Here is a 70,401-nt window from a genome sequence, read left to right as displayed (position 1 = left end):
TCAAATCCCAAATCTGCAAACACAGTGTCAAAACCTTGGTTAAGGACTTAGTAATCGACGGAGAGGGATCCCAAGACAAAAAAATGAACCAACCAGTCTAATAGGGAAGAGTTAGGGTGGTTTAGGACAATTGTTTACATGAGACTAGATAGCAGAGGCAAAAAGACAAGCAGAGAAGAGGTGATCAATATTGTTCTGTTGCTACAATTCTCACTCCACCTCGCTCTAGTTTTAAGAGGAAAACATACCCTTTCAAATTGCACCAAAGTAGACTTGTCAATTTGACTGTTTTTATCGTTAGATGTACTAGACAACTGATTTCAACACATTCGCTAAAAGAACTCAGTTGGGGTTCATGAATTATTTGCAACATTTAAAGAATAAAGAAACCTATATAAACAAGTGTGTGCAGAAAAATAAAACAGATATACGAAAATAACTTTTTTTTGACGAATTATGCGTAGGATATATGTAACAACTCGAAATTTCTAATTCGGAAGCAAATTACTTAGATGGGCCCCAAATCAATTTCTAACTCAGATGGGCCATTCGTAGTTCACAAATTCAATTTCTAACTCATTTCTGAAAATCATTTAAGTGACTAACAATCAGTAACTAGGTTCAACAAGTGAATCACACCAAATGCATATCAAATATGGTTTCAAAATATTGAAATTTTCTTTAAAAGATGGCATTGGCTCACTGGCCACACGCCGCTGCACGCGCCACCGCGCGTGGCGGTTGGCCACCCCGAGTCGTCGAAAAATTTCAACTATTTCTAAAAATTCTCAAATGTTATAGAAATGAAGATCTTAAAGAGTAGAGCAAACTTTATACCTGCGGCCAAGTCCAATTTGGCCGGGAAAAACTCCAATTCCTCTCCCACATGTCAGAAAACCCTAGCATGGGTGTTTGTCAATTCACCACCTCTGGTGCTCTGCCACCCCTACAACTTATTAGGCTTTGTTCTAGGCCTCATGGGACTCTAATGGTGGTTGTAATTGGTGGAAATAGCTTTAGGATTTTAGGATTTTTCACACGACTCGTCGCAACAACCAACGGTTCTCCACCTGTGTACAATAAATTTTCTTCTAGATCGAGGGTGGAAAAGGTAGAGGAATGGGCTAGATGATGTTTGGGAGTGGTGGCTTGGTCCAATTCATGTGAAATCCAATGAAAACCCATCGGAAACCATGGAGGAACTGGTTGAAGGTGCGGGTCGAAGGGAAACCCGGTTTTCCCTCATTCTTCCCCCTTCTCTCCTTTCCCTCCTTCCTTCTTTCTAATTGGGCAATGCCCATCTTCCTTCCCCCCACAGCCCTCCACGTGGCACCTCAAAATTATCTGGAGAAATCCAGATTAGGTCAAATGACCATTTCATCCCTAACTTTGCTTGTTTATAACTTCTTCGTTATAACTCAGTTTCACGAACGGTTTTCGCTTACGTGCTCGTAGGATTAAACTCTATCCATATATGTCAAGAAATACGATAAAATATACAAGGATAAAATACATCCTCGTAAAATTACGTTTAATCAACGAGGGGCAATTATCAATAATTTTTCTACATTTTCATATATTTTAAATTTTCTAGGGTATTACAATATATATATATATATATATTATCGTTTTGTTTCATAACAATACTACAAACTACTTGCTAGGAAATTGTTGAACTTTCTTTTCGACTATCCAAATGAAACTAATTAGGTCATCTCCAATGATTGGGTATATCACTCATTGGAAGCAAGTCTGATGGAGAACAATCTATATGAAGTGCATATCGAATTCTAGCCCAAAATTGGGTATTTCGATTTCTAATGGTGGCACTCTAGCCAAGGCAAGATAATACCTAGGCAAGCTCGAAGGCAAAACTAAACATTTCCCAACCTAGGCAGCATGTACACTACAATGAATTGCAAAATAAATAAATAGAGCTACAACACTTCAAAATTTTATTCTTCCCTCCAAGAACAAATGGCCGCGTGGAAAAATCCTTAATAGTTGTAACTCTTGATGGAAGAAGAACCTCATGTTTGCATGAAAAAATAGTGAGATATGAAATGCACACCATTTATTGAAACGTAAAGCTGAAGACACGAAGTACCACATAAAAACTTTAATTGTTATTTCTCTTCCATACTAAAGTGCATAATTTAGCTACAATACTTATAAATGCGTAGTACTATCATTTTGACCTCTAAATGTGTGTAATAATACCTAAAAAATAAATATGAGAAGTGAGATGACGATGGTACAAAACACACAAAGAATTTAATAATCTAAGAATCACGCTTCGTAATAATAATATCAATATGTGACAATCTTATAGATATTATCTACTAAAATTAGCAAAATAATCCACAATTCGATGTTAAATAATCTCAAAAGCCGATAGAAAGGATATAGTTGAAACACATCAAATTTATTTGGGCTAGATTTGTCCCTTGCCTAACTCTCCTTGTCTTGCCTATCGGGCAAAGTTTGGTGCTTGGTCTTCTGCAATATACGTTTGTAATTAGTTTGAATAGTGCCTTTGTGGGGCCTTTGTTAGACCTTTGTTAGGCCTTGAGGCTCACAATCAAAACTAATATAAGTATGAGCGTGACACTATTCTTTTTGTTTAACAGATTGTTTTCTTGGTTGTTTAATTAATTGTTTACTTCAGCCACAAGTCACTTTGACTCCTTGGTTTATCTAGATTGTTCACAGATAGGTTAAGTCTGTACTAAATTCTTTTCTTGCCTTTTGATCAAGGACTTTTATTTATAATATCATATGTTCGTTTATAAAGGAGTTCGAGGTCATTCAAGTTAATTTCTTAGTTATTAGTTTACATTGAATGAAACAAGAGTAATTAGTTTGACAAGATTAAGCATAGATAAAACTTGAATGAAAGTAGTTGAAAATGACATAGGATCTAATGAAAGATGCATAAACAACATATCTACTTTATGTAAGTACAAATAAAGGAGATACGGGCAAGATTACAACCTTGGTGGGCAAGGTTCATCTTTTTGTAGAAGGTTTTCTAAAGGGATTCGATACTACAACAAAAGGATGGTAGCAAAGCTTCTAAAAACTGACAAAAGATAGCTTTCTATGGTGGACCTGCAACTAGAAAGAAAAAAAAAAGTAAAGGGTGAACAAACTAAAGCTTTTTGGTTTTTGTTGTTGAGTGCAGTGTTGAGTGTTGCTTGATTGATTGGTTGAGAGAGTTTTATGCTCGCATCCTTTACTGCTTTTATATACTTCTTAGCCTGAGTGTCCAAGCCTTCCCATTTGGTGATGGTTTCCAGAGAACGGTAAGTCATCATTTGCTTTGTTAATTACCTACCTATGCCATTGAAAAATGATTTTTGTTGAGGGTGAGCTGCCCTCTATCACCTGTCACTTCTCACATAAGCTTGTTGCCTATTAGTTGCCAAAAATGGCTTTTAAATTCATCATGGGCTGCCACCCTTCCCAACCTAATTCCTTTTTGATTTTTGCACGCCTAAGCCTTCAATTGCATTGAGCCCAATATTAAATAGGGTCATTTTGATTTCGGTCCCTAATCAGCCTAATTGTTAAACTGAAACCTTATTTGTTTAAATATTTTGATTGAGGTCCTTAACATCATTTAAGAGATTTAACTTATGTATTTATGCATTTGATGTCCCACAAGTTAAGAAATTTAAACAAATTCAAATAATATTTTAAAATACAATAAATACTTAAAAATCAATAAGAGTAATGTTGTTCTTCACAAAATTATGGCAAAAAAAAAAAATAATGTAGCCACATAATTATTAACATATTTTTTATTGATATATTTTAAAACATAAAATAAATACATATAATTAGCATGGGTACATTTAGCAAAACTAAAAATGGGTACAAATAAATTAAAAATATGGGCACAAAATGAAATTAATATATGGGTACAAATTAAAACTAAAAATAAAATTGGTACAAATTAAAAAAGGTTTGCAAATTAAAAATGGGTACAAACTAAAAATGTAAATATATGATTAAAATTTTAGTCATAAATGTAAATATACCATATGTAACATTTCTTACAATAAATGAATATATTTAGAAATAAAAAAAATATTTTGTTATTGAAATAATTGATGACGTTTATTAAAAGGAAAATTTGCACTTAGAGTATACTTTCAATACTTAATTATATTTGAGACTACACTTTTTGAACATTTCAAGGAATGACATATTTTAAATGCGTGCAAGATGAAATCATGTCCCAGTTTTTCGTTAGAAACAGAGTTACGTATTTGCCCTTCAATTTTCTGTTAAACGTGATCGGTGGTGATTGACAAAATTTGTGCAGCATCAGTTTTTATTGATTATTATAAGATTTTCAAAATTTGTGCAGCATCAGTTTTTATTGATAGAATTTGTGCAGCATTAGTTTTTATTGACAGAATTTGTGCAACATCAGTTTTTATAAGATTTTCATCATTTTTGAAAGATTTTGTGCAGCATCAGTTTTTATTGATTATTATATTTACATTTTAAAATGCATATATATGTCTAATTATTCCTGTGCAGTATCAGTTTAACTTTATGTTTTGTTTTTGGTGTAAATCATGTCCGTTGTTAAAGTGTGTATATGAAAATTGTGTAGTTGTGCCACTTTATTCACATACTAGTTATAAGGATTTGTGTGGACAATTAACTTTTAGGTTTCCAAGTTTGTCATCATGAGGCTTTTTGTTAAAATGCTCATTATACGGAGACGAACCAAACTGTTTATTAGAATGCAATGAAGATATTCAAACCCTTCTATTGGTGAATAAATTGATTTCAAATCCAGTTGTTGATGTTTATGTTCATACTAAGAAGGAGATGTCTATTGTTTCTACTAGTAGTGTTGTCTTGTTGCCTAAGTGAAGCTAATAATATTGGAGATGAGAACCAATATTTGGGTAAGTATGGCTCTTATGGGCCTCACCATTATGCAACAAATGAGAGACAGAGTTATATTTCTTACGAGGATCAAAGTTATGAAGATGGTATAGTTGAGTTTCCTAGAAAACTTACATAATACTCTATTGAGGTTGATTTTGATTTCAAGATCACTAGGAATGATTGTAAAATTTTCTTACATTGGTGTTTTTTCCCATAAAAGGTTAATGGCTTTTTTGTCCATTGTGTTTAGAAGAAAGTATGCTGGATGGCCTTTCCACTTATTTGATTATCTTGTTTTCTCCATGACAATGTAACAGAAATGCATATCCTTTTTTTTTCTTCAGGCTTTTTGCTTGATGCATATGACCATTGTTCGAGTTTGAGGTTGAATAGGTGTTTGAGATTCTGTTGATACTTTTTCTAAAGTTTGCAGAACTTGTTTTGACTGGATATCTACCCCTTGATCAGAAGCAATTACGATTTTGTTCCCAGTTTTAATAGCTCTGCTTTCAGTTGCAGAATCAGTAGCAGAATCTTGATGAACATGTTTCTTAGTTTTCTTTTCTTTTTCTGTTTCAACCTCGTTGATGAAATCCAAGGTCTTGTTTGGCTTAGAAATTTCTTCTTGTTGCTTTTTCACCAATTCTTCTAGAGATATATTCTCAGCATTTAGAACTTGAAAATTTTCTTTTATTTACTCCATTTTTTCCTTGTTTATTGCATTTAGTTCACACTACTTCTTATAGGACTTTTCTTGCTGCCATTCAAGGTCATTCTTCTCTTTCCGTAGTCCCTTACTATTTTCTTGTAATTCATTCTTTTCTTCTTCCCATTTTTTATTTTGTTACCCTAACGCAATGCTCTTCTCCAGTTCACTTTTATGTTTTTCCAATTCTTTCTTCTCTTTTTTCAACTTCTTATTTTGTTTTTGCAAGTCCTTATTGTCCTTTTACAAAGCATCTTTCTCTTCAACAATTTTCTCAATTATAAAATTCTTGAAGTGACATATGTTGATAGTATTATTCAACATCTAAGGCCAAAGTTTTGCCCTCATTTTCTAATACACTGCAGGATCAGTTTGGTTTTGAGAGAGCTCTTCTTGTGTTAATTCCTCTTCTGAAGTTTCACATTCTCATTTTTCTTCAGCCGTAAGTGAAGCAAGAAGCCATTCATAAAATGTTTACTACTTCCTTGTCTTGATAGCCGACTCTTCGGGTTGAACTGGTAGTTGAGGAACAGATATTGCATTTCTTTGTTGTTCCTTAGCTTGAACTGGCAGCGGAGTAATTGATTTTGCATTTTTTTATTGTCCATATGGGTGAACTGAGATTTGAGGAACTGAGGTGCTTGGAGCCACTTTTTTCACTGCCTCTTCTTGCACTACAAGAACTGATTCTTGGATTGAAGTACTTAAATGCTCTTTTTGCACTGCTACTTCTTGCACTAGAGGAATTGACTCTTCAATTGATGTACTTGGAGCCTCTTTTTGTACTATCTCTTCCATATGGAAATTGATCACATTACTGATCACCGTATCAATTTCAGTTACGTCAATGTCTATGATGTTCACATTTCTTTCTTCATTTTCAGCAGTTGGATAGGCAGAATCATATGCAATATTTTGGTCATATTGGACTTGCTCATTTGGAATTTTGGTGCCAAAGATACTCTGACTATCAACCAATGTTCTAAAAATCTGCCTAGGCGCTACCTAGGCAATCGGTGGTGGAGTCCCTACCCGATTTAGCCTAAGGCGTTCAGGTGAGGCGGGGAGAATTTAGGCGGCCACCTAGGCGCTCAAGGCGGTCTAGGCGGCGCTAGGCTGTGGCCTAGGCGGCAGTCAAAGCAACTCCCAATCTCGCTGCAAATCTTGTCTCACATCTGCACGATCCACCACCGACAACCCAAATCTTCAAACCAACACTTCTACACCCAACATCAATCGATAAACCCACTGAAATTATAAAAAAGAAAAAAAAAAGAAAAAAAAATTGAAGAACAAAACTAGAATTCACGACGCCTTAAGTAGATTGAGAAGATGATGGGTTTTGTTGCAGAGAAAAGGGGATCTGCTACAGAGAAGAGAAGAGAGAGAGAGAGTCGAAAGAAAAAGGAGGAAAAAAAATGTATAAATGCTAGAGCCACTTTTCCACTAACCAAATGATGGTTGGGAACTTGGGAGTCGGGCCTGGCCTTGGCCTTGGAGAAAGTTGTGGAGAAGGAATCTAGGTGGTTTAATTAAAAAATCGGCTTTTCTTTCAAGTTAGATCCATTTTGATTTAAAACTAAGCCCACTATTCTTTATAATAAATATTTTTTTATGTATTTTTTTTAATTTACATTTTTTTTCTTCTAATTTCTCTATACAAGTATGGTTTTTCTAAGTGTGAATATATGTATATTTATATGTTAATATGTTATATAATAAATTTATTTAAAAAAAATACAAATCCGCCTAGATCGCCTAGGCCCGCCTAGCCGCTAGGCCCCTGCCCGTCACCCAACTAGCACCTAGCGATTTTTAGAACCTTGCTATTAACCAGTGTGTCAAGGTGATCTTCATTTTCATTTTGTTCTCCTCCCTCTTCATCCTGATAGTATTCAAAATCAAGAATTAGTATGGATTATTACTTATATAAAGATTTAGTATGCAACATCAATTATGGATTATAATGACAAAGCTTCAGTTTTATGGCATAATAATTATGTAGGATCAGTTATGGATTATAATCACAAAACTTCAGTTTATAGTAGAATAATCATGCAGCATCAGTTATAGGAGGATCAAGAATATGAATCAAATTTTATTATTCATTATTTTAGTTATACAAGAATTAGTATGCAACATTGCTTTTATATTTTTTTTAGTGTGCATCATTGCTTATATAAGTTTTTAGCATGCATTATTACTTATACAAGAATTAGTATTCAGCATCAGTGATAAAAAATTAGTATGCAACACCAGTCATATCAGAATTAGTATTCAGCATCAGTGATAAAAAATTAGTATGCAACACCAGTCATATCAGAATTAATATGCAGCACCAGTTATACCAGAATCATTAAGTTGATGGCATTTTAATAATTTTTATGGCAAACTTATGATCTTATATAAAATATAAATACAAAATTTAAGCAAAATTAGCTTGTTTTTGGATTTACCATTTTGTCTGTTGGGTTATTGTCTTGATTTTTTAGCTTATCTTGGCTTTGTGTTTTTATCTCTTATGCAACCAATGTCATTTGTATATCTTTATCATCTGTTTGATCATCCCCTTTGTCTGGCACATCTGAAATTGTTCTTTCATCATCATCCTCTTCTTGCTGTTGAACGTCATCCATCTCATCATCAGCATCATCTTTTGCCATTCCATATGATATTGTTCTTTCATCATTTTTTTTCCAGTAACTTGATCATCTTGTGGAGGTTGTGTAGGTTCATGTTCAAGTACCAATTTTTTTGCTGGTTTATCTTTCTTTGCTTTTGCATCCTTCTTGTCTACTTGCTTAGGTCCCACTACGGTATCATCTTTTCAGGATCTTCATCTTCAAGCACCAATTTTTTTGCTACTTTAGCTTTCTTGGCTTTTGGTTCTTTCTTAACAACTTGCTTTTCCTTTTCCTCTTTTTTTGATGCAGATGAAGGATCGACAAAGTCGTCATCATCATTTTCTAAACGTTGTTCAAATGACTCCTCAATTGGTTTTGCATTGTCCATCTGTGAAAGGTTTAAGAGTTATGTTTTTTGGTACCTAGAAAACAACACACAATAGACACATGCAAAATATTTTTTCACACAAAGTACATGTAGAATCATGTTTTACATAAAAGTATATGTAGTATTAGCTTTACCACCAAATTTTCATTTGCTTCTTTATAGATTTTTTCATGCAGAACTACCAAATCCCACTTCACTGCTGTTGGTAAGCATTTCTGCTGTTGGCTTGATTGGGGTGTGATCACAAAGCCAATAATGTAGACAAAATAAAAGTTAAGAGATTTTGTATATTTTTGTAAAATAAGACAAGAACTGATTTTTTTTATTAGTTTTTGTTTGCTTACCAGTAAAAGCACAACAGTGCCACTGGTGGTTGGTTGTTTGTTTCTTTTCCTCTTCTATGTTCTATCAATTGATTCCATCAAGTATGTTGTTGTTTCCTTAGCCCAATTGTACTAATTTATGTTATTGATAAAGTTACAATTCTTGGCCAAACTCCAAAGGAGTTTCCCTGTTGAGCTTTTAAACAAATTTGTGTTGAGTAAATATAGAATTATAAGGCAGGCTGCATCTTGATTCCCGCTTTTAAACAAATTTGTGTTGAGTAAATATAGAATTATAAGGCAGACTGCATCTTGATTCCCTTCTATTGTCCTAGTATCAAATGCAACTTGAATTGCGTGTGCAATTTCTCTTATACTGATTATTGTCATTTATGAGAAGTATTTATTAACAAATCTGTTTTCTTTCGGCTTTGGAATTCTTGAGTCTCTTGTTGACTGAGGGGTTTCTTTGCCTCGGTTTTGAATTTGAACATCCCTTTTTCAATGTCATACTAGTTCGCTATATGTATGACATCCTAGTCTGATTTCTTCATTTGTAATTCACTTTTTACGTAAGCTTTCACAAGTGTGCCAAAAGGTGACTTATATATGAATGCCAAGACTTCTCGTTTTTCATTAAGTTTTGGCTTGAGCTTTTGTAATAGTTCTGCAAAGGCCATGAGATTCAGTCTTATTTGAACATATTTAACATATGTCGCCCGACGCTTTACGGCGTGAGGTTTTTGAGGTGATTTCTTTTTGGTTGCAAAATGTTTTACTTTTGGCGACATTTTCATAAAAAAAATAATATGAAATCATATAAATGACAAACTAGATGCAAATGGCAAATGCTTAACACACAAGCTCGATGTAGCATCACTTAGTGTACAAGTTATATGCAGCATTAATTAGCAAAAGTATAGATGCAACATCAACTAGTAAACAAGGTATATGCATAATTGGTTGTTAACACACAATGTAGATGCATAATTGTTTTTAACACAAGCTTGATGCAGATTCTTTTTTTCTTTTTCTACAACATATTTATGTGCAGAACCAATTTACAAATAGAAAGTAGAACCGAAATTAATTTACAAAATGCAGCGTCAATACAAGTGCAACATCAGTACAAAGTATATCATCATTACAAAGTACAACATAAAGCTAGACAATTAATGTTTTTACTTACAAAATTTAGAAGCATATTCATTTTTTTTATTTCAAATGTTGTTGAAGAATCAGTATACATATAAACTAAAAAAGTATCTTTTGCATGATAGTGTTTGAAATGATAGGTTTGGGGAAGATGAAACCGTCAGTTCGCGGTGTTGAATAAGGGGAACCGGTTTGTTTTTATGATTTTTTGTCATGTAGTGGTTAACGTGTCCGTTTATTAATGGTTATAGTCGAGGGGCACGGACTGTAATTTAGTCGGTCCTTTTTTTTTGGGTTGGACTTGGGTTTCTGTTATTGAGTTTTTTGTCACTTCTTAAAATGTTTTAAAAGTTATGGAGTTGTTTGAAACATGATATATATTTTTGCCTCTATATATAAAACTTCCATATTAAAACATAAGAACTTTGATAAAAAATTGAAAAAAAAATAAGATTTTAACCAATGAAGTAGCGAAAAAGTAAAATGATAACCTAATTTCTCCTATTAAATATCCACCCAAACAAAACGTGGCTCCAAAACCTCAAACAAATCCCAGACTCTGAGAAATGATAGAGATGAAAGTATCACCTCTCTAAGATCCATTCCAATCCAAACCAAACAAACAGGAGGAGGAGGAGGACCAAGACTCTCTCTCTCTCACTGATGAGCCAATGGCGCAACAGCAGCTAACCAAGTGCAGCACCTGGCCCACCGCTCCCAATCTCCGTCTTCCCCGCCAAAACCCCCAGCGCTTTGCATTTCCCAATGCCGGGCACCGGAATCCCAATCAGAAGAGTTTGAATTGGCTGATGCGAGGGTTTGGCGGTGATGCTCCGGCGGTGGCGGTGAAGGCGAGTAATGGCGGGGCAGAGACTGAGCTGTCGGAGACTGCGGTGGTGGTCGACAGGCCGAAACTGCATCGTTTTCAGGTGTCCGATGGGTATCCGAGTCCGTTCGGTGCCACGGCGCGTGATGGCGGGGTTAACTTCGCCGTCTATTCCGGCAATGCGGTTTCCGTCACTCTCTGTTTGATCGCTCTCTCCGATTTAGAGGAGGTAAATCATAAAGTGAACATTTTGTTGCCGATTTCTCGTGCTGCTGTTATATGTTTCTTGTGAGGATTTGCTTTGTCGGTGCCGAAAGCCTGAAAGATTGCTTCTTTTAGTGGCAGTGCACTTTTGTATTAGTTCTACTTAACTGAACTTAAATTGATACTCAGTTGGTTAAGAGCATTTTCCCTTGCATTCGAGGTCCCGAGTTTGAATAGCCCCTCCCCAATTTGATTGTTTATAAAAAGATTGAAACTTGTGGAGTTTATTAACTTGTGCTACGTAAATAATTGATTAACTAATCATTGATATGCATTTGATGTAGGATAAAGTTTCTGAGCAGATTCCGCTTGATCCTTCGACCAACAAGTCCGGAAATGTGTGGCATGTACTTCTCAAGGGAGATTTCAAAGATACTCTTTATGGTTACAAATTTGATGGGAAGTTTTCGCCCGAAGAGGGACACTACTATGACTCTTCTAGAGTTGTATTGGATCCTTATGCAAAGGTTATTAACCTCAATGAGCGGCAACACATCTTTTATTTATTGTTTCATTGAATTGTGCGGTTTCTTATCCGTATCATAAAATAACGAACATGGTTTGCTTCTATAGATGAGTCATATAATTCATGCATTGGTTTTAATAACTTGTTTTTGGTTTTAAATTTAATGTGCGGGGGGACTCATATTATTTTAATTTTAAATTTGTCTAGGCAGTTATCCGCAGAGGAGAATTCCGCAAGCTAGGTCCTGATGGTAACTGCTGGCCTCAAATGGCTGGAACGGTACCTTCTTTTGATGATCAGGTACTTTATCCACAAATACTGTCGTAATTTGAAATTGGTAACAATTCATCACACCTGCTTTCAGATGTTATCTCTTTGCTTCAGATTTTCCACCTTTTGACTTGGAATTGTTTATTTTTCCTTTGTTCTGTTAGAAGGACTTAATACTTTTGATTTCAGTAGCAAAATAATTTGAATATGATGAGAAGAGAGAAATAAAGTATCTCTTTGATCTCTGTGCTTTCCCTTATTCTTATGTGTCAGTTAAGGTTGCATATGTGAATTTTTATATATCATCATGTAAATTTTATAGTTTAAGTTTAGTTAAAATTTGAATTCAGTTCTTTTGAGTTGGATCTGGCAGTAGATGTTGATCATTTAATTTGGAAAACCTCATGAAAAATTTATGTTTAAGTTTCATAGAATTCAATTGGATGTCTAATTGGGGAAGGGCTAATGGATTGTGTATTAAATGAATTCCATGACTTTAAAACTTTTGTTCTAAACAAGCAGATTCATTGGAAGTTAAATACACTGATGAATTCATCTCAATTTAAATGAATTCTTGGTCTCTTCTCAAATATAGGGTAATTTAAATATATGGGGGAGCCTCTATGCCTGCCCTGTCATAGGCCTCAGATGCCTGAAAATATTCTGATCAAGTTGCATTTTCCAGTTTTTCTTGGTTGGGGGTGGGATGAGGAGATTATAATTTAGATTATATTTGCATTCTTAGATGTAAAAAAAGAGAAAACCCTAACTTTCCCTTTTCAAAGCTTGTAGTTTTCAGGTAAAAGTTACAAATTTGGTATCATTCCCATGATTATTAAAAAAATTTTGTTTTTCCTTAGATGAACCTATAGCTGGCCTCTTATTTTTAGTTTCTCTAATCTTTTCATCGCAATATTTAAATAACAATGCCAAAATAAACCTGTAACTTCTATTTTCCACTCTCATGGAAATCTTTTTAGGAAAGTCAGTTCAACAGAATTAATTGTAAACAACACTAAATTTGCGATAATATTTTGAATTTGTTTTCTATGATCCGGAATATTTTCCAACACTGGTTCTTCCCTTTGATTTCAGTTTGACTGGGAAGGAGATTTACCACTGAAGTATCCACAAAAAGACCTTATCATATATGAAATGCATGTACGTGGGTTCACAAGGCATGAATCAAGTGCGACTGAGTTTCCCGGTACATACCTTGGTTTGGTGGACAAGCTTGATCATTTAAAGGTCAGTTCAGAGAAATTTTAGGAAAATTCTGAAAAATGCTTCCTAGGGAAGTTTATTTCACTATGTAGGGTGGTATATATTTTTATTTCTATTATATTGTAATTTGTAAACAATCTAGTGTTGTGAGCATGTATGGTGCATTGGAAGCCCATTGGACATATGACGACCGCAGTTAGGAACTTTGGTCATGTTGAAGCCAATGCCTTTTTGTTGGCACGTATTAACCTAACTTTGATTAGAGCTGAGATTGGGCAATGCGAAAATGATCAGAAGTTCCGAACTTTTCTCTGTCCCTCATGAAAAATATGCCATTGTTAATTACTAATATAAGGTTGTCTTATTTGGAGCATATGACTAGTATTCACTTTCCCACAAGCCATCAACCAAACAAAAGGGTTCCACTTTTATGTTTTAGTTGGGAAACAAAATGTTTTTATTTGAACATACTAGAACAAAATGACATGATAGTATCTCTTTAATGACTTTGTAGTGCATTCCCAAATAAAGAAGAATCATCATTTCATTTATATAAAAGATAAGAGGAATAATCTTTCTCTAATCACGTAAATGTTGTTTTAATTGTTTATCTACTACATAAGTGTTTAGCATGACAATCATAAAATAATGTGATCATACATGTTAGTGTGTTCTTACTAGGTTTTCTTTGTTTTGCAGGAGCTCGGGATCAACTGTTTAGAGTTAATGCCATGTCATGAGTTCAATGAATTGGAGTACTTCAGCTACAATTCTGTCTTGGGTGACTATAAGTACAATACTTCTTTCTTCTATGCACATTGTATTTTGAAATTGTTTAAGAATGGGAACAACAAACAAACTCCAGAAATGCAAGAAAGTAAGCCAGAATATAAAAAATACTAAGAATGTACACGGTTCAGCTATGTGCTTATGTAATCGTGGCACCAAAGAAAAAATCCCAACTATATAAATAATGGGTACAACAAAATTTATCATCAAGCCTCTAGGTTGAAGGCTTGATGAACAAAAAGAAAGAACAGGAAAACAAAAGAACACTCTCATCTCATTTCTTCTCTTTCACACACCTTGCCTTTCAATATTCTCTCACTCTAACTCCTGAGGTGGTATTCTGAACATTGATCTCTTGCTTACTGATAAAGGTAAATGGGTGCGGTGACTCTTTTTATATAGCTGTGGTAATGGCTTCATCAATTAGGAAATCTAATCCATTAGAGTCTACTCCATTTGGGATCTAATCCATTAGGAAATCTACTCCATGTGGGAATAGGATTATCCTCATAGATGATTAGTTCTAATGAGTTAAGGAGACTCATCATGGGATGGACAACCCAACACATTGTTTTCTTTAGGTGTATGCAAGATAGCAATCTAGATTGTAACCTGAAACAAATCTTTTAAATAAAAATCTATAAGACGCTAATTCTGGAGTATAATCGACTCATGGATGCTTTTTACTATAAGATTACATGCACCGTCCTGTGAAAAACCTTCACAATGGGGCTGAAATTTTCAACCTTTTTTTTAAGTCTGAAATTTTTAACCTTTGACTTCCTAGAATCCTGAGGAAAAGATTTTGGTTCCTTCAGCCATATATTTTGTAAAAATCAATTTTTATTTTTCTTCAGGGTAAATTTTTGGGGATACTCGACTGTCAATTACTTTTCACCAATGATAAGATATTCATCTGCTGGCATACGTAATTGTGGCCGTGATGCAATAAATGAAGTCAAGTTTCTTATTAGAGAAGCACATAAACGTGGAATTGAGGTGATATGCAATAGTAATATTATTCAGAATTTTTTATGTGATATTTTGTTTGAAGTTTTCTAAAATAGTTCTTTAAAATTAGGTGATCATGGACGTCGTCTTCAATCACACAGCTGAAGGGAATGAAAATGGTCCCATTTTGTCTTTTAGAGGTGCTGATAATAGTGTCTATTACATGCTTGCGCCTAAGGTATAGCTCTGAAATTAGTAATGTTTTCTGTGTTCTTTGGCTTCATACTCTCTTTGAAAACATTATTTTCCTCAGGTTGGAAATCATATGCTTCTCATATTTATGGTTTTCTCCTTTGCTGAATCTCGTTCAAAACTTTAAATGTTATGGTCCTTGAATCTAGTTGAGGACAATTTTAATGCTTTGAACATGGCGGGTTTATGTGCTATTACTATTTCTGTGGTTCCATGGTAATTGGATCTTTGCTATAATCTTATGTGCTTCTATTGTGTGCTTTGTTTTGCTGAAGAAGAGCATGCTTTTGTATGATGCAAGTAGCTGCTTTCCTCTCAGGGTGAAGTTTCCTAATTCGTAGTGAATTTGGTAGTAGAGCAGCTAGGTTTTGTCCTCTATGTATGTCTATCAAGTATCAACCTTATTCAGCACAAAGGAAAGAAAGTTTACAATCTTTTCAAATTTCTTCGTATTTAATAAAATTTAGTTTATATTTCTTTTATGCAGAATGAAAAACAGCACAAACTGAAGGAAAAAAGAGAGAGACATATTTTCCAAGTTTTTCTTAAGGGAATGATGTGCACCCTACTGCTTGATGTAAATTTGTTTAAAACACATGTATTTTACCAGTCTCACAGTCTTGTGTTGGACCAATTTGGCACCTCTGTCCATAGTAGCTCGTTTAGTTTTTCATTCCAGAGATTTCTTCTTTCTATGAGTACATTTTTCATGAATTACATGTTGTTATGTGGTCAATCTGAAATGAAGCAGCAGAACATTATAGTGCTGTTATATTTTGTTTGCCTATGGATATTGATCTTTAAACATATACCTTATATGCGGTATTGAATTGGAAGACCATAACAAGGTCAGGTTTGCGTTGCATGCCCCAGACCTAGAGTCCCATTTGTGTCGTAAACTGAAGAATTCTGTGACATTTTTCTCGTGCCATCTTTTTTGATTTGACGTCTCTTCATTCATACACTGTGAACTCAATCTATTGTCCCTTTTTTTTTTTTAACAGGGAGAGTTCTATAATTATTCGGGATGTGGTAACACATTCAATTGCAACCATCCTGTTGTGCGCCAGTTTATTGTAGACTGCTTGAGGTAGAATTTCCTGACTGTTCAGTCTCAATTTTATCAGATAGAATTTCTTATCATTTGAAATATGCATTGGTGAATTTGATGTGGAACCTATTTATAGCTCCCTGAGATAATCTGCATTGCATAATTACATTTTGAGCTCTGAGATCTAAAGTTGTGTAATAGTCATGGAATAGTGTCATTCCATAACCTAAGTGTGCTTCTGAATCATGTCATTGTCTCTATATGACAATCTCCCTCTGTAATTAATAATTATTATGGAAAGGAACTAGCAAATTGCTGTTCTTATAAGCTCAGTTATTCCATGTTTCTGAAAGAGAAAAAATTTGTTCATAGTTGAAAACTCATATGCTAGTTGGCTATATATTCCTTTTACATTTTATAAGTGCTTTGATAAGATATTGGGCACCAGGTCAGTGTGATGTCTTGCCACTTCTATATCTGAATGAATCTTGCCAACTTTTTTTCTTCTGGTTGTTTGTTTTCTATCTTCACTTCTATCATTTTTCTGAAAAACTGCAACTCTGTCCTTTGTTTTTTTTTTTTTATCACTTTTTGATAATTTTGGTATCATATCTATGATCATCCTCTCCTACTTCTTTACTCCAAATGGTAGAAGGGTCATTTTTTTGCTTTTCTGTGCAACAGATATTGGGTAACAGAGATGCATGTGGATGGGTTCCGCTTTGATCTTGCTTCTATTATGACTAGGGGTAGCAGGTTTTCTGCCAGATGCTCTGTTCTGAATCAGTTTATACTGGACACTGGTGTTCATTTCAGTCCTTTTATCTTTGCTTCTTTGTCCACAGTCTCTGGGATGCAATTAATGTATATGGGAGTGCAATAGAAGGTGACTTGTTGACAACGGGAACCCCTCTTGCTACCCCACCATTGGTTGACATGATAAGTAATGACCCAATACTTCATGGAGTGAAGGTTCTTACGTTAAACCTGTCTTAAATATAAATACACATTTGCTATCAGTATTTCTAAGATTTCCAAGGGTCGTCATTTGAAAATGATTTAGCCTCTTTGATACTTTAAAATTTCGTGCTGAGAAAAAATTAGACATCTCCAACTGCATCAACATCCCTATTTCTACATTCTAGAACATAGAAACTCCAAATACAGTTGGGTTTTTAGGGGTGACCCGCTATTAGAATCAACGCCTTGGAAGATATATGAGACGTAACTCACCTTGGTCAAGTTTTCAGAAACCCATTTAGTTCATTCTGTTCTTAATCAGTTTGGAATGGTTATTTCATCAAGTTTATCTCTCCATGCCATGAGTTGTCAATTTAACAGTAAATTTAAAAGGGCTACACTTAGTTTTGTTCTTATTAATCATCAATCTGCCATAAAATAGTTAATAGGCATTTATAAGTCAAGTGTAAGTTTTCTTCTTCTCTTAGAAAAGGGACTAGCCAAACATGGCCACGCCATAGCAAGGTGCTGCTTTAAAATTATATAACATATCTTACATTACCTTTGTGCTTCCTGGAGTATCCCTTTTCCTTTGTTTTACTGAAGTTGTTTTGAATTTTCTGTAATAATTCCTTGTCATTTTTGTATTCTTGTTTCTAGAATTTTCTTGAGCTATTGTGATCCGCACAAAAATTTAGCTTAGTGGTTTCCATGAGTTGATCCTGCATATGAATTTAAATTTTGTTAGTTTCTCCAGCTTATTGGAAATTACTATTACTAGTGTGCTAGTATAAAGGTTAAGTGACCAGGCTTTCTTTGCCTATTTTTTGGTTCCCAAACAGCTTATAGCTGAAGCATGGGATGCAGGAGGCCTGTACCAAGTTGGCATGTTTCCTCACTGGGGTAATTGGTCAGAATGGAATGGGAAGGTGTGTTAATACATTATACTGTTACAGTCATCATTTCAATTAACCCAAAGTGACCGAGATAAAGAACATTATAACAGAATCAAAAACATCCACTTGTTCTTCAGGTAAGAAGGTCCTAATAGACCTGATCTTCTTTTCCACACTTTCATCATAACTATGTCTTATTATTCTATTATTTGGGCACTGGCATCTCATACTTTTGGCCAGTTGATGTCTCACTAAAGTCTAACCAACATTACAAGTGCATTAATGTGTTCGAGACAGAAACATTTGGCTTTACTTAAAAACCTTTTTTGTTGTCTGGTGTTATAACTCATGACCTTATTCTCCAGCATCTTTGAGTCCTGAAACCTGCTGATAGGACTGTGGTCTATTTTATAGATTAGTCATAAAGCCAGTTATGCAATGATATTGTTTGACCTTGATATTTTAGTTTGATACAATTTGTAAATTCCTGTAACTTTCAGTATCGTGACACAGTGCGGCAGTTTATCAAGGGTACAGATGGCTTTTCTGGGGCTTTGGCTGAATGCCTTTGTGGGAGCCCCAACTTATATCAGGTAATTCAAGTTTTTCCTGTCTCTTTTGACAATGACTAATAAACCTTCTTTGAGAATCCTATCCTGGTATGTTGAACATTGTGTAGGCACCTCTCTCTCTCTCTCTCTCTCTCTCTCTCTCTCTCTCTATGACACATTATTTCTTTGGACCAGGAAGGGGGGAGGCCATGGAGTAGTGTCAATTTTGTTTGTGCACACGATGGTTTTACTTTAGCTGATTTAGTAACCTATAACAACAAACATAACCTGGCAAATGGAGAAGACAACAATGACGGAGAGAGTCATAATAATAGCTGGAACTGTGGACAGGTGAATATTGATAAATATATATTCTGTGATGGTTGGATTTAACCTTTGTTTGATGCTGATGGCAGTCTCTGTGATAAGGTTACCACAGCTGTAATCCTTATGATCAGGCATGCTAAACTCTTAAGGTCTAAAATGTCTCATCTGGCTCTATGATGACATATATCCTGCACTTGTCTTAATAGTTTTCTTTCCACTCATATTCTACCTCCTTTTCTCTTACTTTTTTATTTTCTCGTTTATCCTTTAGGTGGCGAATCGATTATTCTTGCTTTTAGAAGGTTGATTACCCCTAAAAAGGGAAAGATGTTTATCATGTGTTTATGGGACATAAACTTCACATCACATCTGTGGTGTTTTTTTTCTGTCTTATCCCATTGAACAATTAAAGGGGTTATCTTAAAAACTAGACCCTTGGCCAGCCCTACAGGAAATGGATACCTTTTGTGCATGTATCTTAGATTTGTACTTCATGGTTGTGTTACTACGCGTTTAGACACTAGTTGTCATTCTGTTGGGCTTTTCACATATAAGCCTCTCATAACATCACAATCTAGAGAAAAACACTACAAACCTTATTATTTAGCAATGTTTTAGAAGGCTCACCTCAGGGCGCGCCTAGGCGTCCTCTGAGGCTGGGCGTAAGGGTTGCCGCCTCTATTTTGAGGGAGTGGGTGGAATGCATCGCCGGAGCCGCCTAGGCACGCCTCAGGGCTTCTTTTTTTTTTTTTTTTTATAATTTTTATAATTTTTAATTTTTAATTTTTAATTTTTTCTCCCAAACCCAAATTTTGGGTAGGGTTTTAATTGTCTTATACCTCTTCCTTGCACTATCGTCTCTCTGCCTTTTTTTTCTGATTTTTATTTTTTTATATAATGGATGTGTGTGCTATCTGCGTGCATTGTTATATGTGTGCTCATTGTGCTTTTCATCCTCTATTATATATATATATATATATATATATATAAATGTATGTATGTATGTATGTATATATAATATAATATAATATAATATAATATAATATATGTATATATATGTGTGTGCTCAGGGTGATTATTGATTAATAATCTTCTTCTTTTTTAATATAATATATGTGTACGCTCAGTGTATATAACTATATATTAAAAAAATTTAGGTCCTGTGAGGCTTCGCCTCACACCTCACGCCTAGGCCGGGCTATCCCTCGGACGCCTCGCCCACGCCTCACGCTTTTAATCTGTTGTTATTTAGAGAAAAACCTTACTTACTTTGTAACACCAATGGATAGATGAGGGCTTTTTCTCGGATTGAGCTCTTGAAGTGTTTTTGTTATAAATTTTAATGGTGGGGGGGGGGGGTGTTTTTTCCAATTTACTATTATTTAGGAGGGAGAGTTTGCAAGCATTTCAGTGAAGAAATTGAGGAAGCGACAAATGCGGAATTTTTTTGTCTGCCTCATGGTCTCCCAAGTAAGATGCTGTTCTTATTACTATTTTATTGAAACGAGGTTCAGTAATAGTTCATTTTATACTATGACTCTTAATTAGGACTACTATGACTCTTCCTTATTATAGCATGTGTGTTGGCCTTGATTTCTTGTAAAGCGAGTCTGAGTTTTATTTTTTATTATATCTTTTAGTTTCTTAAAGATTTCTGGACAACATTTTCAATTAACTGGGAAGGGTCATGTGCATCCATGAAGTGCATGGACACCAAAATAGTAGGGCATGATAATTGGTGTGTTTTCAGTGCAAGGAAATAAAGGAGAAATAGAAATTAGTGCTATACAGCTAACTTGGTTTTCTATTGAATGGTGTTGATCTTTACTTTCGTACGACCCTACCAGTATCGAATGGATCCTGCTGAATTCTCATTCTAAAAATAAAAGAAGAGACTGAATTTGTACATTAACTTGATTTTGCATCTTGTAGTTTTTGGAGCAGAATTGTATATTGCCCTGCAGATATTCTTTAAATGCAGGCACTTTCTAGGTAGATTGTGCTGAGGATGTCGCATACTTTTTTGTCTGCTTACTGACTACATTAATTCAATTTTTACTTCTATTTATCAGGGTGTCCCAATGCTGTGTATGGGTGATGAATATGGCCATACAAAGGGAGGAAACAACAACACATATTGCCATGACAATTATGTATTTTTCTACTCCTTGTCAACACTCTTTCTGTCATACCCTATTTTTATTTTATTTTATTCATTTTTTTATGGTTGTTTCTGTGCTGTAGATTAATTACTTTCGATGGGATAAGAAAGAAGAGTCCTCATCAGACTTTTTCAGATTTTGCTGCCTCATGACCAAATTCCGCCAGTATGTATCTACATTATTGGTTGGAGGTCTTTGCTTTCTGATTGATGTCTTGTATCTCCTCACTGCGAATTATGCAGGGAATGCGAGTCACTTGGGTTAAATGACTTCCCAACGGCAGAGAGGCTGCAGTGGCATGGTCATGCTCCAGGGGTGCCAGACTGGTCTGACACAAGCCGCTTTGTTGCCTTTACTTTGGTATTAACCACCCTGACTAATGCAGTTTAAAATCAAATTTTAATTCTCGTACCTTGTTTATTGAAATGGGGATAAGTGGAAGATTTCCATGTTCCAACTTTCAGTGGCCTTATGCCCTTGTGTTACATAAAAGTCTCAACTTGCAAGGAAGTACCCCATCAGACATATCATGTAACTGGTTTATCCTGGGTTCTTCTGAATGCTCCCATTGTCAAATACATACCAAATACTCTTCCAAGTGGTCTGCCTGTTTTCCAACATGTAGAAATCAAGGCTTGAGCCCCAAAAGGAGCCTTGGCACACCTTTTTGTAGGTCTCTAGATTAAGGAGCCATCGACCTTGATCATATAGGGCGTTTGACCACATGAGTGCGTTGCCTTATAATTTGGAGACCAACTTTATTGATCTTTAGAATAGACTCAAACCTAAAGGAGAATACCTGTGTTTGTATGATACAAGTGTACTGATGCTTGTGTAAAAGTATGAACAGGTCAGACCAGGGTTAGAAGAATTGCAATGAAAAAGTTTGTATAGAAATAAAAAAAAGTAACAAAAGTGCAACGATGAGTTATTTTTTAGAATTTTATCATAGTTTTTTTCATGTATTTGTGCCGGACCACACCCAATTTGCAGGTTGGATATATAGTGGCAATCTAATAAATCAATAATCCTCAACTTATGCCTTCATTAGATGGCCATAGATATATAGCTTGGCAGATAAGATGAATTCTTGTTTGAATGTATGGTCAAGGTTGACAGTCTAAGAACACTTTTGCATAGGCTGGATGACAAAAAGTGTTTGTCCTAGCATGCACACCTCTCAGAAAGTTCCACCTTTAGCAGCATCGTAGGAGTAACCAATTTTCTGTTATTGTTGGGGTTAATAGTTTCTCTTTTGTATCTTATTGGGTTGTTTTAATTGTCAATGTCTGCTACTACCTGGTCCGTGACTCTTAAGTGTGAATCCAGGTGGACTCCGTGAAGAGAGAGCTGTATATTGCTTTCAATGCCAGCCACTTAGCCGTGACCATTTCTCTGCCAGAGAGGCCTGGATACAGATGGGAGCCCTTGGTCGACACCAGCAAGTGCACACCATTTGACTTCCTTTCTAGTGACGTCCCAGAAAGAGATACCGCAGTTAAGCAGTATGCTCACTTTCTCGACGCCAATTTATATCCCATGCTAAGTTATTCTTCAATCATCCTATTACTCTCTCCCGTTGAAGATTCTTAGCTTAATAAAAGCATCGGTGCAGAATCCATATGCCTTGCAGATTTTATGATGAGAGCAACTGGTGCATGTTTAAATGCTTGTATTATCAAGTGGGAGTCTGAAACAAATTATAGAAATGCAGCAAATAGTAGAGTTTGCAAGTAGTAGAGATTTAGTGGAAATAGTTTGGAGAGATCATGTTCTGGTTTCTGTGCGACGGCTCAAATATGAAGGGAATGTGTACTGTTTTTACGTTATTCCTGTCGAATATGTTTGCCTTGTGAATAAAGTTATCGGAGAAGTTGGTTATTACTTGGTGTTTGCTATGACTTGCATAACATTTTTGATGAATCGGTATTTTGGGTCATGAGGAACTTGTACTTCACTTTCTTTTGCCGGTGTGGATGATCATATTCTTAAAGCAATTCAAGAAAGGATAAAACAAATTGACAAATAAAAAAGCATAAAAATTAATGAATACTTCCAACGTTGAAAAAGGTTATCCCATCGTCATTTTTTTCTCCCTTGACGAAAACCGGGAAAGCAAAAATAGAAAAAGAGAGATATCTTTGCAATTTGCAATTTTTCAGTGTATCCGAATCACTTTTAGTGTCAAATCTTGTTAAGGCTTAGTCTGACGTTGTTGTGTTGTGAAAATAATCATTGTTGATAGTAGTGTGAGATTATATGTTGCGAGAAAAAAAAAAGGCGATTTGTAAACTGTATTTGTTTTTTATTTTATTTTTAAAAACGATAGTATCTATATTAAGGGAGTGGTGGAGTGGGTTAAGTGTTATAATGGACTGCTTACCATAATAATATGGTTCAACTCGCTTTTAGCAAAAATTGAACCTAATACTTTTCAATTATAAGTGAAAAAAAATATCATTAGACGGTCAGATTTTAGTAGTAAGTAAACTAAATTCATTGAACGTTTCCGTCTCTTCCGATTTTGATATGCGCATAAACTGAAGTGAAAGCACCACCCCAACTGCTTTATAAGTTTAGCTTGAAACAACTTTATCACACACACCTTTAACAAACATCGTAGCAATTAAAAAACTTTTGAAAAAGGTTATTCCAAAAAAGTAACCCCAAATTGGCACTAAGTTTTGACTGTCTGAGGTGTAGCTTTGGGATTTGCTAAGCCTTTTGAGGTCCAATAATTCTGTTGACTACCTCATTTGTTGAGGATGTGAGTGTAAGCTTTATTTTCCGTTTACAAGTAAAAAAGAATTTCATTCAATTGAGTTCTTCTAATTTAAATATATTAATATTACAATTACTAGTTAGTAGTTATATCTTTTTTTTTTTTTTTAATTACCATTGTCTTTATGATTCAATTCTTAAATAAAAAAAAATGCTTTAAAATGTTTTTGTTTATTGATTGCATTTTGATTTTCATCCAATCTTTCGAGAAACAATGGAGAACTAAACAAAATTTGTAATAGTTGAATTAGAATTTCGACAACCAACATTTCTTTTTGAGCCAAGCGGTAGCATTAGTAAGTTAGATGTTAGCTAGACATCGATAAAATTTGAACTTACGCCGTCATGCATGGGCACAACACCTTTTTGCTACTGTGATAAAGAGCCACTTGCTTCATCAACCAACATTTAGTCAACCTTATTACTAATTTTGGATGAGAATTCTAAGTAGCAACATGATATACGATAAACAAATAGGATATAAGATTCTCAAAGATCATCGCAAAGAGAATTCGGATGGGAATCCAAATCCCTAATTTTCCAGTTCTAATAATTGTTATTTACCATGGCCCATGGGCCACACTACAGGTGCCCATAACTAGCCAATGAAATCCAGACACCCCATGGATTCACTTTTCAATTTTGTCTTCTGGAGAAATCTAGACATCCGCAGAAACCTACCCCTCTCTCTCTCTCTCTATCTCTCTCTCTTTTTTACAGGTACTGCAAATTGACTCTTCAATTGAGTCTTAAAGTTCCAGACTTTCAGGTTGTCTCTGCAAATCAAATCCAAAATTCCAATCAAATCCTCAACAATCACACAGTTCAACAATAACCCAAATCTCCATTTCTGCAGAATCAGAAGCAGAGTGGCAGAAATCTCTCACATGGAGGACTACTTTGTCTCAGACGGAATGCTGATGAAAACGATGAAGAAAAAGAGGAAGGAGGTGGAGGAGCTTGACCAAGTCAACGAAGACTTGTCCGACTTCTCTCTTTCTTCTCCCGCCAGAAAGATTCGCCGCCTGGTATGTAAAAACCCCATCTTTTTGTTTGCTTTCTTCACTTCAATTTTCGACCCAATTCTGTTGAATGTTTCAAATTTTCTGACTCAATGTGTTGTATGTGTGAAAATTTGGTAACTTAGGATGCTCATTTGCCGCCGATAATGGAGGAGGAGGAGGCGGAGTTTGCGGTGGCTCCGAATCAGGTGAAATTAGATGCTCCAGTTATGGAGGAGTTGCCGTCAGAAAACCATGAGAAGGCCATTGTGCTCTTCAAGCCTGTCAGTTGCCCTCCCGTCTTCTCTCTTCGTTCCGATTTGATTTCCGGCTTCAAGGGTACGCATTTCGACTACCCATTTGGATTTCCTGACGATTTCTGTCTCAAAATTTCGGAAATTTGATGTTGTGGGTTTTCTCCAGACCAATTTCTGCGCTCCAGCCATTATAATCTGAGACAATCAGCTGAGGAAGATGACGAGACGGTGCAAAACAACGCGAATCGATGTAAAGCTATTGTTCCATGGGTTCCAAGCCAGCTTCCGCCTGTGCCATCAATGGAGATTTTGCAGCAAACTGTGGCCCCGGGAGAGCTGATGGAGGCTGAAGGGATGGGAACAGCAACAATGGAGATTGAAGAGGAGAGCACAGAAGGACAAGGCATGGCTAACATGTATGGCGGCGGTATGTGGACGAGTAATGAAGGGTTTCCTGAGTGGCAGCAGCAGCATTGTATGATCCCACAGCCTCCACAAAACACCACCACACCTATCACTTGGTTCCGATGAAGACCGGAAGGCGTTGGGGGTTTTCTGGTTGGAATTCGGGTAGTGCCTCATTTTTTTGTTTGCAGATTTCGACTAGGTTATATGATATGTATGGTAACAAGGAGGAGAATGTTCCTTGTCTTAGAAAATTTATTGGGAGGTGTTTTGCTGTGTGAGTAAACACCAGAACCAGAAGGTAGTGTTGTAATGTTAATAGCAGAAGAGCAGTGAAGGAAAATGATTTGTATGTTAATTATGGCTTTAATCCAGTTCAGCTTATAATCTCAAACAACATGCACATCACTTGAGTTTTAACACAATTTGAATTTGATACAAACAATAACGGGTGGGGGTGAATTCGAACATAAGACCTCGGGTGAAGGCGTGAGCACTCCCTTGTTAGGGGTGGGGTGAATTCGAACATAAGACCTCGGGTGAAGGCGTGAATTCGAACATAAGACCTCGGGTGAAGGCGTGAGCACTCCCTTGTTGGGGGTGGGGTGAATTCGAACATAAGACCTCGGGTGAAGGCGTGAGCATCAGTTTAACTCTCCCTTAATGGAAGATGCACATAATTGCACATCAGTTTAACACAATTTGATATGATTTATAATCGGGTGGGGCGAATTTGAACATAAGACCTTCGGCTGGGTGAAGGAGTGAGCACTCCTTTACGGCGGTGGGAAAAGAATAGTCAATGACTATTTGATGATTGATCTAGTGACAATCAGTCTTGACGTCTCTAGAAGATGGTTGTAATAAAGAAGAAAGGTAACGCAGATTAACTTTATGAATCAAAACTATGAGAAGAATGGCATAAAAGAGGGGAGTATAAACACCCTAACAAATTTTGGTTACAAATATGCACAGGAGGTTATGACGAGGTTAATATAATGTTGATTCTCATCTATATTCTAGCAGAGATACATTGAATGGAAAAAAAAAATGCACTACATAAAAGTCTGATGACATCATGACGGTATAATCTTCCATGTCATTCCCCTCCATTCTCGTCCTTCTATCAAAATGGCAATCTTCTATGGCCTCCACAACACACGGCTCTTCAATAAGTACCGATCAACTTTACTGGTTAATTCATACGGGCTAGTCTCCTGAGACATACGTCTTCTGTGCATAGTACTTCTTTTCACTCTCCTTCTTTTTGGCATTGCGTCTCTGCATCAAAGACATCAGGGGCACAACTTTATCAGCACTCTCAAGCAGAAATTTTGCACGTGCAGAACATCATACGAGAAAATACTTTCTTTTTATTCTACAAACATGCAACGTGAAACTTATGGTTGCGATGTGTGGAGAGAGGAATTGTTCAAAGAGATGAATATAAACACGACACAGGATTTTATCTAACAAATAATGATGGCCGGTTTACTTGTATAGAAGTTATTAAACATGGTTTTCAATCGACAATGGTACTAGTGCATATAAGCAAAGAGGCAGACAAGGATTTCGGAGGTACCAAGTAAGCATCATGATTTGCAATTATCCTCTGGGATACTGACGATGTTGTTATACTTTTTGGGCTTTCGAGTAATTTGAAAATCCCCATGCTCTTGGGAAGAGAATAAGGATCACTCTCACCCTGCAAGGTACAAATCACCCCATTCAATAACCCAATTTTCAGCTTGCAGAGAACAAAGTTTACAGTGATCAAATTTGAAGAAAAATCCATCAACTTACAGTAAACGAGGAGTTGTACTCGGAAACTGTCCCATGCACAACTGATGAAATGTTGAAAGTTGTTATCTGTCAATGCAAGAATATAGAACTCAGATACAGTGATTAACACATTTAATCAGACTGCATCCTAAGGATTCCACTATTCTGAATAAAGTACAGTGAGTATAAAATGTGGACGAGAAAGGTATAATTTATTGTCCGAACCATTTTTATCTAGAAATAGGTTCAATTTGTTGTCCTTCGAATTGATAAAACTTATTGCCTATAGCATGCTATATCACACACATGCCAGCACGTATTGGTTCCATGGACTCCACCACACATGTAAGGTATGCTTATCTAAAGTAATGAAGACAAGTGGCAAGCATGTCACGAATCTATGCACATTCCCAAACAGCAATAATGTTGGAAATTTTATCGTTCAAGCCAAGGTAGAATCATGATTACTATGACGACACTTACATGTTATAGTCCCATTCAAGGCCATGAAGAAACATCATGAACATGTTGACTGTAGAAACAGTACGCAAATAAAATCATGAACATGTTGATTGAAGAAACATCATGAACAAGTTGATTGGTATAAAATGCAATAGGAAGATAAGTTGATGCATTTACTCACCATGTCCAGGGTAACTTCCCAGGGAGCACCAATGATGACTTCATCAACATAACGGCAACCCAATACACTAAGACTACGTTCATGTAAATGCATTATTGGATGCTTCCCTCTGTGTTCACTGCAAGTAGCAAAATTTTATTAGCTTAGTTTTTGGTCTTTTTACATGTTTACCCTTGTTGACTAAAGTAGACAGCAAAATAAACACATTTTTATGTTTAGCTTCCAAATATAAAGATAGTAAGAGAAGGAAACTTCATGGCACCATAATTATACCAATGAATGAATTGATGTCAAATGAAGTGAAAAGGGAATTACCTGACAGTCTCATCATTGTGGATGCCAACTAGTAGAAAGTCTCCGAGCTGCCTAGCCTTCTTCAAGATCTAAGCAAGCACCCAAAAAAGAGAAACAGCTTTCATATGATGAAATGATGAGAAAAATATTTGATAACTGTTCATACAGAAAGGGAAGATGCTCTAATCAATCTCCACGGCTAAGAATTGCCAAAAGGAGGGGTGTGAACATCACATGACAACATTCAGTTGTTTACATAGACCATACTGCTTACGTTGGCAGAAGGTCAAGCCTTAACCCAAGGCTTCAATGGGTAGCCTTACAACTAATGATTAGCAGAGAACTGTCACAACTGACAATGGCATTTTGTATATTAATGCAGTGGTGGGATCCATTTCTCTCTTAAAGTAATGGAACTAATGCATATACCAGACTTAAAATACAGATGAGTCATGCTAAAGTGCATTATGACAAAACGCCATCATGAAGGCTATTTAGAAATTGCTCCAAGCTTTTATTGAAGTTAGAGAACATCTAGGATGAGGTAGAAAAATGCCATTTCAAGATGCACCTCAGACTTTGAAACTTGATATCAAATAGGCAAATGCACTACAAAGATCCAACTTAACACAAAGATATAATTATACCTCAACATGTCCTGCATGAAAGAGATCAAATGCCCCATCAATGTACACAACACGAGCATTTGGTCCAGGTCCCTGAGAATATATATGGTGTTATCATGGAGCATCAGAAAATAAATTATGCATTAAAAAGAAACAAAAAACTAAATTTCCACTACCGCCCCATTTTATCTCTATGGTTTGAAATAAATATGAAAAGATATGAAGCCTCAAATACCAAGCTACTGTGCAAAATGGTTTACTGTGTTACTCACACACAGATCAATTGGCCAATGCTTTGCTCTTTAAATTAAATAGTAAATAATCAATCAAGGATTGTGTTACCACATAATTGGGAAGGTTTTTCATTTACTGGTCTTTTCTCTTCATGATTTTATACATTGTAAAAGTTTTGACAAGTTAGACTAGGAAGTGGCTTCATCAGAGTCATGTATGGTACCCATGGTGACTTCTTGGTCTTGATATGTACCAAAAAGTGGTCTGTGTGTTCATTTCCAATTGTATTTATTCTCGCATCTCACTAGATGCACTAGATCCTAAAGAGAGCTCAGTCTGTAGTGTATGAAACACTAATAACTTATAATAAAAATAAATGAAAAAGTTCAAGTTAAAACTGCCAAGATAGTAAGTGACACCCACCTTTCCATTAGAGAATTGCACAATACGTCGGGATGTTGGCAGAAATTGAGATAAATGGGTACTCTTGGGTTGACTTTCTGGGGATTTTTGCAAGGAAGTACCATTTTGATCTTTACCATCTGTCTCCTTTAGAGAAGCAAGTATCCTCCCTACATATGATTACTATTAGACTGATTGAAAATAAGAAAATGTTTTCAATATGCAACAGTTTATCCATCTAGGCAGATCATTCATCAAATCTCTTCACTTCTAGATTGCTTGACCACAAGAAGTCACAAGTGGATTTGAAAAATAAGTACTGGGGTCATTTTAAACAAAAGGAGAAACCTCTGAGGGAGATGAAGAGAATCATAGTACCTACAATATCTGTGCTGGAGACACCTTCAGTGCGTTTAATTTGCTTGTAGCGACTAGCTTTTTTCGCCAAGGCGTAAGCATCAGTTCCATCTGGCAGCAGGCAAGGGTCATCACCATGTATGATATAGTCAATCTTATGCTCGTTGAAGAGTCTGCCCATGAATTGCTCAGTAATTTCATAAGGAGCATTGGGTATGACTTCATCCACCCACTTCAAACCACTTACGAGAGCCAGTCTGGAAAGAAACTTCAAATTAGACAGAAATAAGTAGTTACATAATGTATATAGATAATACATCGATCTTAGGCCCCAGGAGATTATACAACAGAACAGTTACAAGAATTTCTCTCTGAACAATAAAGGTATGGGTGGACCAAACAGCGTATTCTAATTCCAATGATTGCTGAACAACACTATTATTACGAAATCTGAAGTCGCAAACTCTGGATAAAGTACTTGTATGCATGTAACATATTCTGTAACTTGAGTTGGTGGCTAAGTAACAAAAGTTACAACTTGAACTCACATAGGAATGTTTTCGGCATTCCAACATAAATGTGTGTTCTTGAGAAATGAGCATGTTAACGTGCTCATTCCTAATTCCATAGGAATGTTTTCGGCATTCCAACATAAATGCGTGTTCTTGAGAAATGAGCAAGTTAATGTGCATATTTATGCGCATAAACACTAACCTCTCTTCCATGGATAAAACAGGTGGACCTTTATTGGCAATAATCTCCTCGTCGCTAACTACGCCCACCACCAACTCATCTCCCAAAGCCTTGGCTTGCCTCAAGGCATTCGCATGACCATAATGCATGAGATCAAAGCAACCATCCATGTAAACCCGAATGCGCTTCTTATCACATTTCTTCTTGTGGAAGATCCCAGATTCAGACCATAAATAAGGCAACTGGGGAACTGTAATTCCACCAAAATAGCTCGTGGACAAGCCAAGCAAGGCGGCTGTCAGCATTAGACCGCCAAATACATGTGGGTGGTTGTACATTCCATCCCAAATCCAGTTGTTAGTTTCATATTCCATAGTGCCACCCTTTTTCTTCTGCCTTATATTCTCCTCTGATCTCTCTGCTTAGTAGGAGGAGACACAAAACCTGAATCCACAATACACAAAGCTATTCAGTAAACAACATTAGTCTTCTTCTTTAAATTAGATTTAAAGATCACACGAACACAAAAAAAAACCATGAAAATACTAAACAAATCTAGAGCTTGAAAATACCAAATTACACCAAAATGTAAGGAAAAAAAAAATCAGATGTTAAGAGAGAATTTTGGGCGTGGATTAATTGTCAATTGTGAAGAGATGCAAATTCTAAGCCCATGGAGAAATTAATGATGCCAAAGATTCAAGAGAATTATTGAACAAATTCAAATTACAAAATTTATTTCTGAATCTAAACCAAAAACCCACCTGAAATTCACCAAGAATTAAAAGAAAAAAAAATTGGGAATAGCTGTGCATTAATGGAGAAACGAAAAATCGGAAGAAAGCCATGGAAATGACAATTCCAGAAAAAAACAAATGGAAAAATATAAGAAATGAGCATTAATCATGGTGACCCAGATCTAGAAAACTGGTTGTTTTACCAGAAAATTGGAAAAGATTTTACCTTTTGTGTGAATGAGCTTTGTGTCTCCTTTCTTCTTATGCTTTCTCTCCCTCCTGGTTTTTTGGTGGCTTGAAGAAACTGCAATGGGAAAAGAAAGAAAAGAAGACAAGTTCCCTTCCCTTCCCTCTCTATCTCGAAATAATAAATCCCAATTTTATATTACTGAATAAATCAAATCAAATGCTTAGCGTGTGGGCCCTGTCCGAGCCCCACCTGGTGCTCCATCGCCTCTTTCGTCCAACCATGTGGACACATGGGACCTAAGTTAGAAGCTTCCTAAGTGAATGGCCACCGTTTTTCGTGCTGCATTTTGTGTTTCTAGATATCTCGAGATTGATATTAATTTAATAGAAAAATTAATTAAAAGATTTGAAAATTTTGAGTTTTAATGATAAGGATAAAATAAAAAGTAAAATGAATTGTATCAGGATTGATTTTTTAGTGTAAAAATATGATTTTTTTGTTAAAGTGAACAGTATCGCAGATTTTTCGTTAAAACTCTCTAACACTATGTTTGGATGAGGGAAATAAACATGGAATTTTGGTAAAAGTCAGAATTTATAAATTAACAGGCACCAATTCTCTTGTTTGGATTCATAAGCATAGAAATTTAGAATTTCCGCATAGAAAAAAAACTTAGAATTTGGGACCTCCAAATCCCAAATTCAAATTCCATGTAAATAGGCGTTATTTCTCAATTTCTATGATTGAGAGTTTAAAAATAACAAATTCTGTATTCAATTCCTTTGTTCTTTTAGGTTAACCAAACAAGAAAATTTACAAATTCTAGAAAATAAAATCTCGTCATTTCAATTTCCGTCATTTTTAAATTCCTTAGTAATCTTAAATTTCTTCACCCAAACATAGTGTAATTTAATAGGTTAATCTCGATTTACAACTCTTAAATTTTTTGGTTTTCAACATTTGGTACATCAAGTTTTTTTCATCCCAGAGTGGTACCTGAAGTTAAAATTTTGGGACAGTTTCATACATCCGTTAAGGTTGCTATTAAGTCAACTGTTAACTGGTAACGTGGACACTGACTTGGCACCATGTGTCAATTTGGGCCCACTCTAACTTTAAAAAATTAATTTTTTTTTTTGTCACATAAAAAAAAACCCTTTTTGTTACTTCGATCCACCCGTCCTTCCCTCCCCAATCCCCTTCTCCCTTCTATCCTCCGCACCCTACCAATCATCTCGAGTTATGGAGCGTTGAGCTTGACGAATCATCGTCTATGCAAAACCTTAGAAAATTACCTTATCTTCTGTCACTGTTATGGGGAAGATGGATCATCGAGCGCGAACAGTAGAAAAATGCAATCGCAATTGAGCCTTCCCCCTCGTCAAATCACCACCGCGAACGTCCAATCAACCGAACCCACCTTTCCTCATCGCCGACGCTGACGGATCTGCAGTCACATTTGAGGGCGAGCTTGGTGACGGCATCAAAGCTAGAGAAAAGGAAATGGATTATGGGTTTTGACCGTGTGGTAGAGGGCGGGCTAATTGGAATGTGGGTTTTGGTCGGCAATCGAAATGGAGCTTGACCCGGGTCTGTACGGGTCCGTTGAAAGACACAGTTGAAGATGGAGGCATTAGAGGGTAAGCCGCAATTGATGAGGTAGTAACCGGAGGGAGTGAAGGAGGTTGAGGTGTGGAGGAGAGAGAGAGAGAGAGAGAGAGAGAGAGAGAGGAGGAGGATTAGAGAAAGAAAGTGGAGATCGAGATGGGTTCGTCCTCGTGAAGCTCCCACCCAACTCATGAATGGGCTCTGATTTTTGTATAAAAATCAAAGCTTTAATCTTTTTAGAAATTTTTGGGGGCTTTTAGCACACTGATTAGTGTTGCAGAGGTGTTAGGAGATACAACTTGTGCATGTTTTGGAAGAGGAAGACGAGAAGGAAGAAAGGGTGGGGGATGATGACGGAGAGGAAGTGGAAGAAGAGAAGAGCTCAGTGGGTTCGTCAACAATAGCAGTGGTGTTGCCGCTGTTGTCCTCCATGAAGAACAACAGAAGCAAACCTATCCCCCAAGACGGCTGCGATGGGGGAAAAACCCAGAACGTTTCCTTCCAAATCCAAAGTTGTAGTTTCTAGGTTTTTAATTTTTTTAATTCTTTAATAGCCATATGGGCCCAAATTGACACGTGGCGCCAAGTTAGTGTCCACGTGGGTGCTACGTCACCAGTTAATGGTTGACTTAACAGCAACCTTAACGGATGTATGAAAATGTTCCAAAATTTGGACTTTAGGTACCACTCTAGGATGAAAAAAACTTGATGTACCAAATGTTGAAAACCGAAAAACTTGAGGGTAGTAAACTAAGATTACCCCTAATTTAATTTAACACACATGCTGCCTTAACGTTTTTTTTCCTAAATCTCCCCTCAGATTGATATTAATTTATAAAAAGACTAGTCATTGTTAAAGTATCTTTGATCAACTTTTTAATTAGAGAAAATTGGAGCAGTAGTTTTTGAATTTTAATCTTGTTGAAGCATTGGTCCTAAGTACATATGTGACCATTAATTATTGAACTTGTTAAAATGTGGAGTGATTTTTTCCTAAACTTCGTTAAAGCTTTTACCAAAACCAACTGGCATTTCGAAGAGTATCACAATATAATATGCACTTGTAAGGCCTATTCTCCTCCCACTAATGTGAGATTCATTCTCAACACGCCCCTTCACGTATAGCTCCTAATACGTGGACATCACAAATTAGATGACATGAGCACGTGTAGCCGTTGGGCTTTATACATGGGACAAAACTCCATTAAGCTTGGGTTTCATTTTCGTGGGGAACGAGGCAACCATTGGTTATAAATTATGTGAATTTCTAATTTAAGAATATGATTGAATAACTTTACAAATTTTGTTTCCAATTCATACATATATACCAAACATGGTAGAGGAAATAAGATGACATTTATTACTGGCTACTTTCTTATCCAACTTTACTAGTGGATTTTTGCTCACCACCTTCAAGTGGTGGTAATGTTCACTATCTTATTTATCATTGTTAGATTATTTAAATTTTGAAATTTGAGGAAGAATCCCCAATCTTCCTCTCTCTTTCTCTTTTCTTGTTTTTTCTTTTCTTTTAGAAGGTAAACTGATATTATCGATAATCAAATACAAACTACTACATTGGCAACATTTGTTAAGATATTAAATAATATGTTAACGTAGGGACCTTTTCGACCTCTAAAGCAGTATAGGCCTAAGGAAGGTCCAATGAAGGCCCAAAGACTAGGCCCAAAGAAGGAAAAGAAGACCAAGGCCTAATAGAATGAGAAATGACAACTCTGAGCGCTATGGACGACTGCTCAAGGGTTTGGTTTTTTCTGCCAACAACGATGCCGAGCATTTTCTCACAAAGTACTTTCCGACTGCTAGCGGCAACTTGGCATATTAAAAACTTTATAGCACAAAGTCTAAGGGACAAACCTACTTAGACACCAAACACAGGCAACGTGTGTTGGCCATTAGAGAAAGAAAAAGCCTTTAACTAGACATACAGGCTGACAGATCAATCACTTGGCCATGGGTTTCCTCAAACCCCAGGGCTGAGCAAAGCGCTCGGTACACGTTAGCCTAGGAAAACATGCAAGTGGGCCTGAAGGAGTGTCACTTCATTACCATGTGTTGACTAAAGAACGGATGGGTAACTAGCAGTCGCGTTAATGCACTTGGGTCATTAAATGCAAAGACAGTGGGAGACTCAAGGCTAAAGAATGTTGGGGCTCACTGAGGGCCTATATAAGGGATACGGGTACCTTTTATAACTGGTCGGAAAAAAAAAAAAAAGAGAAAAAAAAAGAGACTAGATTAGCCCGAGTGCTTATTGTAACCTTCATTCAATATATCAATATATCCTAGCACCTCAGTGGATGTTGCCCAGTTTTAAGCGATGAACCACTTAAAATCTTGTTGCTTAATTCTTATTTTTTTCTACCCTGAGGTCACGTAGGGCTGACCACATTGATCTTTGTTAACGTCTTAAATTTCAGTGTTAACATTTTAGCATTGTCTATGGGAAACGCATACAATTTGGTTGCGTTTACCACCAAGCAACTCTAAGAATGCCCTATGGTGAGCAGTCATACACTCCCTTAAGTATCATGATAGACAGAAGAGTAGAAAAAAAAGCCCTATCCCTCGACATTGAGAGACCCAAAGGACGAGGGGCACAAGAGAAAATGACCAGGGTGATTACCAAACACTTTGCGGGGTCATCTACCTCATTGGTGAAACCGCCAGCAACAGACCCCAGGGATGAATAAAGTCGGGAACATCCGAACCTATGAAAGAATTGGATACTATTATTCTGTTGAAGAAATGTTCAACCATAATAGTATAGATTGGCACTAAGTTTGTCAACCTAAACGCCCACATTGGCCGAGCACCAATACTTTCCAAACCCAAGCATGGTAAGCCATTTTATATGTATTTATCAGTTTCACCATCAACAATTAGCTTTGTGCTTATAAAGAAAGAAAGAGTGCAACGACCAGTGTACTAGGTTAGCTAAGCATTACGATGATATTCGGAGGTCGTAAATCTGGCACTCACCTCATAATGTCGGCCTGATTTTCCGACCATACTTCGAGTCACACTTAATTATAGTATTCACCATCTACCTTGTTCGACAAGTGGTGAACAAACCTGAGGTCTTGGGTTGCACTACAACCCGAAGTTTATGGCAGTTGCACTAGAACACAAACTGTCATTTATAGCATGCTAAAAAGACTATAAAAGGATATAATGGTGTTTTAGAAAGCTTGGGCGTTTGGTGTTTTTACAGTAGCTTAGAGAGAAAGACTTGAAGGCAAGAGAGTGGGAAGCTTCAGGTTAGGTTTGTGACTCGTGCTGCAACACTAGCAAGGGCTTAGAGAGAGCTTTCGAGTTGCTAAGAGAAAGTTCTCATTTGCATTCAGTTGAGCATGGTCTCTTTCCTTCTCCACCTACTCTGTTCTTGGCTCTCTTTTTATAGAAGGTGAAACTCTTTTTACTCATGTTGGGTGAAAGGGTGTGCCAAAAACTATTTGTTTTCAGCAGGTAATAAAAATGAATTGAAATAAAAAGATGCTCTGAAAATTGCTTATTTCCAATGGTAAAACAAGGGATCTAAATCTTCTTGTGTCCTCCAGATAAAAAGAGACGCTTTCTTTCCAACCGATAAAACAATGGTCGGAATCTTTTTGTGTCCTATAGGTCTAACAGATTCATTTTACCTGTAAGTAGGATATCATAAATTTGAGTCACATGATAGTGTATTTGATAGCAATGAAAATTTTATTTGATCCCATATAATGGCTCTACAACCAACTTACACCTATATTATTTTTAGTCCAAATTTACTACCTAAACTACCATCATAGATCTAATTTAATATCTTAATTATCTTTACACACAATTAGAAAATAAAACAATTCTAAAATTCCAAATTCCAAAATCCAATTCAATAGGAATAGAAATAGAAATTAATAAAAATTGTTGAGAATTAATTTGTTATTTGATAATTGATTTATCATGCCAACACCAAAACACTTGCTTTTGATGGACTCTCCACGACCCTCTACATCTTGATAAATCTCATGTTACCTTGCGTTGTTCAAATCCTAGGTTGCCTTGCGTTGTTTAAACACTTGCTTTTGATGGAGTCTCCATCATTCTCTATAATTTTGTTCAAAATACATATATATATATATACACATACATACATATAAAAAGATGAACAAACAAACTAAAAGAAAAAGAACTTTTTGTTTTATCTAAAGTCTTCCAGTTGGAGTCATTGAATACATAGGAGAATGATAGGCAAATGTAAATAGACAAAAAAAAAATTGATAAATATATATAAATAAAAGGAAATCTCAATGTATCTCTCAACAATTTAATCAGCTTTGTTGAAACCTAATTTGCTCACATTCGCGGGCGGAGGCGAAATCCAGTCAAAATTATCCATGATCTCTGGCGAGGGGAGAATAGGGTTGATTGGGGAGGGGTGTGGTCGAATCCGAATAAGACTGCCTACATATCTCCAGGAAGGAGAATCAAACTACCGATGTAGTTCTATAGAAGAATGGTGTGATTTGCAATACATCGTGAATCATCCTTGATGAATAGCCTATGATAGGTCATTAAAAAGATGAGTTCTCCATAGATGTGCCATGCATGGACGGCAGTGTATAGGCCTCTGTTAGGCATAGAGAGAATTCTTGTGTCTCAAAGAAGATGAAAAGTCGAGTCTAAGAGAAGTCCCCTGATAAATAACTAAGCTATAGTATTTACAGAGATCTTGAGAATCCTTGTAGGGAAACTATTCCTAATTAAATTGGGAAACTTTTTAGGAGGAAATCTAGGATAAGTTACCCAATCTTACTAGGATAATGATTTTTTTGTCGAATTACTAGGATAGTGATTACGTTACCTAACCCCCAAGGTATCCTAAATTGACTTCAGTTACAATTTCTTACTTGGAGACAAGTAACATCTCTAATAGGCCTTAAGCCTAGCCTGTTTGACTACGCTTTATAAGCTTCGGGCATTCCTATCTTTCTTGCCACGTGCCGTGGGTGTAGACATTGAAATTTCGGTAAAATAATTGTTGACCAATGCATTAAAATTTCAACATTCACGTGTCACATAAATCTTATACGCAAGGTATAACAAAAATCGAAAGAGTCAAAAAAGGACATGTGTCAATACCTGGCAGAAATGATTTATTTTATCTGATTATTATATTCAAAATTAAGCCTTGAAAAAATTCTATAAATAGAAGGCCAAGCCTTTCATTTCATTCCACAAATTCACATATACATTTCTCCACTCCCAAATTGGAAGAGAATTCCCCAAATCCTTGAAGCTATGAAACTCTAAAGCTTTCAAGCATCCAACCTAGGGCTGGTTCGGGATGGGATACCGAACCGAAATGCAAGTCCCGATTCCCAAACCGAAGTTTTCAGAAATCCCAAATTCAATACCGATCCCAAACCAAATTTTCGGGAATCCCAATTTTCGGGAATACCGAAATAATTTCGGGATTTCGGGACAATCGGGAATCCCAAAATAGTTTTGGGCTTTTGGGCTATTGGACTAAAAATTGAAGAAAGAAATACTGCTTAAAGAAAGAAACATGTACAAATACACAAGCAAAATGGGAACCCGAAATTTAGCAACAGTATCCGCAGCAAGCTCAGTAGCTTCTTTGTACTTCGTTTGGGCAAAAGGTTCTTGAAAGCGTTGGACAACCTGTAAAAATCATGTAGGAACATCAGAAATTAAAGTAGATAGGACCAAAGACATTCAATATCATATAACCAACAGGACCAAAGAAGTTACAGTCAATTCGATTATGGCAACAGATTTAAACTGTTGATCATTCTTCATTCGAAAATGCATGAATCATGATACAATGATCATTGATCAACATAACACTAGAGCTTCTCAGTTGCTCCAGCCTATCTTGTATTTTTATATTCTTCAACATATATTGCAGGCTATTCTAATATGTAATGTCACATTCATAATATAGTGGGATAAAATCATAAAATGGTAACCTTCATCTAGAAACATTCAACATAATAATCACTATCTCATTAATAAGTACACAGGTTGCAATAGTTTTTTGCAACTATTCTTATGAAAAGAAAAAAAAGAAAACAAGCTTTTCGTAGATAATTGTTAGCATAAAAACATGACAAGAAGAGCAACCATGGCCAATGCCTAACACTAGCTACATTTATATGCATCAGATCAGATTCAAAATGAAGAGAGAGAGAGAGAGAGAGAGAGAGAGAGAGAGAGAAAGAGAGAGAGAGAGAGAGAGCATAACAGATATAAGAAAAGGTCCTCATGTTTCGTTGTCAACAATAATGCAGCTAAATGTTGAGTTCAAAAAAATGATAGCAATATTCAGATTGCACAGCAGTCAAGTCCTATTTGTTCAACTCCATTAGCATACAAATGCAAATGCAAATTAACACATTGACTGTATTGCCACAATACCTCTAGTTCTTGCTTGCGTGTTTCCTCCTTTCTCACTTCTGACCAAATGCAAACTGTAAATACATTTATGGTGCTGCATTACAAACATCCCAAAATCCCATGGTTAATTCTGAACTCCATTCATTAATTTACACCAACTCTCGAAATTCATTTTAGCAACTGCAATTATTGCTACAACTATGAACTATGAACTATCAACCCGTAACAAATTTATGCTTCAATTGTGAGGAATCTGTGACAGAAAAGAAACCCTAATCTCAAATTCCAACCACCAATTTAACCCCTAAACCCTCAGTATGCAGTATACTTTATCTTCCAAGTGCTAAATTTCACAAACCCTAATCTCGAATTCCAACCCTAAATTAGGTTGTGAACTTTACCTGATTTGGGGGAGAATTGCACAGTGCATTGGATGACTAGAATTGAGAGAGACTGAGAGAAAGATCATAGAGGTGATAATCGAGAGAGATGTGACTCAGGTGAGTCTTGTGTGGCCGGATTCGAAACGGAGAGACAAATCAGTGACGAGGGTGGTGAGGTGAGGGTCGAGGCAAGCCACGAGAGAGAATGAGTGAGTTGAGTGTCGAGAGAGACGGGAGAGACAAAGTGTAAGTGTAGGGTTTGATTTTTATTCAATGGTTAAGATTAAATCTCAATCGAATCCGACGGTTGGTACAATTTCAAACATATATTTAAAAATTAAATAATATATATAATTTTTATTTCGGTTCGGTTTGGGAATATGGCAAGCCGCGAGAGAGAATGAGTGAATTGAGTGTCGAGAGAGACGGGAGAGACAGAGTGTAAGTGTACGGTTTGATTTTTATTCAACGGTTGAGATTAAATCTCAACCAAATCCGATGGTTGTTACAATTTCAAATATATATTTAAAAATTAAATAATATATATTTTTTTTATTTCGGTTCGGTTTGGGAATACCAAAAAACGAAAACTTGAAACCGATTCCTATATCGAAAATTTCGGTTTGGTTAGGTATTGGGTACCGAACGTTTCGGATTTTCGGTTTGGTATTTTGTCGGTTTGGTTTCGGGAAATTTTCGGATTGTTTTGGGAAATTCGGTATTTTTTTCCACCCCTAATCCAACCTCCCAAATTCCCAAGAATCCCAAAGAATCAAGAAAGCTCTTTTCGTTCTTCATCAAATCCTTGAAGAAATCCACACAACTGTTCATCAAGATCAAACCCCGAAGGCCCTTGAATATCAGTTCATCCTCGTTCATCCTAAAATCAAGCCCCAATGGCCCTTTGGATTAACAACATCAACAGATCCGCACCATTGTTCATCCTTAGACCAAGCATCGACGACCCTTTGGATCAACATCTCATCCACAGATCTATACCTTACGAAGATAGAATCCGAGGATCAAATTGTAAAAGAGATTGTAACCCTAAAATTAATACAAAATATTATTTGATACACGTGTTCTTGTCTCATTCATCGCAGGAATATTCGTGTTTACAAATTTGGCACGCCTAGTGGGACTATCTCTGCCTCTCATCTCTATCTTCAAATCTGGAAAAAAAAAAAAAAAAGCACGAATGGCATCAAGAAAGGATCAAGCTGTTCTCGCAACCAAGGTGAAGAACAAGACCATTCTCGCAGCAAGTGGTGACACTTCGGGCATCACAACCCTAAGCAAGGTAAGAGCTTTCTCTGCCGCAGCTTTCACCCATGCATTAACTCTGCCAAAGGAACAAGAGCACCCAAGGCACGTGCCCGTGATCAACCTGGCCTCGTTAAGGACGCCAAGAGAGGAAAGCCCAAGGAAGTACTTAGAATCCTTACTTTCTGATGCCAACTCGAGTAGCAGCTCAGCCATGCAAGTCATGACCACATAAGTGACTTCAATCGAGGAATAACTGGCTCAAATGAATAAAGCGATAGCAAACCTTAAACGGAATGTGGAGGAGAAAGACTTGCAAATCACTGCACTCGTCAACCAACTAAAGGCATAGCACAACGTGAAAGTTGACTTAAAGGTTGATCCACTAAAGAAAGAAGCCAATGAAGAAGAGAAGCCTCCGGTGGAGAAAGTCAAAGAGAAGCTGGAGTTAGACCAAGTAGCGACGCTCATGAGATCTCTCTCTCTATCCAGCAGCTGCATAAGATGATTGCCAACACCATCAATGCGCAATACGAAGGGAGCTCACATACCTCAGTGTTGTACTCAAAGCCCTACTCCAAGAAGATTGACGCCCTGAAGATGCCGAGGGTTATCAACCAGCAAAGTTCATGCAATTTGATGGAAAGGGAAACCTAAAGCAGCATGTCGCCCATTTCGTTGAAACTTGCAACAACACGGGGACAAAAGGAGACTACCTCGCGAAGCAGTTTGTCTGCTCTCTGAAGAAGAATGCATTCGACTGACCTAGAGCCTGAATCCATCAACAGCTAGGAACAATTGGAGTGGGAATTCCTCAACTATTTCTACAACACCCGCCATACTGTAAGCATGCTGGAGCTGACAAGCATGAAGCAATGAAAGGACAAACCAATCGTGGACTACATCAACTGATGGCGCACTCTAAGCCTCGATTACAAAGATAGGCTTTCAGAAATCTCCTCAATTGAGATGTGCGTCTAAGGCATGCAATAAGGGTTACACTACATCCTTCAAGGCATTAAACCACGGACCTTCGAAGACTTAGCCACTCGTGCCCACGACATGCAGTTGAGCATCACCTATCATGGAAAAAATGAGCCAATCTTCAACTTCAAGAAGGATAAGGTATTTGCTTCGAATGTGGAAAATCATGGGAAGAAGCCCACCAAGGAAGCTTTTACTATCAACACTACCCCCGTTAAAACCTCTTTTACGCCTGTCAAGATCTCCTCCAAGATCAAAGCGAAGGAGATAAAGAGAGATAAGCCTTCTCAGACCCAAGACAGGTACAAAAGCACCTTGAAGGAGCTGGAGCAAAAGACGTACCCTTTTCCTGACTCAGAAATGGCTGTAATGTTAGACGACTTACTGGAAAATAAGGTGATCAAGTTATCGGAATGCAAGCGCCTTGAAGAGATGAATCGTGTTAGCGATCCTAGGTATTGCAAGTACCATGGTATTGTAAGTCATCCCGTTGTCAAGTGCTTCATCCTCAAAGAGCTCATCATGAAGCTGGCACAACAAGGGTGAATAGAACTCGACCTAGAAGACACGGCCACAACGCATACTACTACGATCATGTTTGGATCCTTTGATCCCGTTCCTTTCCAAATGATGCATGACCATTTCCATCAATGCTCAAGCCATATGACACCTTCTGCACAACCATTGTTGGGGGGGGGGGTAAATGACCAAAATGCACTTACCGACGATGAAGATGGATGGACATTGGTGACCCACAAAAAGACAAGGAAGCTAAAACCATAAGTCACACAACCAAAGGTGGAACAAGAAGGAAATCACCACTGCCACAACAACAAGAAGCCCAAAGGAAACGTAAGAGTTGCTAAGCCAACATATAGTGGGGAACCTATGGAGCAAGAGCCATGCATTCCCGTCTCCTTGCACGAGTATTTCTCGGAGGACTTCTTCCAACAATGCACTACCATGGCCTGTCACATGGTTAAAGTAGAGATGGAAGAGCCCTCAAAAGGAAAAGCTATCGCCACTGTGGAAGAAAAGACCCTCACGCCTAAAGAAGGTCTGCTAACACACTTTAGCATCGAGGAAGCGCTACGATTGCCAAAGAAGATGTGAAGAGCACTAACAGCGGTATTGGCAAGTCCTGACGGCCACGAAGTGCAAGAAACCAAGGATAAAGGCTTGAAACTTCGACCACATGAGTATGCCACATGTTGTGTTGCCCAGGACGCAATCCACTTCACCGACAAAGACTTACTGCTAGGATCCAAGCCTCACAACTGTCATATTTTCGTCTCTGGGTATGTAAGGGAGCACAAAGTCAACCGCATGCTTGTGGATGGTGGATCGGGCATAAACATCATGCCAAAGTCAACAATGACCACAATCAGCATCAAGGTGGATGAACTATCCCTAAGCCGTTTACTAATCCAAGGTTTTAATCAAGGAGGACAAAGAGCGATGGGCATGATCTTAGTGGAGATAACCATTAGTGAACTCAAATCAGCACAATATTCCACGTGATTGATGCAAGAACTTCCTACAATTTGCTCTTAGGAAGGCCTTGGATCCATGAGAATGGAGTGGTGCCATCCACCCTCCACCAATGCTTAAAATTCTACCGAGGAGTGAAGGTGATCCAAGACGATACCAAGCGATTCACCGAAGTTGAATCACACTTCACAGACACCAAGTTCTACATGGAGGAAAACATGGTGCTCGAAGCTTTTCCAAAAGAGATTAAATCCACGGGCAAAGCAACACCTAAAAAGCAGAAGTGGCAAGCCCTGCCCAAGAAGCAAGAAGGAGAAGCCGTGCCATCTTCAAGCAAAAACAATGATGAGCCTGCTAAACCTGCAACAACCAAAGGGAGTGGGACGCCCTCAAAAGGACCGAACACACCCGTCTTCCGATACATCCCGATGGTCGAGAAGAAAAAATGGCTAATCCCCGTTCGAAGCTGGAGCAAGCAAAGCCGACACACAGTGGCATAAGGATAATGTGAAGTTGCTCAAGACGAATGCAGTTTTGCATTTGACACAGCTAAGCGACGCTAAGGTTGCAAGACTACCACAAGGCTTCATAAAAGCTCTGCCAAAGGGGGTGGAACCAAGCTATCTTCCAACCAAGAGGACCAAAGAAGGTTTTCATCCAAACGCCTACAAACTTATGTCGAAGGCTGGGTACGACTTCGCTTCCTCTTCCAATCTTGCAAAGAAGGTTTCAAACACTGTGAACGACAAAGAACGTGACCTTACCAAGACTCAAAAGAAGTTGAAAGAGCATGGTTATGGAGTTGACAACAACAAAGTTGGACTTGGCTTGGAAAGTGGATTGGATTAGCGTTCCATTGTCAGATGACAGAAGCCTTTAAGGGAAGATATTATTATTATTATTTTTTTATATAATTAGGGATTAGTTGTGGGGTCCACACCACATCAAATTTTAACGATTCGAACCGTCTATTTTTCAAGTTGTACCTCATAGATCATCGCAAAATATTAGCCAAATTGAAAATATTTAAGACATCTAATTGGGTTAAAAAAAATTAACGAATATTTTGTTATATAAGAAATAATTAAATTTTATCTTTATAATTAAATGGGCAAATGGTTTCGGATTGAATTGAATTTTTATAAGGATGATTTATGAATCGAGATTTACAAAATAAATGATTCAGATAATTAAAATTCGATATGGAGTGGAACCACACTTAATCCTAATTTTTTTGAAGAAAAAATGAGAATGTTTTGGATAAAAGGCTGGTCAGATGACACTATTGCCAACTGCTATTAGAAGGGTTTAAGCTCTACTCCCTTCACCTACTAGAAACATAAATGGAGAATCGCAGCAAAAGAAAAAGAAAGCCGGAATCCGACGACATTAGCGACGACACCGCCTTCGCCGTCGTGCTGGCCGCTCTTTCATCTCTGAACCCCAACTCCCTCCGACCCTTAATCAATAAATGCCTAAACAAACTCCACCGCTCGATCACCGATCCCACCCTCTCTCTTCTCCCAACTCTCCGCACTTTCAACTCTCCTGCAATATCTCGCCGTGCCGCTGAGATGGTGGGGTACGCCGCCCTGGAGTCCTTGGACATGAACCAGAGGATTGCTTCCGATGCTGACATAATCAATAGCTTGCTCTCCGCATTGGCCAGCTCCAACACCGGCGTCTCAGTGGCTGCCTGCAATGCCCTTCTGGATTTGTGCACCACTGCTTTCGGACGGTGTCGTTTGCTCGATTCCTCTGCGCTTCCCAGGATTCTGTGAGTGCCCAACATTTTTTTTGTCAAACCCAACTATTTTGCTTTCCATTGTTTTTCATTTACTTGGCTTGTCATGTGATAAGTTTTTAGTTCTGGGTTTCTTCAGGTTCATAAATCTTTGGAAAATTCAGTGTCTTTTTGCTCTGTTTCTGTGGATAGTGGGGGAGTTATCGCTCCTAAAATTGGGTTTAAGGAAGATGAACTTCCAGTGTTACTTCTTAGTGCTGCAGTTCTTCTCATCAATACCTGTAAAATTGAGCAATTGGAGAACATCCCAACAAACCTCTCTCATGTTTTTTTCGCCTTCATGAGAAATCTGTGGGTAAAAGTGCGGAATGAAATGGTGTTCGAAAGCCAATTAGAGTCCACCCAAGGGGGGCATTTACATATTAGCAACATTAGGATTAGTGATATAGCCGAAACCCTTTTTAGGCTTTCCATTTGTGCCTCTCAGCTTATCAAGCCTTTGCCTTTTCATGTGGTTGAAAGGGATATATTTGGATTCTCTGAGTCTGGTTTTAAGGATTTCGTATCAAATCAGTGGGAGGTGTCACCATTTCTTGTGCGGCGTGGGCATCCAGAAGGGGATTTAGTTGAGGAGAATGATATTTTTGGACCATTTGTACGATCACTAAACTCAACAGGAACATTTCCTTCCTTTCTTTCTTCTATGCTTCCGAGGATGGTTTCTTGTCTTCCTATTGCTTCTGATGAATTTAACATCCTTACTTTCCTAGAGGAGGTGAAAAATAAATTGGGTTGCCTTCTAACCTACCAGCAGGACATTCGGGTTCTAAGAACAGACTGCCACCTTAAGAGGGAGGAACATTTTTTTCAGAACAGTTTGAACTCTTGTTGTACAAGGGATCCTCATTATCTTGGTGTTAAAGATGTTTTAAAATGCGAAGAAGCATACAAGGAAGGTTATACAGTTGCACTGCGTGGAATGGAGTTCCGCTTTGAGAGCGTTGCAGCTATTGCAGATGGATTGGCATCTCTTTTTGGTCAACCATCAATTGGTGCCAATATGTACTTGACACCACCTAATTCTCAGGGTTTGGCTTGCCACTACGATGACCATTGTGTGTTTGTATGCCAACTTGTTGGGACTAAGAAATGGAGACTGTATCCTCAGTCAAATGTGCATTTACCTCGCTTGTATGATCCTCTTAATCAGCTACATGCTTCAGAAGTGCAGAGTTCACCAGCTGAATGCAAACAATTTTTGCTGAGAGAAGGTGATATTTTGTATATTCCCAGAGGTGTTCTCCATGAGGCATGCACGGAGAATGTTAGTTTTGATGGGTCTGATGGCAATTCCTTACACCTTACACTCGGTATTGAGGTTGAGCCTCCTTTTGAGTAAGTATGAGTAAAATATAATCTATCGTTAATGATCAACTTTCTTAATTGCTACCGCTGTGGTTTTTTTGGTCAAATATGTTCATGAAATCACTTTCTACCCATGTGATTTAAGATATCCTTGGTCCTCATATTGTGTATTTAGGAATTTACTTTTCTAATTAGTTGATTATTAAAATTATAAAAAATCAGAAGGCTATGATTTTTGGCATAGTTTATTGATAAAATATTTCCAAGTGGGATGTTGGTAGTGTAAGTAAGCTTATAGGTACATGATTCAGCATCGTGCAGAGCATGTGTGCAGGTGATATATGACGAAAGCATACAGATAGTTTTAACTTATTTTTCACCCTCTGACGTGGAACATTGAATATTTTGTGGATATAAGGGAATGTTGCAATATTGATGCTGTGATATACATTATCTACCAATTATAGATAAGATATGAATAGATATTGACCTGTGCTAACTGTCTTGTGGGCATGAACAATATCTGTTGTGATAATGTCATTTGTATACTTTTATGGCATTCTCTTCATTTTAATTTAATAGAATCTCCAGAATGCTCAATGAATGACTAGTTGTTGTCTAGAGTCCTGTTGACCGTATCCCTATCCACTTAACTCCAAAAGCTGTCATTGACTCCTAAGCACTGTGTGGGGGAAATATTGAACAGATAGGGAGCTTGGTCTATAAATTATTGAGTTCACAAAACTTGGGTAACTGTAACATAAAATTGGTCAGTTACACAAACTACTTGAATTGTCTAGAATTCAAGGGCTTTCTGGGTCTGTTGAAGTTTAATTATCTAGTGTTAGAATGTTATCAAAGCAGGTTGCTCACGTGTTGTTCCCAACTGCCCACATGTTCCCACGTCACACAATATGTAATGTCCACGTGCAGTCTTAGATGACACCAGAAGCAAGGGGGCATGTTGAAAGTATCAGGGGATTAAGAACCTTGAATTTTCTTATAAGGAGTTGGCTTACACCCAAAGACGTTTCAAAGAAGAATCATTTTAAGCAGTCAAAAGATATTTTTAACCATACAAAAGATTAAAAGAATTCTTTTGACTGCTTAAAATGATTCTTCTTTGAAACGTCTTTGTTTCTGAGGCTGAACAATGCATGTGGGCTGATTCACATTTGTGACCATATCATATGGTGCTGAGTAATTGACATCTTTTTTCTACAAGACAGAGACACAAGTTCTTGACCCCCTGTCTGTGGAAAAGTACATCCTAACTTTATGTTATATTGAAGCTGAGTCGTTTAAATAAATACACACACAGACAGACACATACATGTGCATATGGTACTCCATGATTGTTGTTTACTACCACGCTAAGATGTGTGCTAATACTATTGGAAATTTATATTAGGTTTTTGGCCTTTGAATTTAAATAATTACTTTCAGAGGTCATCACTATTTCACATAGAATATGGATTGAAGAAAGTGATTGATTACCCTTCTGTTTCTAATTTGATGGCATGTGTGTACAATGTCTGGTCAAGGTATAGTTCGAATCCACTTCGATATGCCCAAGGTTTCATTGTTAGCATGATGTCAATTTCTAATCTGGTACTGGTATATTAGATCAAAATGTAATTCAAAAACTTTCAGTTTAGTTATGGTATTGGTTGGTTATGTATGTATAATTAGAAATTGCCATTACATTTCTATTTCTGAAAGAAAAAAAAACCTTCAAGTAACATGTAAAAAATTCTGAACTCATATTCGAATTAACATTGCTAGACTTCTGACATACTCTGGTTCTCAATGTGTACAGGTGGGAGGGATTTGTTCATGTTGCACTCTTCAGTTGGAACCAGAACCAAAAAAAAGCTAATAACCTTTCCAAGTCTTCATCTGGAATTATTCATGATATATCTGTGAATTTGTTGCACGCTGCTATTGTGCTGATTGATGATTCTGATTCTACCTTCCGGAAGGCTTGCTTGGTTGCTTCGGTGTTTTCACAATCGCATATCCATAATTGGCTTGATTTAAACCAGCGAATCATTTTCTGTCAGTTGATTGACAAAATTAAAATAGAGTCACAGTTCTTGAAAGTGTTCAGGAATGTAGAATTAGCAATTCAGAAAAGCGAAGATCCTTTCCAACGAATTAGATGGCTTGGGTTTCTTAATACGGAGGAGGAAAGCAGTCCAAATTGTGAACGGAATATGCATTTGATGGGGATGAAAAACTTGTTCACATTGTGCAGTCAACATAAAGGCAAGGTGGAAGCTGCATTCCAGCAGCTAACATCCAGGTTTAGTAGTGAGGTGATATTTGAGGATGCAATAGAAAGGTATAAGATACTGCTAGAGACATATAGAAAGGCCAGAAAGCAATATATGAATGGGATGGTTTCACTGCACTATCAATTATGAGTTTAGTAACATATTCGCTTCCTCCTCTCTGTTCCTAATTATAGCTAGTTCCAACAGTGTGAGACCCTGATGGAAGGGAATGAATCAACTCCGTTTTGCACAGTGGGATCTGATTCATACGTCAATGATCCAGCTTTATACCTAATGTAGCCAGTTTATGGTTAAAGTGCCATTCCATAACCTATGGCTCAAGGTACGTCATTCTTCACTTGTTGACTTGGTTTATTCTTGTGAACAAACAGCTATGTAGGTAGAGCGAAATGATGAAAAGAAAAATGAATTCCGCAACAGTATTAAAGACAACTTTAATCAAGTGTTCCTTAATGAGATATATATATATATATATATTTTTTTTTCATGAATCCTTCATAAGATATATAAGTACATCGTATCTGCATACATCTCAGTCCAGAAGGTTCAGTACTGGTCTATGGTGTAGGATGTCTGGGTGTTGGATTTGGATGAGTAGTCACTCCATGATAATCAATGTGATAAACAAGCTCGTCTAATTCATTGTTACTGTTTGCATGTTTGATTGCTAGTGGAATTTCTTTGACTTTGGATGCTTCTGACTCTCCATCTTCATCAATGTCCTACATGTAACACAACCTCAACGATGGTTTTGGATAACTATAGAATACGAACACAACATCTATTAAAAAAACTTCAAAAATAGAATCAGATGGTTTCAAGCTACAAACTTGAAGTGAAATTACAATGTTTTCCGTCACTAAGCAGACTGTTCAGGAAGAACTGAACATTATGATTGTTAACTCATGAAAGACTGACATGCTTGAACAGGATTCATTTGGCATGTTATCTGAGAACTGAAAAGCTAGAGACCTGTTATGAGGAAACAGAAGATGATGATACACAAAGATTTCATCATTTATACAGCTGAAATGAAAAGCTTCCTGTACTTAGGGAAGGAAAAGTTGGAGCACCAATGTTTGTGTGTGTGTATAATATATGTATATATATTGAGAGCATTCCACTGTGTGTGAGAGAGAGAGAGAGAGAGAGAGAGAGATAATTATTGATTAAGGGACTGGGGAAACATGTCTGAGCCCATGCTTGTGATTCTGTTGTTATGAGAGAGAGAGAGAGAGAGAGAGAGAGAGGGCAGCCCAGAATGGTGTAGACAGGTGTGTCCCCAGGGTCTATGCTGTTACCAAATTTACTATCTTTGGTGAAGACTTACTTGTGGCTTAATAATGTCCAACTGGATTCCCGTCTGGTGTTGCAGGGCAGGTAAAGAGAAGAAACTGAAATTCACCTTTGTGTTTCATTTCAAACAAAGCCACTCACGATTGAATCACTAACCATGTTTTGTCCTCACCAACAACTAATTATTTTTCCCATGTCAATCTTTGGCTGCTTTCCCCACTCTCTCTCTCTCTCTCTCTCTCTCTCCAAAATTTTGATGTTGAGGGCATCTTTTTTTCAAGATGCAATCTGTGATGATGGTTTTATTGTCAAATGAAAGATGAAGAAAGTATATAGGGAAATGAAAGATGAACAAGGATGATGGGAGAGAGGGGAAGAAAACTTCAAATTGAAAACTTAAAATTGTTTTTGGTTTTCTTTTTGTGCGTCTTTCTTATATATGTTTCTTTTACATCTTTCCCACCATCCTTTCTACACAACTCTTCTAAATCCCTCATTTTTCACATATATTTTCCTTATATCTCTAAGATAAAACCTAAAAATAAAAAAACAAAATAGTTATCAAACAGGCATTGAGCGTTCAACCGTTTTTTACAGCATGCAGATTGTAGACTGCAGCATGAAAGCTCTGGTAAGATGTTTGGGAGACTGAGTGAGTTCAAAGCTACTTTTAACATTGATAGAGTTTTCTTTTGCTATGGTGGTCTTTCATAATTGTCAATCCAGAGGTGAGGGTCAACTCAGTAGTGGTTAAGGAAAAAATGGGTCGGGAATGGTTATGAGGATGATGTTGATCTGCTTATTCGCCACACTAAGAAGAGATTCTTTTCTTAAACTAATGCATATCCCTAGTGGCGTTACCGGTTCATTACATGTTTGTTACATGTTCAAAATTAACATAACTGTCTAGTAAATGTGTACCATATGGCATCACCGGTTAAATGAGAGTCTCTTCACAATGAGAACCGAGTAATTGCATTAACAAAGAGTGCATGGTTCCACAAAATCAACATCATGAGTATTATCTAGATAGAAATTTCAATGACAGTGAGTAGAAATTGAACTCACAAAAATAGGTATCAAACTCAACAAATTGGCCAAAACCTAAAACTACTAAGACCGAAAAAACATAAAACTATTGTAGTCATATTCACAAATCGTCACCAAATTGGCCAAAACCTAGTTGGTTTCCAAGTTTAAATTGAAGAAATTTTATTTGAATCAATATAATCTCACTCTATAGCTAAGGGTGAATGTACATTGGGACCAAGGTGATCTCAAGATTTCCTAGAGGCCGAGAAATACGCATGTGAAGATCCTCTAGGGACACTCCGAATGTTTGGTATGAACCTCTTTTGTGCCCACGAAATGCTTGATGAAATGTTTGCTGGGCATATCTCAGTAGGTTGCGCCGATAGCACTTGACAAAAGTTCTCGATAATACTCATCAAATTGTTGATATTTGTTAGTCCGTGTGCAATACAGTTCGACTGATGACAACAAGACCATCTAGTATTTGACGAAATTTCTTAGTGAATAAACTGAAGTGTTTTTATTTTTATTTTTTTTAACGCATTTGGTGCTCTGTTTCTATCTAAAAAACCAGGACTCTTAACACTACACTCAACTTAAACGTTAAATGTGAATTGTCTTTTTGCCTTATTGTATAAGGGAAGTGATTTTCACACAGCCTTTTAAGCTTATCACACACCTCTCTTTATTTCAGGTCATCGAATTGAATAAGTTAAATGAAATCTATTGTCAGGATCAAACATGGGTGTGTAAGAGGCTAAAAAGGTGCATGCTTATCATTTTTCTTGTATAATTACCATCAAGTACAAAATTAAATTAACTCAAACTAAAATTATTAAATCCACATCTATCAACCAAACCGTAACCATCACGCAATCTTTCTCACAGGCTAATGTCAAACCATAGTTTAGCTCTGAAATTGAAATTCAAATGTGCAACAGTTGTTGGATAGGTTGTATTTCAAATGTTCACTTGTAAATAGGGATTTGATTTTATTCCTCAAACTGATGCATTCCTATACTATTATAAATATAATGAACCATCACAATTAGTGACGAAGCTAGGAATTCACCGCAATTGTATAAAAAATAGTTTTTAAAAATCGATCATACTTTCATTTATAATTATCCACGACATGTTCTTGTGTATTGAAAACATCGTATCACAATATCATTGTCAATAGAATCAAATACATCTTTTTCAATGTATACAACCAAAATATCATTCAACCATTTATCTCCCATCCTATTACAATGTGGATTCTTCACAATATTCATCAACGAAAAAACTCTTTCAACGAAAGTAGTCGCAATAGGTAAAATCAATGCTAAATTGACGAACAAGTACACCAAGGGATATTGTCTATCCTCTTTATCTCCATCAAATTTTGTGCAAGACTACTAATTCCTTTTAATCTAGAAAAGTCATTATGCAAACGCTGTCAAAATATAATTCATTGTACTCCTACAAATGATGTATATGGAAATTGATGGCTTCAAGGTTGAAACAATTCCATCTGTAAATAAGCTCTTTAGACCTGATCTCTAATAATTAAATCATATGATGATATCTGAAGTTGAAGCCCAGAAGATTTGTTAGTATACTTTTTATGCCACTTCGATTTGAACTTTCATAAATATTCGTTGTTGAGGGTTTAGGAGTATCTTCTATTGGTTTTCTCTTAAAATACCTCTCCATAACTATTTAAATAATACAAAGGAAAAAGAGTCAATATAATACAAGTTTGATCAAATAAACAACCACGGACTCAATCAAAACAAAATGCAATTAAAAAAGAACTTACTTCGGCACTTCAGTCTTCAGTTCATTATCATTTTTATATAAAGTCAAATATTCAAGCCATCTAAATTGAATGATCATAAACCACATAAAGCCAATTCCCAATTACTACATATAAATCCAATTGAAAAGTTCCAGCAAAGAGTCAAAACTGCATTAACTAATGGAATTGAATGAAACTCTAAAAACTCCAATAAATTTAAGATGAGAAAAATACCGATGTTTAGGAATTTGGGATTGCCTGATACACTTTTTTGTCCTTATCATTCGGAAAGCTCAGTCCCACACTCTGACTTCAATGATGGGAACAACCCCTACGTCCCGGCGCTCTAATGAATAATAGTTCTTTCTCTTACTATATTTAGAATAGTGGTCGATTCCTCGGGAGTTACATTCGTAACTTAATGTTATGTTCAGGCGGGGTGCCTATCATAAGATTTATGGGCACTATCTAATAGTAAGAAGTACAAAAAAAGAAACATGAATAATGTACCCCAAAATGACGATACTTACCACGACCGTTACATGTATTTACAATCAAGGTGTGCCTGATCAAACTTGAACAATGGAGAAACTTGGAATTGGGATTGAGGAACATCATTCAGCAAATTATTGGATATGAATTCTTTTAATTTGTTTTGTATGAGTGGACATCGGTTTAAGAAGAAAGAGTCAAAGAAAAGACTAGATAATGTTGTGATGGGGAAAGTCAACTTTATGGATGAGAAAAAAATGCTAGCTCAAGAAAAATCATTAACCCATGGAATTCTTGAAGGAAAACATATGGCATTAAAGAAGGTTTTGGTTTCCTAAAAGGAGTCAAAATTTTAACGTCTTCCTTTACTCTTTCTACTCTACTTTTCATTAGTACATTAAAACGGGTTATTTGGTGTAAGTAATTTCTCAATCAAAATTATTATGACTAATAACTGATTAAGACTCAACCACCAAAATAAAATCTCCATCAAATCCCTCTTATCCCCCACCTTTCCCATTTCACAATTATATTCATCTCTCTCTCTCTCTCAAACATGGATGGTGATGAAGGAGCATGCAACACAGAGCTCCAACTAGGGCTTGGTGTGTGTGAATATGCTTCAAGGCAAGAGAAGAAGGATAATCCTTCGGTTTGCTTGGACCTATCATTTGCGCTTTGCCCGAAGAAGGAGGTTCCTAGTTCGGACGATCACATCGCAAATGGATCAAGTTTGAAGACGATGGATGAAGATGAAGATAGTTATGAGAGAAGCACTGAGCACACCAATATAAAGGGTGTAATCATGAACAACAAAAACGTTGTGAGAAAGAAGCTGAGGCTCACAAAAGAGCAATCCACCTTGCTTGAAGAGAGCTTCAATCGGCATAGCACCCTTAATCTGGTATTATATAAATCTTTAATCTGATTTAGCCATGTTTTAGATTTATTTATTTATTTATTTATTATAGAAGCGATGTTCTTGTTTAAATTCATCTAAATTGCAAAGAGGGGGACTCAAACTCTGAGTGCATAAGGGGGATCGAGCAGTTCTATTACAATTTTGAATTTCAAACTCGTTCTCCCTCATGAATATTGGTTCCTCAGTATGACATAACGGTTGATGAAAAGATAAAGATGAGAAATTGTGAAGGCTTGCTTTGTCAAGAATTATTTTACTTATTTAATTACCATTTAGTTTGTTTGATTTATATTATGTAGGCCCAGAAACAGTCACTTGCTGAGCAATTGAATCTGAAGCCAAGACAAGTTGAAGTTTGGTTTCAGAACAGAAGAGCAAGGTGACTCATAAATAGAAATTATTCTTGTACCAAACAGTTTGACATGTTATATATGTTCTCAAAAGGCGACACATAAACTGATGTGCATGCATCCGCAGGACAAAGTTGAAGCAAACAGAAGTAGACTGTGAGTTCTTAAAGAAATGCTGTGAAAGTCTCAGCATCGAGAATCGGAGGTTGAAGCAAGAATTGCAGGAGCTGAAATCATTAAACGGCGACGGGACATCACCATTGTACATTCAGATTCCAAAGGCTACAATGCTTACAATATGCCCATCTTGTGAGAAAATGGTAACAGCTCATCATAATAACCAAGCAGCTGCAAAGAAAGCAGAAAATCTCAATGTGGTACGAAGGAGCAGTAATAAATTGCAGGGTGGCTCTGACGGTACAATTTAACTACAGAGATTGGATGGTATAAGCTTCATAGCTATAACCACAGCCAATATATATATAGGTACAACAAGCAATGAAGTATTGATGATATGATTCATGTAAATCAATCAACAACTAGCCACATGACTAAAATGATTTATATGCGTCACAATGAGGGGTCCAAGTGTCCTACTAATTATAGAAAAGCATAGGGCAGCTAGAAAAAAAAAAGTTAATGTTGTATTTATCATTTCCTTCACAAGGATTTATTTGATTTGACCCAAATGTTTTTTTATCTACCTGCACCTTTGCTTTACTATTTGTACTCTCTTTTGTTTGAAAATGTTTCTTTAAAAGCACTTATTTTAGAAATGCATCGAATTTTATAATAGAAATGCAAATAAAGTATTTGCATTTTTATTCTAAAGCAAAGCACTTCAAGTTACTTTGTAATCTAGAAGTACTTTGAACTTTTTCTGCAACATTATCATAAACGTTTTTGGTGGTCTAAAAATGATTTTAGTTATTTTAAAAACATTTTGGATATGTTGAATAATTTTTTTTTTCATTTGGTTCAATTTTGGGAAAAAAAAAAACTTGCAAGGTGAATTTTGGGAAAAAAACTTTTACATAATATACATGATTAAAATATTTCACTAAATGATAAAACTTTTTACCGAATTCTTATAAAAATGTTTACATCTTTTGCAATAACATTGAATAGAAATTTGTAAAAAAAACATACACCATCTACTATCATTTATATTAGTTTATTCACATTAAGTTGGAAGTTATAAAACCATATACAAAGATTATGAAAATGATGTCCCCACATCAAATATATCATGCTTTTTTTTTTTTTTTTTGGGTCAAATGAAAACTTCATTAAAGACCCAAAGAGGGACAACAAGTACAAATAAAGGCTATGATAGCCCAAAGGCAGAACCCAGAATAAAAAGAAGAGTGCAGTCGATACAAACTAAGCAGTAGCGAAATACGGCCTAGACAATCAGACAAACACTACTGAACATCACTCAGTGAAACAAAAGAGGTAGAGGCTAATAGTGATACCACTATCAAACCTCAATCAAAAGATGGCAGAGGACATGGAAGCCCATCCCAAGATAGCACCATAACTAGTAAGGGAGGGGGCAAAATTGCCCACAAGAGATTGCTCACTTTCAAATCAGTTAAAGATGTAGCCACATGAGCTGCTTGGTTGGCCGTTCTTGGAACCCAGTTCCACTAAACAAAAGCAAAGGAAGCCACTGCCCGACAAATTTCATCGATAATTCGATATAGACACTATTGGTTGCGAAGGTTTGGTTTCCGCAAGCAATCAATGACCTTGGAAGAATCGCTTTCAATGATGATATGATTGAAGCATTTTGCTTTGGCAAATTTCAAACCCCCAAGAACAGCCTCTACTTCGGCGGCATCGGACGAGGATCGATGTGAGTGTAAAGAAGCACCACCTAAAAATGTACCGTTGTGATCGCGTGCAATAATCCCTGCACATGCTTTACTTGTAGCTTGATTCCATGCACCGTCGACATTAATTTTAATAAGAGGCCATTGACAAGCTTGCCAAGAAAGAGTTCTTTGTACTGCAGAATTTGCATGTGGCTGACGACAACGATAGATGTTACTACAGTTCGATACTAAATTGAGAATGCGATGCAAGATAGTAGCAGGTTTGGGGGATTTATCATTGAACAAAGCAAAGCACCGTTCCTTCCAAATTTCCCAGCAAGCAACAACAAGGTAAGAAAGTAGGAGAGTGCGTTGTGTAGTGTTGGTTGTAACTACTTTTGCCATTGAGAATAGCTAGCAATCAAATGATGTAATTTGATGAGAGTTTGGCTTGCAATTAATTGGTAGGCCAAACCACACACACTGTACCCACGAGCATAGAAGAAGCAAATGCTCAATCGATTCATCTTTATCCTTGCAGAAAGGGCAAATTGGATTCACATGTAGATGCTTACAAAAAAGATTAAATCTGCTAGGAAGAGCATTGTTTAAAGCACGCCAAATAAAATTGAGAACTTTAGGAATTGTCTTTATCTCCCACAAAATCTTCTAGACCTCATTATCAATCAAGTGAGAACAAGATATAGTGGTAGTCACAGAGACTTTTTTTCTTTTTCTTTTTTTGGTAATAGTGCCCAATTATATCCACTCTTTACCGTATAGACACCATCATTGTTCCGAGGCTGGAAAAGAGAATCATGATCATGAGTATTGTACAGTGGGATAGATTTGATAAGAGCAATGTCGTGTGAAGATAAAATATTAGAGATTGAGTCCAGTCTCCAAATAGCAGTGTTCACATTAATCAAAGAATTGGCCCAAGAATCAACTGCAGAGGTAGAGGGCTGGTGCATTCCAAGGTAGGAAGCTAATTATCTTGCTAGATTTTGATTGATTTACCATTCCTTACATGCCATTTAGCTCATTCAAGAATAATTCTTCTGCCTTCAAGTAAACTAGACTAAGTCCAAGAAGGGCGAGCTTCTCTTGTAGCTTTTAGGAAATCACACTTGGAAAGTACTTAGCCTTAAGAACACGAACCCAAAAGGCATCTGGATTTTCCATCATTCTCTAGCATTGTTTTGCAAGAAGATAGATGCTAAAGTTTTCAAGCTCCCTAAACCCCATTCCCCCCTCATTCTTAGTGCCGCAAAGATACTTCTAGCTTTTCCAATGAATACGATTTCCTTTCTCAGATTCACCCCACCAAAATCTCCCAAGATCCTTATTGAAAGAATTGCAAGTGGCAGTGGGAAACTTGAAGCAAGTCATAGGATACTAGGAACCGCTAAAGCTACTAACTTCAGAAGGATTTCCCTACCTGCCATAGTGAGTGAACTTGCTTTCCAACCTTGAATCTTGTTCAAGATTCGATCTTTGACGTAGACGAGAGCGTCATGTTTAGACTTTCCCTATATTGCTGGTAGACCCAAATACTTCCCTGGGTCTATAGAGACAGGGATTTTGAGAATTGCGCAAACTTGATTTACTAATGGGAATGGAGTATTTGGGCTTAAGAAGATAGATGACTTATCATAATTTATGCTTTGTCCAGATGCTAGGCAATATTCCTAAAAAATTGTCATCAGTCTACTACAATTCGTCTTAGTGACTCATATGAAGAAGAGAGAGTCGTTGGCAAATAAAAGATGTGACAAAGTAGGCCCTCCTCTAAAGATTTTTATACCCTGCAAAAAATGATTATTAGTGTCACAAAAAAAGTTTTGGGATAAAACTTCGCTAATTAGAAGGAAGAGATAAGGGGAAAGAGGGTCACCTTGCCTTAATCCTCTAGTAGGATAGAAATATGGCCCTGGCTTTCCATTGATCACTACAGAGAAAGAAACCGTTGTGACACACAACATGACCAACCGTATCCAACGATCATCAAAGCCCATCCTTCTCATAATGGCTTCCATCCCATTCAACCCGATCATAAGTTTTATTCATGTCTAACTTAAGACCAAGCTCACAAACTTCACTTTTTTTTCTTCATCTTTAAATAGTGGAAAGCTTCATGGACAATGAGAATATTATATTGTATTTGTCTGTTACGGATAAAAGCATTTTGATGATAAGAGATAATATTGGGGAGGATTGCTTTGAGTCGGTTAGCTAGGATCTTGGAAATGATTTTATACGAATTGTTACAAAGGCTAATGGGTATATACTGTGAAGTGGATTCGGGGTTTGGGACTTTGGGAATGAGGGTTATGTGGGTTTGATTGAGTTGTTGTAACATCACTCGACCCTTGTGAAACTCCGTGGCTGTATCCATAATAGTGTCATTGATTGTTTCCCAAAACTTGTGGTAAAAGAGACTAGGAAAACCATTTGGCTCGAAGCTTTCAAGGACCCCAATTGAAAAGCAGCTTCAAGGACCTCTTCTATGGAGAACGGAGAGCAAAGAGTGGAGTTCATAGCATGAGTAATGGTGGGTTGCATATGGGAGATGACCTTCCCCAGGGTCTAACCCCACTTGTAGAGAATAAGTTCATATAATAATTCTGAAAAGCCTTTCTGATAGCTAAATCATTATCTACCCCACACGCTCTCATCATCCAAAATTTTTACAATGCAGTTTCGACCCCTTCTCATAACTGTGGATAAGTGAAAGAATTTGGTGTTGCCATCACCATCTTTTAGCTAATTTATTCTAGATCTCTGTTTCTAGTACAATTCCTCCCTCTTCCACAACTCAGTGAGGTTGGCGTTAATATCAAACTCACGTTGGTTGCAAGAGTCATTACTATCTTGAATATCAGATAACTCCACTAGGAGCTCTCTAATTTTAACCGAGTTGTTCAGAAATTTCTCCTTACTCCAAGTGATGAGGTAACGCTTACAATGCCCAAGACTAGATTGCTACTTTGTGTGACCCAAGACTTCTCTACCTTTGTCCCATCCTTGTTTAACAACATCACCACAATCTGGTTCAGTGGCCCAAGAAGACTCAAACTTAAAGCTTTTTGGACTTTCCTATCTTGGGCATAAGGTAGAGTATGACAAGGTAATGATCAGACCAAATTATGGGTCTATGAATAACATAAGTGCAAGGCCTACACTCCACCCACTTATCATTAACCAAGGCTGGGTCAAGTCTTTCTTGTAAAACAATGGACCCATCCTCAATCTTGACCCAAGTGAAGCTTGGTCCTTTACAACCAATATCAATCAAGCAATTAGAGTCCATAAAATTACGCTAGTGTCTGACCCTCGTAATAGACCATGGAGTCCCACCCTTTTTTTCATGAGCCCATAGTAACTTGTTGAAGTCTCCTGCATAAATCCAAGGACAATCATTCCCATTACCAAGTGTCATAGCGTTTTCCCAAAAAGGCAGCTTCTCATCTCTATAAGGAGGACCATAAACAAAGAATGCACGGAAGAGTAAATTTTCATTCTTAAAATGAATAAAGGTGTCAATCAAATTCTTGGATGATGAGACAATTTGTACATTAGCACAGGGTTCCACCATAAACACAGCCCACCAGCGATACCATATGGCTCAACATTGATACCAAATGGTATCCACATTGTTTTCTCAATTGGTTCATGCTGCGACTTTTTTGCTTGGTTTCCATTAGAAAAATCACAGAGGGAGTGTGAGAGCGAACCATCTCTTGTAGAGTTTGGGCTGTCAAGGCATTCTCTAACCCTTGACAGTTCCAACATATTATACTCATCTGATCCGTGTGGCTGCATAAGGCTAGCCACCATAGCCCATGAGGTGGGTCAACTCCTCCTTACCCAAGCTATTCATCCTACTTTCCACTTTTTGTAGTTGTTCCAAGGCAGTAACCATTATCTCAGTCAAATTTCCCTCATTATGGACACCTTCCACTTCGCCCTTTTTGCGATGTAAAGTTTTCAATGGTGTTTTACTGTTGTTGCTCCCATGAAATCCTCGACCTCTCCCACGTGCTGCTTGGTTTGAGAGTCTTAGAGGACACGAGACTGTAAACATTGAAATTTCAGTGAAATGAATGTTGACCAATGCATTAAAATTTCAACGTTCACGTGTCACATAAATTTCACACGCAGCGTGTGACTTAACAAAAATCGAAAAAGTCATAAAAAAGATACGTGTCAATACCTGATAGAAATGATTTATTTTATCTGATTATTATATTCAAAATGATGCCTTGAAAAAATTCTATAAATAGAAGGCCAAGCCTTTCATTTCATTCCACGAATTCACATATACATTTCTCTATTCCCAAATTGGAAGAGAATTCCCCAAATCCTAGAAGCTATGAAACTCTAAAGCTTTCAAGCATCCAACCTTCTAAATTTCCAAGAATCCCGAAGGATAAAAAAAGCTCTCTTTGTTCTTTGTCAAATCTTTGAAGAAATCCACACAACTGTTCATTAAGATCAAGCCCAAATGCCCTTGAAGAAATCCACACAACTGTTCATCAAGATCAAGCCCCGAAGGCCCTTGAAGATTCGTTCATCCTTGTTCATCCTAAGATCAAGCACCGACGACCCTTTGGATCAACAACATCAATAGATCCGCACCACTGTTCATTCCTAGACCAAGCACCGACGACCATTTGGATCAACAACCTATCCACAGATCTACACTTTACGAAGATAGAATCAGAGGATCAAATTGTAAAAGAGATTGTATCCCCAAAATTAATACAAAATATTATTTGGTACACATGTTCTTGTCTCATTCATCGCAGGAATATTCGTGTTTACAAATTTGGCACGCCCAGTGGGACTATCTCTGCCTCTCATCTTTATCTTTAAATTCGCAAAACAAAAAAGCAAATTTGGCATCAAGAAAGGATTAAGTTGTTCATGCAACCAAAGCTAAGAACAAGAACATCCTCGCCACAAGTAGTGACACTTCGGGCATCACCACCTAAAGCAAGGTTAGTGCTTTCTCTGCCGCAGCTTCCATCATTGCATTAACTCTGCCGAAGGAACAAGAGCACCTGAGGCACAAGCTAGTGATCACCCTGGTGTTGCTAAGGGCACCAAGATAGGAAAGCTCGAGGAAGTACTCAGAGTCCTTACTTTCTGATGCCAACTCGAGCAGCAGCTCAGCCATGTAAGTCATCACCACAGGAGCGACTTTAATTGAGGAGCAACTTGCTCAAATGAATGAAGCGATCACAAAACTCACACGAATTGTGGAGGAGAAAAACTTGTAAATCGCCATAGACGACATGAAAGTCGACTTAAAGGTTGATCCACTAAAGAAAGAAGTCGACGAAAAAGAGGAGCCTCCGATGGAGAAAGTCGAAGAGAAGCTGGAGCAAGACCAAGCAGCAGCGTTCATAATATCTCATTCTATCCAACTGCTGCAGAAGATGATTGCCAACACCATCAAGGCGTAGTACAAAGGGAGCTCATATACCTCCGTGTTGTACTCAAAGGCCTACTCTAAGAAGATTGACGCCCTGAAGATGTTGAGGGGTTATGAACCACCAAAGTTCATGGAAATTGACGCCCTGAAGCAGCATGTCGCCTATTTCGTTAAAACTTGCAACAACACGGGGACAGAAGGAAATTACCTCGCAAAGCAGTTTGTCCGTGTTTTGAAAGGGAATGCTTTTGATTGGTACACAGACCTAGAGCCTGAATCTATCAACAGTTGGGAACAATTGGAGCGGGAATTCCTCAGCCGTTTCTACAACACTCGTCGCACTGTAAGCATGCTGGAGCTGACAAGCACGAAGTAATGAAAGGACGAGCCAGTCGTGGACTACATCAACCGATAACGCACTCTAAGCCTCGACTGCAAAGACAAGCTCTCAGAGATCTCCTTGATTGAGATGTGTGTCCATGGCATGCAATGGTGGTTACACTACATCTTTCAAGGCATCAATCCACGAACCTTCAAAGAGTTAGCCACCCACGCCCACGACATTGATTTGAGTATTGCCCATCATAGAAAAAATGAGCCAATCTCCGATTTCAAGAAGGATAAGGTATTTGCACCGAAGGTGGACAATCATGGGAATAAGCTTGCCAAGGAAGCTTTTACTATTAACACTACCCCCATTAAAACCTCATCTGCAACCGTCAAGATCTCCCCAAGAACAAAGCGAAGGAGATGAAGAGAGATGAGCCTTCTCGTATCCAAGACAAGTACAAAAACACCTTGAGGGAGCTGGAGCAAAAGACATACACTTTTCCTAACTCAGGTGTAGCTGCCATGTTAGATGACTTACTAGAAAAGAAGGTGATCAAGTTACCGGAATGCAAGTGCCCCAAAGAGATGAATCTCGTTAACGATCCCAGGTATTGCAAGGACCATCATATCGTAAGTTATCCCATTAGCAAGTGCTTCATCCTCAAAGAGCTCATCATGAAGCTGACATATTAAGGGCGAATCAAACTCGACATAGAAGACACAACCGTAATGCACACTACTGTGATCGTGTTTGGATCTTTTGATCCCGTTCATCTCCAAATGATGCATGACCATTCCCGTCAATGCTCAAGCTACATGGCACATTCTGCACAACCATCGCTGTGGGCAAGTGACCTAAATGCACTTACCAACGATGAAGAAGGATGAACATTGGTGACCTACAAAAAGACAAGGAAGCCAAAACCACAAGTTATACTAGCCAAAGGTGGAACAAGGAGGAAATCATCACCGCCACCATAACAGGAAGCCTAAAGGAAAAGTAAGAGCTGCTAAGCCAACATACAGTGGGGAACCTATGGAGCAAGAGCCACACATTCCTGTATTTTGGCACGAGTATTTCCCGAAGGACTTCTTCCAACAGTGCACTACCATTGCCAGTCACATGGTTGAAGTGGAGATGGAAGAGCCCTTAAAAGAGAAAGTTATCGCCATTGAGGAAGAAAAGACCTTCACGCCTAAAGAAGGTTTGCCAACACACTTTAGCATTGAGGAAGCACTACAATTGCCAAAGAAGATGCGAAGAGCACTAATAGCAGTCTTGCCAAGTCCTAACGACCATGAGCTGCAAGAAAGCAAGGATAAAGGCTTAAAACTTCGACGACATAAGTATGCCACATGTTATGTTGCCTAGCACATAATCCACTTCACCGACGAAGACTTGCTGCTAGGATCCAAGCCTCACAACTGTCCTCTCTTCGTCTTTGGGTACGTAAAGGAGCACAAAGTCAACCGTATGCTTGTGGATGGTGGATCGGCCATAAACATCATGCCAAAGTCAATAATGACCACAATTGGCATCAAGGTGGATGAACTATCCCTAAGCCGTCTACTAATCCAAGGTTTTAATCAAGGAGGACAAAAAACGATGGGCATGATCTGAGTGGAGATGACCATTGGTGAACTCAAATTAAGCACAATTTTCCACGTGATTGATGCAAGAACTTCCTAAAGCTTACTTTTAGGAAGGCCTTGGATCCACAAAAATGGAGTAGTGTCATCCACCCTCCACCAATGCCTAAAATTGTACCGAGGAGGAGTGAAGGTGATCCAAGGCGATACCAAGCCATTCACCGAAGCTTAATCATACTTCGCAGACGCCAAGTTCTACATGGAGGAAAACATGGTGCCCAAAGCTCTTCCAAAAGAGCTTAAATCCACGCGCAATGCAGAAAATATTCAATGACATGCTACACAAAAACGTAGAATGTTACATAGATGATGTGGTGGTCAAGACATAGAAAAGATTAGATCACTTGAAGGATTTGCGAATAGTGTTTGAAAGGCTGCGAAAATACAACCTTAAGATAAACTCGTTAAAGTGTACATTTGGCATCACCTCTAGAAAGTTCCTCGGCTTCATTATTAAGCACCATGGCATTGAAGTGGACCAATTAAAGATCAAGGCCATTCAAAGCATGCCTGAGCCAAGAAACCTACATAAGCTAAAAAGTCTACAAGGACGGTTAACCTTTATCAGACTCTTCATCTCTATCCTTACAAGGCATTGTCAACCATTCGGCCAACTCATGAAGAAGGATCTTCCGTTCATATAAGATGAAGCATGCCAGAATGCTTTTCATATTGTACATCGTCGCTCAGGAAAGTTCAATTGGAGCACTCTTGGCACAAGAAATTGAATCCCAAAAAGAATGAGTGCTTTACTACCTCAGTCGAACTCTCACCGGTGTTGAGTTGAACTACTCCCTAATAGAAAAGATGTGCCTTGCCCTGGTGTTCGTCATCCAGAAGCTCAGGCATTACATGCATGTTTACACCATCCACCTGGTTGCTAAAGCTGACCCTGTCAAATACGTCATGTCCAAACCAATCTTGATAGGGCGACTTGCTAAATGGGCATTGCTTCTTAATCAGTATGAGATCATCTACGTCCTAGCTAAGGCCGTCAAGGGACAAGCGTTAACAGACTTCTTTGTCGATCACCCAATCCCAGCTAATTGGAAAATCTCAGACAACTTGCTTGACGGGGAGGTGTTCAACATCGACATTTTCCTCGACATGGATGATGTTCTTCGATGGATCTGCACTAGCAGACAGAGCCGGGCATGAGTAGTATTCATGTCGCCACAAAGGCAAATACTACCTTATTCTTTCCAACTAAGCGAACTATGCTCCAACAACGTCATTGAGTACTAAGTACTGATCATTGGGCTTTAAATGGCGATCAACGTGGAAATCACAGCCATTGAGGTCTATGGCGACTCCAAGCTTATAATCAATCAACTCTTAACTGAATATGAGGTGAAGAAAGATGATCTCACCCCATACTTTCGGCTGGCAACTTAACTGCTACAAAAGTTCGAGGCCGTGACACTAGAACATATGCTAGGAAAAGAAAATCAAATGACAGATGCTCTTGCCAACCTAGCCTCGAGTATGACACTAGAAGAAGACGAAGATGCACACGTGCCAGTTTTCCAAATATGGGTGATCCCCCTTGTCATTCAAATGCTACTAGATGATGCAAACGTCATCTCAGTACTTCCGGTCGACACTGAAGAGTGGAGACGGCCGCTAATCGATTACTTGGAGCATGGAAAGTTTCCAAATGATCCTAGACACTGCTCTGAAATACGACGACGAGCACCTCACTTCCTTTACTACAAAGGAACACTCTACCGATGCTTTTCTGAAGAAGTGCTCCTGAGATACCTAGGTGAGGAAGAAGCCAATCAAGCCATGGAAGAAGCACACTTAGGTGTGTTCGGGGCGCATCAGTCTGGGCTGAAGCTCATTTCCAAGTCAAAAGAATGGGTTACTACTGGCTAAGCATGGTGAAGGATTGCCTGGAACATGCCAAAAGGTGCCAAGCTTACGAATTCCACGCCAATTTCATACATTAACCTCTTGAACCATTACACCCGCTTTATGGCTGTTCGATGCATGAGGATTGGACGTCGTATGACCAATTATGCCAAAGTCATACGTAGGAAAAGCTTACATCCTAGCTGCAACAGATTATATCATCCGTTTCATCAAGGAGGAAACTGTTATCCGTTTCATCAAGGAGTATATCATCCACCGATATGGTGTGCCTCGCTACATTATCACTGACAAAGGAAAACAGTTCTCTAACCGACTCGTGGACGAGCTCTGGGAGAAAAACAAGTTCAAGAAGCATAAGTCTTCCATATATCATGCTCTGGCCAATGGTTTTGTAGAAGCATTCAACAAAACATTGTGCAACCTCCTGAAGAAGGTGATTGGCCGACTAAAGAGAGCCTGGCACTAAAGAATAAGCGAAGCACTTTAGGCATATAGGATGACACATAGGACTCCTACCCAAGCTACGCCTTATTCTATTGTATATAGCGTGGAAGCTGTTCTACCGCTCAAAAGTCAAATCCCCTTACTAATGTGGCTATATAAGAAGGATTGACTGATGAAAAGAATGCAAAGTTGCACCTTCAAGAGCTGGAAGCATTGGATGAGAGAGTGCTCGAAGCTCAGAAGTATTTGGAGTGTTATCAAGCATGACTCTCCAAGGCTTTCAACAAGAAAGTTCGCCCTCGTTATTTTCAAGAGGGAGATCTCGTCCTTGCATTGTGTAGGCCTATCATCACAACTCACAAAACAAAAAGTAAATTCACATCAAAATGGGATAGACCTTACGTAATACAAGAAGTCTACACCAACGACACCTATTTAATTATAGTGGAAGACGGCTTGAAGATCGGCCCCATCAATGGTAGATTCTTAAAACATTCAGCAAAAGCTTTAGGATCATTAGTAAGTCCAAGTGGGTCAAAGGCACCTTCTGGGTTCCTATATAGGCTTGAAGGACAATGTAGGTGGCTGGGCACGAGGTCCAAAGCTTGCTGGATGAACTACGGGATAAGGACGAGCCATGCCACGCGGACGGAGATGGTCGACGTTGTGGCATCGTTCGTGAGGAATTGGGAGGAGCAAAAGGTGGAGAAAAAGCAGCAAACGAGCAGGGTTTGAGCTTCGAGCTTGGAGGTTCAACCTTGTAAAGATGCAAAGTCAAGAACGGAGCAACCCGACCAAACTGACTCAATTCCGGCAACAGAGCTTGTAGGTTTTCTGGTGAGAGATGGAGAAAGAGCGAAGGAATGACGTGCATGATGTGGGCATGTTTCTTCTTTCTAAGGGCTGCAAAGATCTACAGTCAGTGAGACTTTGTGGGTTCTCAAAAGTCAGTGACCGCTGTCAAACGACTAGTCGGTTGTGAAGATCGACGCTCTGTGCTACCTCCAAGCTCTTCCATGGTTGACTAATCGTCTTTTTCCTCCACAGCTGCAACAAATCCAAGCTTTTCCATGGCCACCTAGTTGTCTTCCTCCCTCCATTGAAGGGGCAGCACCAGCACTACGCCAGTATCTTGAAGCTCCTCACCGCTGTTAACAATCTCAAGCTCGTTACTCTGGCTACCATGATCCAAATTGACGAAGAACTTCAGTGATTGCTGTCAAGCGACTAGTTGGTTGGGAAGATCAATACTCTGCGCTACTTTAAGCTCGTCATTCTGGCCATCATGATCAAAATCAGCGAAGAGCTTCAGTGACAGCTGCCAGACGACTAGTCAGTCATGAAGCTCGACGCCTTACATTCTGCCTTAAGCTCTAGCTGCTTTTGAACCTCCGCCATGGCTGCTGCCTTTGAATATGATTAACAAACCAAAGTTTGTCAACTCATATCTACTTGCCTCTGCTGTTGCCTTTGAATGTGATTAACAAAACCAAACTTTGTCAACTCACACCTATTTGCCTTCTTGCTCCGTTCCTAGCTTCTCGCTGCTTCAAGCTCTTCTGCATTTCTTTCCTACACCATGAGGAGGATATATAGAAAAGAAAGGGAAAGTGTTGGTCGACAAAAAAATAAACAATAAATATATATATATATATATATGTTTTTGTGTGTGTGTGTGTGTGTGTGTGTGTGTGCGTGTGTGTATAAAGGTTTCACGAATGGTGCACGACACCATGTGAAGGGTTCTAGGTGGGATTAAGCTGCAGGACAAAGGCACATGTTTAAAAGTGACCCCTCAACACATTTGACGTGAGTTCTCGAATGCCAATTCAAAGGTGGAGCTCACATTTTTCTAAAGTGGAATGATACCTTATGCAAATTCAAGCACCCACCCAGGAACCTAACCGTGCTATCGTCAAGCCACTCACAATTGCATGCTACTATTGAAAGGTCAAAAAGGAAAAAAAGGGGATGGCGGCGACAAAATAATTGAGAAGTAGAAACGAGAAAAAGAAAAGGGAGGATGGTGCATCAGGCACCATCTAAAAAAATAATAAAAAAAAGGGAGAAAGGTTATGGGATGGTGCACATTTTGAAAAGATAATTAGAAAAAAAGAAAAGAAAAGGAAGTACCATATCTTAGTGAAATATCTGCTCTATGGTATTTAGCACAATACACCAGAGGGAGCCTTCACAAAGGTTGCTCACGTTAAGCCTCAGTACCCAGCAGAACCCTAGAAGAAGGAGGCACAGGAGATTGATTATGTGGCGCCTCAATACTTGGTCGAACTCCAGATGGCGAAGGCAAAAAGTGTCTTTGGAATACAGCCACAAACCTCTGATGGTCACTTTGAATTTGACCTTAAGATTTCTGCAGTTGATCAAGCTTTCTCTTCATGCTTATTGAATAATTATTTGCAAGCATGTGCAACTCTCTTTTCTCGCGCTTGAGACGTTTGATCTCTCGTCTAAGGTTTGCCACCTCGGTCGTCAATGCTTTAACTTGGCGAGTTCGAGCAAGTAAGCGTTGGCTCATATTGGACACAAAGCCCACACACTGAACACTGAGAGGCAAGAAGTCTCGAACGGCCAACTCATTAGACCGTCTTGAAAGAAGCCTATTATCTCTAGGAGTGAGGAGGTTCCTAGCTACTACTATAGCGGCTATTGCATCCCTCAACACAAAGTCTCCAGCTGTAAGAGGGCCATTAGAAGATAAAAAGGACGGGTGCCATATATTATTCTGACGCGACTTGTCTGTATCACTTCTGAGACTCAAATCTAAGTAAATGTTAGACGGGTAAGCCATTTTCAGAAATAATAAAAGAAAAGGGTGGGATGGAGTAAAATCTCAGAAATACAACAGAGACAATTTTCACGGGCGGGCAATCTTCAAAGTGTGCATTTTGAATACGATCGACGCTTCTTTAAAATGAGAGGCAACACATCCAACTGTTCAAAAATTGAAGGGACACCATTCTTCGAATTTCAAAAATCGGTTTTTCTTGCATAAAATCCATCAACACTTTCCAGATGCAACCTCAACTTTTCAGATATCACGTGCAACTTTGTCAAAGATCTCTGATAAAGTTGAAAACGCGTGAAATTTCACTATTCCAACTACAACATCGTTACCGACAAGCGTGGATAACAAGACCACATCCGCACCACTACCTACTATTGGGAAATCTTTATATATGTTGACCTTCATCCTCCATGGCAAGGCACACATCCAAAACTCCTGACTCTTCTTCCTTGCCAAGAATACATCTACAACCAAACCTCTCAACATACTTAATTTTCTTCTTCCCTGAAAATACCTCTTCAACCAAGTCACACTAGAGCAAAAGTATCTTATATCATCAGGGTCGAAGACAAGAGTATCTCATAGCATGCTTTCTCCATGTCTTTTTCTTTGTTCTTGTTCTTCCCTGCACGACAAGGAGAAAGAGAGCAATCAGCCATCACTTAGAATCAACCTTCTGATTTGGAACCGATTGCCTGGAACCCTTTTCCCTGATTGCTTACCTAGCATTGCTCTCAAGTACTCATCTTTAACTGTTGATGTACTTCCAAAAAAGATAACACATCTGCCTGGAAAACAGATAAGGCAAGTGAAAATGATACATCGAAGCATATGGAGACAAGTGCAACAAATACATGTGCTGATACATCCGCTACTTCTTCAAAAGAAAATGTATCTTATATCATCAGGGTCGAAAGCAAAGGTATCTCATATCATGCTTTTTCCCTGTCTTTTTCTTTGCCCTTGCTCTTACGTGTAAGACAAGGAGAAAGAAAGCAATCAGTCGGAACCTGAAATCAAACTTCTGATCTGGAACTCATTGCCTGGAACCTTTGCTTGGTTGCTTACCTAGCATTGCCCTCGAGTGCTTGTCTTCAACTATCGATAGGTC

At 37.8% G+C, this 70,401-nt stretch overlaps 5 protein-coding genes and 1 long non-coding RNA gene across 13 annotated transcripts; 4 read left to right on the top strand and 2 right to left on the bottom strand.

The window, feature by feature from the left end:
* Positions 1–10,595: 10,595 nt before the first annotated feature.
* ISA1 (isoamylase 1) lies at positions 10,596–22,977 on the top strand. Of its 2 annotated transcripts, XM_068476614.2 has the most exons (18): positions 10,596–11,162; positions 11,482–11,664; positions 11,871–11,963; positions 13,029–13,181; positions 13,857–13,948; positions 14,804–14,945; positions 15,028–15,135; positions 16,154–16,239; positions 16,885–16,956; positions 17,046–17,172; positions 18,003–18,089; positions 18,557–18,649; positions 18,803–18,958; positions 20,321–20,404; positions 21,007–21,087; positions 21,179–21,261; positions 21,339–21,456; positions 22,426–22,977. In XM_068476614.2, the coding sequence occupies exons 1-18, from the start codon at positions 10,779–10,781 to the stop codon at positions 22,687–22,689; spliced, it is 2,406 nt and encodes an 801-aa protein (XP_068332715.2). In that variant the 5' UTR covers positions 10,596–10,778; the 3' UTR covers positions 22,690–22,977. The 2 variants fall into 2 exon arrangements, with proteins under 2 accessions (XP_068332715.2, XP_068332716.2); XM_068476615.2 differs by lacking the exon at positions 20,321–20,404 and having other exon boundaries at positions 10,622–11,162.
* Positions 22,978–24,500: 1,523 nt separating this feature from the next.
* On the top strand, positions 24,501–25,898 carry LOC137737978 (uncharacterized). 2 transcript variants are annotated; one of them, XM_088682292.1, is made up of 4 exons: positions 24,513–24,646; positions 24,734–24,905; positions 25,025–25,217; positions 25,302–25,898. In XM_088682292.1, the coding sequence occupies exons 2-4, from the start codon at positions 24,765–24,767 to the stop codon at positions 25,664–25,666; spliced, it is 699 nt and encodes a 232-aa protein (XP_088538418.1). In that variant the 5' UTR covers positions 24,513–24,646; positions 24,734–24,764; the 3' UTR covers positions 25,667–25,898. The 2 variants fall into 2 exon arrangements, with proteins under 2 accessions (XP_068333672.2, XP_088538418.1); XM_068477571.2 differs by having other exon boundaries at positions 24,501–24,905.
* Positions 25,899–26,431: 533 nt separating this feature from the next.
* Positions 26,432–33,882, bottom strand: LOC137738132 (ethanolamine-phosphate cytidylyltransferase). 4 transcript variants are annotated; one of them, XR_015954830.1, is made up of 11 exons: positions 31,535–31,684; positions 30,593–31,015; positions 29,900–30,135; positions 29,543–29,691; positions 28,907–28,978; positions 28,281–28,348; positions 27,966–28,083; positions 27,806–27,854; positions 27,344–27,409; positions 27,123–27,245; positions 26,432–26,821 (listed from the first exon to the last, which is right to left on the bottom strand). XR_015954830.1 is itself a non-coding variant. In XM_088682674.1 (11 exons), the coding sequence occupies exons 3-11, from the start codon at positions 30,943–30,945 to the stop codon at positions 26,750–26,752; spliced, it is 1,257 nt and encodes a 418-aa protein (XP_088538800.1). In that variant the 5' UTR covers positions 30,946–31,015; positions 31,535–32,036; positions 32,392–33,882; the 3' UTR covers positions 26,432–26,749. The 4 variants fall into 4 exon arrangements, 2 of the variants coding, with proteins under 2 accessions (XP_088538800.1, XP_068333860.2); XR_015954831.1 differs by having other exon boundaries at positions 30,593–31,036; positions 31,535–31,674; XM_088682674.1 differs by lacking the exon at positions 27,806–27,854 and adding an exon at positions 32,392–33,882 and having other exon boundaries at positions 31,535–32,036.
* A 4,424-nt stretch (positions 33,883–38,306) lies between these two features.
* On the bottom strand, positions 38,307–40,147 carry LOC137736463 (uncharacterized). The gene is made up of 2 exons (XR_015955142.1): positions 39,548–40,147; positions 38,307–38,791 (listed from the first exon to the last, which is right to left on the bottom strand). It is a non-coding gene; the product is annotated as an uncharacterized LOC137736463 (long non-coding RNA).
* A 4,806-nt stretch (positions 40,148–44,953) lies between these two features.
* On the top strand, positions 44,954–50,568 carry LOC137738013 (uncharacterized). Of its 3 annotated transcripts, XM_088683590.1 has the most exons (5): positions 44,954–45,424; positions 45,515–46,786; positions 48,576–49,100; positions 49,227–49,375; positions 49,984–50,568. In XM_088683590.1, exons 1-4 carry the CDS (start codon positions 44,991–44,993, stop codon positions 49,228–49,230), a joined length of 2,235 nt encoding a protein of 744 aa, XP_088539716.1. In that variant the 5' UTR covers positions 44,954–44,990; the 3' UTR covers positions 49,231–49,375; positions 49,984–50,568. The 3 variants fall into 3 exon arrangements, with proteins under 3 accessions (XP_088539716.1, XP_068333713.2, XP_068333714.2); XM_068477612.2 differs by having other exon boundaries at positions 48,576–49,375; XM_068477613.2 differs by having other exon boundaries at positions 48,576–49,375; positions 49,725–50,568.
* Positions 50,569–54,096: 3,528 nt separating this feature from the next.
* On the top strand, positions 54,097–55,617 carry LOC137736061 (homeobox-leucine zipper protein HAT9-like). The gene is made up of 3 exons (XM_088683287.1): positions 54,097–54,560; positions 54,878–54,957; positions 55,056–55,617. Exons 1-3 carry the CDS (start codon positions 54,213–54,215, stop codon positions 55,354–55,356), a joined length of 729 nt encoding a protein of 242 aa, XP_088539413.1. The 5' UTR covers positions 54,097–54,212; the 3' UTR covers positions 55,357–55,617.
* The last annotated feature ends 14,784 nt before the right edge of the window (positions 55,618–70,401 follow it).

This window comes from Pyrus communis, chromosome 13 (assembly GCF_041283825.1).
Source record: "Pyrus communis isolate YQ-2024b chromosome 13, ASM4128382v1, whole genome shotgun sequence".
In the NCBI taxonomy this organism is placed as follows: domain Eukaryota; kingdom Viridiplantae; phylum Streptophyta; class Magnoliopsida; order Rosales; family Rosaceae; genus Pyrus; species Pyrus communis.
Note: the sequence above shows the minus strand (reverse complement) of the source record. Positions and strands in the feature narration are given on the sequence as shown.

What these genes read in the sequence shown, in the direction of transcription:
- LOC137736061 (XM_088683287.1), top strand. Translation starts at nt 54,213, where the DNA reads ATGGATGGTGATGAAGGAGCATGCAACACAGAGCTCCAACTAGGGCTT. An exon ending in GGCATAGCACCCTTAATCTG is followed by an intron (nt 54,561 to 54,877) that starts GTATTATATAAA and finishes TATATTATGTAG; the next exon opens with GCCCAGAAACAGTCACTTGC. An exon ending in TTTCAGAACAGAAGAGCAAG is followed by an intron (nt 54,958 to 55,055) that starts GTGACTCATAAA and finishes ATGCATCCGCAG; the next exon opens with GACAAAGTTGAAGCAAACAG.
- LOC137737978 (XM_068477571.2), top strand. Translation starts at nt 24,765, where the DNA reads ATGGAGGACTACTTTGTCTCAGACGGAATGCTGATGAAAACGATGAAG. An exon ending in CCAGAAAGATTCGCCGCCTG is followed by an intron (nt 24,906 to 25,024) that starts GTATGTAAAAAC and finishes TTGGTAACTTAG; the next exon opens with GATGCTCATTTGCCGCCGAT. An exon ending in TTTGATTTCCGGCTTCAAGG is followed by an intron (nt 25,218 to 25,301) that starts GTACGCATTTCG and finishes GGTTTTCTCCAG; the next exon opens with ACCAATTTCTGCGCTCCAGC.
- LOC137738013 (XM_068477612.2), top strand. Translation starts at nt 44,991, where the DNA reads ATGGAGAATCGCAGCAAAAGAAAAAGAAAGCCGGAATCCGACGACATT. An exon ending in TCTGCGCTTCCCAGGATTCT is followed by an intron (nt 45,425 to 45,514) that starts GTGAGTGCCCAA and finishes ATAAGTTTTTAG; the next exon opens with TTCTGGGTTTCTTCAGGTTC. An exon ending in GAGGTTGAGCCTCCTTTTGA is followed by an intron (nt 46,787 to 48,575) that starts GTAAGTATGAGT and finishes CAATGTGTACAG; the next exon opens with GTGGGAGGGATTTGTTCATG.
- ISA1 (XM_068476614.2), top strand. Translation starts at nt 10,779, where the DNA reads ATGGCGCAACAGCAGCTAACCAAGTGCAGCACCTGGCCCACCGCTCCC. An exon ending in CACATAAACGTGGAATTGAG is followed by an intron (nt 14,946 to 15,027) that starts GTGATATGCAAT and finishes CTTTAAAATTAG; the next exon opens with GTGATCATGGACGTCGTCTT. An exon ending in ATTATGACTAGGGGTAGCAG is followed by an intron (nt 16,957 to 17,045) that starts GTTTTCTGCCAG and finishes CTTTGTCCACAG; the next exon opens with TCTCTGGGATGCAATTAATG.
- LOC137738132 (XM_088682674.1), bottom strand. Translation starts at nt 30,945, where the DNA reads ATGGAATATGAAACTAACAACTGGATTTGGGATGGAATGTACAACCAC. An exon ending in CACAATGATGAGACTGTCAG is followed by an intron (nt 28,084 to 28,280) that starts GTAATTCCCTTT and finishes TGCTACTTGCAG; the next exon opens with TGAACACAGAGGGAAGCATC. An exon ending in CAAATCATGATGCTTACTTG is followed by an intron (nt 26,822 to 27,122) that starts GTACCTCCGAAA and finishes TCTTTGATGCAG; the next exon opens with AGACGCAATGCCAAAAAGAA.